Below are 72089 nucleotides of genomic sequence, written 5' to 3' on the forward strand. Positions count from 1 at the left end.
TATATTGAAGATAATAAATTGTGCTTATGTAATCTGCCACTTTGTTTTTTCTTAACCTTCCGCATGTGAACATCCCTTTTCACGTAGTTAGTGAACTTGGATTGAAACCTTACCTTAAATATTAAAAGAATTCATGATATGACACACATTTAGTTGAAGTCAAGGAAAAGAGAAAAAATACATTCTAAAAATCCTATAAAATTTCAATTACTTTTAACAAACTTTATTTACCAAAAAAGTACTAATTAATTTTGATAAAGTTGAGTGTGGTATAGAGAATAACAGCTGATATGCCATTAGTGCCAATGTGTATGCTTTAAATTGAACAAAGGGAAATTAAAAAAGAACAAAAGCAAACAAATTAGTCAGGAATACCAAACCTTGAATAAAAATTTCAAAATTGACGAATTATTCAAAGAAATTGTATTTTTACAACAGCAAAAAGTTATATTTATTTAACGAAGGGTTAAAATGCTATTCAACCCTCCGAGGTGCAGTTGAACTTGTGCCACTCCAAGTATTTATAGAACTCATTGGTATGATAAATCATAATTCTCATAAAATATTCAAAAATTATCCTTTAAAAGAAAGTGTTAAATTTTGACTCTTTCCAGTCAAATTGGTATAAAATACATTTTGTGATAACAGAATTAAAGTTTATGTTTATAGTAAATATCCTTCAATTCCTAAAATATAGGATTTCAAATTATATTTTTGGACCATAAACAATTTGAAAATCATTCTCAAAAGACAAGAGAGATTGAGATTCTTTTTTCTTTTTTTTTTAGCTTCATCATTTATTCGTCGACGAACAGGCAAACTTTGCTTTAATAACATGGAAGATAAGACCGCAAGAAATCCTCAGAGCTACTCTGGGTTTGTCATGAGAATACTAGCATGTAGTTACTGAATTCTTAGAGGTTCTCTCCTCAATGATAGAATAATAGTAATAACTAGTGATTGGACGATTCATAGGAATCGGTATCTTCATCGGAAAAATAAAATAAGGTTTAATTTGCGATTTCGATTCTTGTGTATTACTATGCATTATTGGTATTAATTATTTATTACTTTTTTTAGTAATAAGAAAATAGCCCCTCCCCCAAAAAAAAAAAAAAATAATTAATTAATTAAATAAAAAAGAAATAAAGAAACTTTTGCTTTTTACTAGAAAATGTAGTATTTGAAATTTAATTTTTCAAATTTATTTCCAAAGCCTTTAATTTTCAAAAAAATTTATTTCAGAAATTTAATTTTTGAAATTTTTTTCCAAAAAATTCTTTTTGTGAGACCAGTGTTGGATATTGGAAATTTGTTTAAATGAAAAATTCTATAATTGAAATTTTTAGGAGAAATATTAATTTTTCAAATTTTTTGCAAAAAAAAATAATTTTTGATTTTTTCCCCCAAAAACCAACCCCCCCCCTAATCCTGTGTACGCCCCTGAATTGTATTTTTCAACAATTATTTAAAATATAAAAGAATCAGAATCGGCATCACGAATTTTTACTTGAATCCCATCGGAATGGGATTTTTTGGAAATCATCCCATCACTAGTAATAACAGATTGATAATTTTCTTATTAAGATAACGTGATGAGTCAGGCAGTACTTTAGTCTACAGATCAAAGCACTTTGTTGTTAAGAATGAGTCCTCAACTCATATTTTATAGTAAATTGTTGTGTGAGTTGACGACCTCTGCTCTTTTTTTACGTACTGTGTTTATACAACTCCATAGATATACTGCATTGTTTTCTGTCATACTATGACGCTCACATTCGATTGTAATGTTGCTTCTTAGATCAAGTATGAACACTCAAAGTGCCCGGAGTTATTAGGCATCAACAAATGTACAAATTTCATTTTAATAATATAGAAAATAACAACCCTACAAGTCCTTGATGCTACCCTTCATTTTTCATGTACATACTCACACGTAGCTACTCAATACTTAGACATTCTCTCCTCAAGAATAAAAAACAAAAATAACAGATTGAGAAATAAATAATAATATGATTTAATGAGTACATTAGCTCATTGCTAACCCTCGTCTAGAGTCACATTCATTTTTTTTAAATTAATTTATATAATCATCGCAGCAAAAATGATCAACATTTTCGTACGCAATTTTGTCCAAACCAAAAATGATCAAATTAGACTGGAAAAAAGAGAACGGTGAAAGATAACTTATCTTTAAGTAATCACTGCAAAATAGCCAAACTTATCGGATAAACTAACAACACTTGAATCATCTTGAATAAATCAGCATAAAATTCAATAACTGTCTTTTATACATTCGATGGTTATTTTAGATTTAATATGTGTTAATAAAAATTTGATAATACACAATAACCTTTTGACTTCATTTCAGACCATTAGATGATACAAAAAAATTCTTTAAGTGTTACAGATCCTTCTTTTGAATATGAAATTTCAACTTAGGGCCCAGTCAAAAATCTATGGTTCAAAATTTAAAAAAATATAATTGACTACACCATTTTGAATTTTAAAAATAATTATTTTCTTATTTTTGTCTCTATAAATTTTCATTTGGCCAAAAAGTCAGACAACTGCCTTTGACGTTTCATGTACCTAACTATATGTAGATGTGTATTTATAATAAATCATTCTTTATATTTTCTTCTACTTACTTAGGTACGTTTCTTTTTGTTATGACGGCTCTTGTGCAAATCTTCTTTTAACGCGTAGTCCTGATATTCATGTAGTCGAGCTAAAGGAACCTAGGCAAAGGTGGACATTCAAGGCAAAGAAGATAGGATTTAGTAGTTCTCAATTCTGATTGGTTTAAAATTGTAAGCTGATACATGTTCCTCAAGGCACGCAGCCAGTTTGAACAGGCCGTCTCCCCCCTTGTGAAAAGGGAAGAATAAGGGTGACTACGTCACAAAAATAACACGATATTATAGGTCGGGCTTAGGGACCTTGTTTTTAGATTGAATTGTTTATTTTTCCCTTGACCGCTCTTTCCCTACAGTCCTTTAGTACTAGCTAATAATTATAATATGAATGTTTCGTTGTTGTCAAGAAGGATCTTGATAATTATAATTTTAATTATGTTACTATGATAAAAGGGAATCCCAGAGTCTCATCACTGGAACCCCCAAATACTCTTATTATTGGATCATGAACTATTATTACGAATTTTAAAAAATGTGTTGCATTAGAGCATTCTAATAACATAGCTACATATATCCATCAAAAAAATTGTCTTGATGAGAAACCCATTTTTTATTTTCTTCAAAAGATTACCAAATCGAAATTCCCCACTAAAATATTCAAAACATTTTTGTGCTAATGTTGCTAAAAATTAGTTAATAGCATTTATTGGAATTGTAAAAGAAAAATACAAACCTTACCATTGGATCAGTGTAAAATAACTAAAAAGACTATGGTCCAATCAGTCCGATAATAATAAAATTTGTCAGTCTCAGGACCGATCTTTATCCGTCTTTTGTAGAAACTACAACAATTGAAATTACGTAGTCAATACCAATGTTACTAGAACAAGGTTAGGCACCAAGAAAATGGCTGGCAGGCAAAGCAGATTTATTAAAATAACCTCTTTCTATTTTACGTGGTGTCATTGGACGAGTTTTGATTATTGAAACTACATAAATTTAAAAAGTGAAAATTCAAATAAATAATTTCATTATCATAGAAGTGTTTACTCTCTATTTCTAAAGCGATATTTACTAAATATAATACGCTAAGTAAGTTTTTAAATTTAATAAATTAACAAACACTAAGTATCAAAGTAATGAGCACAAATTCTGGCTTTATCAGTATTGAATTTGTCTTTTCTTCGACAAGCCAAAAGCCAAGCCTTCCCTTTTGCAAGGTTTTTCGGGAATCGGTGGCATGAAACGCCTCTTGGGTTTTTACAAATAACCACTGCATATAATCTTATAATTTTATTTAGATAATTAAATTAAATATATGAAAAATAAAAAAATATTATAACATATTATTTATTAACATGTATTACGTCTATATCCTAATAATTAATTAAATTTAAAAACTTACTTTTGGCATTATATTTAGTAAAACATCGCTTGAGAAATATCCAGTAACCACAAATTTTTACATTTTAAATTTATGTAGTATTAATAACCAAGACTCGTCCAAATGACGTCACCAGAATGAGAGAGATTTATTTAATAAATCTGATGTACTTTCCCAGGCATTTTCATGTTCCTTAACCTTATTATAGTAACATTGGTTACAACTGACTACGTCATTTGAGTTGCTGAAGTTACATCATAATTAATTAACTCTTTCAAAGAGAAAGATACATGTAGGAGATGTGTGACTAGAACGTATTATTATACGTCCTAGGACTGATCCAACACTAACAAACCTCCCAATATTTTTTTCGTACTTACAAAAACAAAGAAGTTATGGTGAATAATGTTCTCGAAAAAAATACCAGCAATAACTGGTTTATTTTTGAAATATTGCAAAAATTATTTAATACAATGTTTTGCAAATTTAAAATACAAAATGTTTTGATCTCACTAATTTATCCACAAATGTCAATCTCAACATGAAATTTTCAAGCGCATTTCGCATTATTTGGAAATCTTATTAATTCCTTTAGTTTATCTTAAAAGTTTGTTATTAAATGTATCTATTAAAAACCAATTCTTTTTAATATTTTACTAATGTTAAATATTATACGTTTTTTTGTTTTTTTTTATTTCAACCTGTGATTTTCAAGAAAATATGATGATATTTAGGTTATCAATTTTATTGATCTTTCTTTATTAAATTAAGTATGAAAGATTAGAAAATGCTATTTATCAAATTCAAGATTATATACTTGTATAAATATTTTACTTTTATATCAGTGAAATGTTTTCTTGGTTCTTGCCAAACCATAGGTACACCAAAAAGTATATTATTCCGGCATACCCAATAGCATTTAAAATAGGCCCAAGTAAGCATTGTTAGTTACAGAATTTATATAACTCCTCCGACCTATAAATGTGTAACAACCACTGGATGCTTATAACTTGGAGTAATTTGGATTTTACTAATCAACTTATAGAAAAAATTTTGTTTATCAAGGTATTATAATGGAAAAAAATCCTTTTCTATACACAAAAATCTCTAAGACCAGTCATTCAGTTGCATTGAAAAAAAAATTATCACCTAAACTCAAAACTCATTATTTAAAGTAATCAAAAAATCTTTAATTTTGATGGATTTACAAGAAGAAACATTTTTACTTTTCAATTTTGATTAGGATTATAATATCAAAAAATTAGAAAGTTTGAACTACTTATTAATCGATTAGGTTCTATAGGCATTTTCTTTTAAAAAAAAGGAAACTAGGTATAACGCCTTAAGTTATAGGATAATTATTTTATTATGTCACTCTTTTTAATTTTTTATTAAATAGTAAGATATTTAAATACTTAAAAATATTTAATTCGAATTTCAACAGTTTAGGCGTCAAAATATTAATAGAAGGCATAAAGACGCAAATAAATTATATTTGAAGAAAAAGTAGAATTAACGAAACACGAAACAACAATAATAAATATTCAATAAAATTATCAACCAAAGCAGATCTTTAAAAAAACCAAGATCTTTATTTGTTATAGCCATAGTTGGTAATGGGTCGATCATCGTATACTATATTGTTGATACTGTTACCATTGTAAGAACCATCGTCGTAGTCATTGGGATTTGCAGCAGCAAATGAAATTTGAGCAGCTACAGCATCAGCAATCTCAGGATAGGGAATAGGAACATCCTTAGGAAGATGAGGAGCAGAGGGATGATAGCCAGTCTCATCAGCATACCAATCCACGACATAGGTTTGTCCATCAGGGCCCACATACTCATAAGATCCCTTCATCACCACGACTTCAGTGTCTCCAATGACCTTTGTTTTCCCTACTGCCTGTTGACGAATCCCATTCTCGGACTCAAAAGCATAGTCAAAGTTACTTGAGCCATCTAGAGTCCCTGGTGCGTTGTAACTGCTGCTTAAGATCTTGATGTAGGGTCGATTGCTTTGGAAGGAGTTGGATTCAGCATTGTTGATTGAGTAGGAGTTGCTGGCAGATCCAATCCCGTATGAACTTAGAGGAATATCCCGCTTCTTGACATCATCAGCTTCTACAAGGGATGCAACAGCACATCCGAAAAGAATGAGACAGGATAACTGAAAACAAAAAGAGCTGTAAAATATGTTGGAAAATAACACTTTAATATTTAATTCAATTACTTTTGAGTTCATTTTATTTTTATTATAGTGGATTCTACTTCAGCTTTGGGCTTTGAATGTTGAATGATGCTTCTATTGAGGAGAGTAAGAGTTTATATATTCCATTTGTTTTATCCTTCAACTCTTTTTAAAAGTACGCTAATTTGAGGGTGTTTACCTAAATGTTTGTTGGATGTAATTTAATTGTATCCATTTATAATTAAGACGGATGAACATCCTTGCTTAATATGTTTTTTATTCATGAGAAAGTCTGTGGAAGTCAAGATCAACTGTGTATGAATTTTCAACTCGAACTATGATGGTTGAGAAATAAAACTCTATAATTTTTAGCTTTGTGACCCTTAAAATGAGTGTCTCCTTACTCAAAGGATACAATATTCAATAGTTTTTAAAGACAGAAAATGCTATCAGGTAAAATTTATATAAGCATAAGTGTTGAGACTAGGGGTGGATCGAGCTAGAAAATATTGGGTCGGGCTACAGGACGTACTTTTAAGTACTATTCAATACACCTAATCCAATATATACTGATTACTCTTGTTAATGTTTAAAAGTTCCTTCAGCGTAGATCGAGTTAATTTTTCTTTAGATCTTTCCAGTTCTTTCTTGGCATGCCTCCATTGTGAGTCTACAATTTTATGTAAAAAAATTATTTTTAAAAATTTAAAATTGACGTTTGATGAAAAATAAGAGACAAAAAATGAAAAAAATTGTATAAAAACGACAAATTATTCAGAAAATGACAGATATTTCAGTTAAACATCAATTTTTATGTGTCAATTTTGTCTACAAACGAATCTCCAGAAGAATTTCTACAATGTTTATTTTATTTATGTTACTTGATTAGATGGGTAAGATGATTATTTCAGTTTTTATTATCCTTTTTTTTATACTTAGCTAATCATTTTATCTTTTAGTACAGAATTGCCTATGTCTTGAGAATAAACCCTACTTCTACTTACTCCTTCCCGGCTCTCTATTTGTTCCAAAATGGGGGACCAGCTATAATACGTTCTACCTTAATACATAACAACGTACAAATATTCAAATATTTCATTGGAAGTTCATTTTTTTTTTGCATCTCAAAAGAACGAAATTGCAATTTTCACCGATTTTTTTTTTCCCCATAACTTTTTTGATTTTGAATAAATTTAGAAAACGTTGTTTCTTGAGCCGACAATCACATTTTGATTTATAACTCAAGTTGTGGGCACAAACGAACACACAAGCTCTATTATATATATTTTTACTTTCCGTGTGGAAAATCTGGCAGTGTGCAAAATGCCCGAGTAATCTATTAAATTTCCAATAGAGTAATTGTTTTATGTTCATTTACATTGTCAGGTAAAATGATGGTGGGTAATTTGATTATTAAACAATTAATTAAAAGCAATTTGATCATTAAGAATTTGATTAAGATACAATTGCATTGCAAGCAGTTTGATAATCTTGTGTATTGTTGCCTAATGTCTACAGTTATAGAGAATTTCAACATTGAAGTTTTGACACAAAAAGTAAACATTATAAGTGTCTGTTGAAATATATGTCTATTATAAAACATGAGATTTTAATTTTATTTTATTAAATATCATAGTCTAGCAAGTCGTTCAATTAATTAACATGCATGTAATATATTATTAGTTTCAATATTCAGTTCACATCATCTATTCTGATTCCGACACTATGGAGGAGACTTGTTACACCCCATTTTTATTATTTTTATTATATATATATAGTAAATATATTATATTTAGTTATACTTAGTTTTTGTTTAATTTAATTATCCATCACAGTAAATATTAAAAAAAAAAAATTTTTTTTAATTTTATTATTAACTATGCTTAATTTCTGTAAATGTTTTATTTGTTTATCTTATATATGTAATTATACTTTATGCTGACAAACTATAATAAAAAGTAAAATAAATCCTTGAATAGAACAAATGGGAGTTTTTACATGTTGTAACATGTCTAATCCCACCCTGTACCATGTCTCCTCCAGGTGTATCAAGTATCCTGGTTTTGGTTAGTTTCGAAAACACCAATAAATGTCTATTAATTATTGCACCACATCAAATACTTTGGAATTATTTGTCTTAGGTAACTACCTATGTCATCATGCCCGGACGTTGAGTTATCATTTAAATTGTGAAACTTATGACAATTAAAAAAAATGATTTTTTTGTAACATGTGTCCTCACTCTCCCCTTGCCCATGCAAAAGATTGTGTTATAAACTTTCGACAATATATATAATTAATATTCATAATTCTTATATTAATTTAAGCTAATATATTTGAACTTTGTTAAAGGGAATTTGTTCTGTCTGGTTGTCGAAGAGATGCTTTGAATAGAAGTTCCTTATTACATGACACCTTCAAAATTATTAATTATATCGACATATCAATATGTTGTCAACTTATCAGTATAATATATGTTACGTTCCATGTGGAAAATCGGGCAATGTGCAAAATGCCCGACAATCTAAAATTTCCAATAGAGCGGTCATTTTATGTTAATTTACATTGTCGGGTAAAATGATGGTGGGTGATTTGATTGCTAAACAATTAATTGCAAGCAATTTGATCATTAAGGATTTGATTAAGATACAATTTCAAGCAATTTGATAATCTAGTGCATTTTCATTGAAACTAACTACATCAATTATGTCGGATAAAAATGGACAAAGCTCTCAGTGGTGCAATTGTACAAACTAAAAACAAATAAGTTCATCTGAAAAAAGAGAGTTTATGTTTAGGATACATTCAGTCTAAATATTTAGGTAAAAAATTAAGTATTATTAGCTATGTTAGGGATATTCAAAAATATGATTTTTGAAATTATTACATTTAATGTTGAAAAGTAATATATAAATAAGTTTTTGTTTATGTCTACACGGATGATATTAATAAAATTTATTTTAAATATACAACTGTGTCGTTAGAAAATTATTAAATAGGATTAACGATTCTAATGTAATTTTTTATCAAATAATTACTTATTGCTGTTGTCATCCTGATATACCCACATTTTATCACGTTCATTCAAATTCATCCCCTTTGTGGCTTACATTTTAGTATCAAAAAACACCTGAACCCTCCGATTGCAGAGGAGCCGCATGACGATCATTAACCACCCCCAAACTTTCACACACCTTTGCAGAGCCCACTAAATAAAATAAAATACCAAAAAAGTTGAATACTTTGAGTTGTGTGAATAACGGGAGTACTTCATTCTCAGAGAAGTGGTTGGGGTGGGTAATGATCCACCTTTTGTACCAGTGGCTCATTTACACAACCTGGGGACCAGGATGTATCATAGGATATTAGAAGGGGTCTTTGATAGCGGCGACGTTAGGTTTTGATCCCTCTTGTAGACAAGCGATTCACCGCATTACCCATGGTGTATTATAATATATTAAAAGGGGTACTTGATACTCAGGATAGGGATTGCGATAGATTTGGATCCCCTTTAGGGGCCAGCTGTACACCTGCAGAACCTGTTGCCCAGGTAAATTTTGAAAAACAGAATGGAGTTTCTCGTAACAATTTCTTATGATACAATAGTTTGATTGTCTAAATACAATCTGTATATACAAAATTATTCATACCCATGACAATAATGTCAATGAAAAGGTGTCAATCGTGTTGATCTTTGTTTTAAAGTTCTTTCAGTATATTTTAATGAAATAAATACCTCTTCTGATTACCAAAGTCTTACTCCATGGGGATGTTTATTTTTAAGATACAGGTAATATCTCATTAAGTCTAGCTTACTTGGCAGAGCATTCGAGGGGAGATTTCGGGGACTTCCAAATAAAAGTGCTCCTGAGTGAACCTTGTTCCTGAGCCATGATAAGTGCAAATAAATAATAGTTGTTTGTAGTTCGATAACTTGTAGAATGAAGAGATTGATTTTATAAAACAAGGGATATAATCATAACTACCCAATGCGTAGTTATGTTCTTTGTTCTTCGAAGTACTCAGTAATTAATAATGACACTGGTAAGACAAAACAACCCTACGGGCAATACTGTTACTTTCTTTAAGAGTAAAATTGCAATGATTTTATAGGCAATAAACATTTTACACCAATGCCCATTTCGGGTGCCTAAGAAACGCAAATTCTGTTGTGTCTTGATCAATGTCAAGGTCGCGACTAAAAACTCAATTTGATATTTGTTAAAAAAGCCAATAGTTTCTAAATTTTCACAAATCAAACTCCCAAATACCAAACTTTGTCTAATTTATATTCATTTTTTTGCTATATAAAAATAGTTTAATTTAATATGAAGAAGTATAAAATTTATATTACAAATGTTCATACATGTCTATTGTACATAATTCAGTTTACTATAATTTGTTGAAAAAAATTAAACGAAGGAAGAAAAATTGCAACGCGTTTTATATTACTCTACACTATATTTCTTTGATAAAGTCCACAAGTGAAGTAAAAAACCTCGTTTTTTAATTAACAAAGTAATTTTTTTACAAAATAAAAAATGTTTTTTACACTCATATTACATTACAAAAAAAAATATTGTGCATCTAACATCCTTTTTGGAGAAGTTTTAGAACTAACCGGAAGTAGCCCTTCGAATTTTTGCTGCACGTAAAAAATATTGCAGGACATTCTTACCCATACTAAACCTCAACTCACGGTGGAAATGGATTTTGGATTAGTAAAAATTGGTTTCGTAAGACACACTTTAACGCTCACCTGGTCTATGCTAGAGGTTATCTCAAGCAAGATCCTAGCTTTTGGTTAACCGTCTTGCGGTCTGATGAGACAAAGTTAGTGTTGATACTAGTATATAAAAATAGAATTTGTGTCCTTTATAGGTTACCACACTGTTGGACCTAAGAAGGAGAAATTTTACATGGATGCCTCTTTTGAACCTTGTCAGACAAAGAAGGGCCTTTTTTTTATTCATTAAAATAACATTATGTTGTATTATAAGTTATAGTCAGTGTTATTCAGCATCTTTTACCGTAATTTTTGTTAAACCCGAGCCACTACGTGCAGAGTTATGGTCTTCTGAACAACACTGGTCCAACGCATTAGGCCTAACTTCGAGTGTGCCTAGAGCAGTCTAGGTGAGTCTTGATAATGTAAAAAAACACACGCGTAGAATTTCCTTTCTGCCTCACCTTTATATACCTTGTGTGATTAGTCTGGGATGAAGCTCGGAAATTGAAATAACACCATCTCGTTTTTACTGAGAGGAAACGTTCATTAAATAATTATTTTACATATATTTGGTAATTGGTACGATTTAGAGACAAGCCAAATAACAATATGGTGTAACTTGATATACATGAAGATTATCCTCTTAGAACAATTATATTACTTAAATGAAACAATATCGATAATTTAGAAATTATTTTACTAAAACATATTATATAAGCCAATAAAAACCAAAAATACATTCCCAATGCAGTTTTTTTATCTTTTTAGCAGAGCTAGAAATAAGAAGAAATTGTTGTTCTCTTTCTTGAGGCATGGATAGTCCTGTTAACTTCACTTATTATATTCTTACTGCTTGTGTTGAAAGACTAAAATTGAATTAAATACAAAAAGTAATTGAAGAAGTGTTCATTGGAGCATTTTAACTCAAGCATATTTGAGTTTTTTTATTTTTTCATATATTAGAGGACTCATTTTTCAAAAATAGTTCTGGGCTCTCTAGCATTCAAGAGAATTTAGTTAGTACATGACGGCAATGAAGAATAATGATAAAAACAATATCTGAGGGCTTTCTTAAGCCTCCTCTGTTGATTAGATTTCAGTAGGATTCAATAAAATGCCTGTTTTCAAAATGATCATTCTCCATTTCTAAACTATGTTTGGTGATTAGAATGGTTTCACAAACATCATACTTTCTTTTGGCGCAAATAGAGCTCCCAACATATCCTCCAAGAAAAAAAAAATTAAATCAACTTAACCTTCCTCCATGTTGTAATTCCAGGCACTGTCGTTCAAATCTGCAGAGTAAATATGGAGTCCAGATCATTATTGATGTCTTTTAAGTTACTATCATCATTAGATAAATCTTTCTAATTATAGGAACTTAGTTTGATTAAAGACTTGATTCTAATTTTTTTCTTGGACTCAATAAATTCTCTCGCACTCAAATAATAATTAGCCCCAGAAAGTTGTCTATAAGCCCCAAATCGAAATTCAATGGTTTTTTGAATTTATGTTTCCAAGCAGAATGACCTCAAACCCTTCAAAGTTCAATAGATGCGAAGACAGTTTGTTGAGAGACCTAATCGTAAACTTCACGGCTTGAAATGTTTCTTTGGATACACTTTTCTTGTTTTCTTTGGTTATCTCCTCCATCTGGAAATCCAGCCACAAAATTGTTCCAAGTAGTCGAGATTTGATCTGAAGTTTCTTGTAATGGGCTTCTGGTAATCACATTTGGACTTAATTACACTTAGTAGGTTAGAGACCATATCATTTTTCAAGAAATGGATAACTATTTCTAGAAATTGAGCCTCTTGAGCCCAATCTGGATTCGCTCTAAAACTTAAGACTGTTGATTGTCGACTCATGGAAAAAGCGATCAGCCAAGTCAACCTTAACACGTTATATTGACTTAAGAGCAATAACTGTTTAAGTAAGCTCGTATGCTAATTTGACCGTTTTACCCATCTCTTTTAAGTAAAGTTGTTCGACATGATCAAGTGAAGCATTGAAAGGATGGTCGTCATTGAGGTCAAACGGTGGGAGTAAAAAGTTCATTCAGTTGAGAAAATTGTTGAATATATTTTTAAATATATGAACAGAATCGTGAAAATCTTTCGTCCGTAGTCAAATGGATTTTCTATTTCATGTTACAAATACCCTATTACAAAGTTTGGGTTTGAAAAAGCGGCAATTTGTAGAATGCCCATCACATATAAGAGAAATAACGTCAAATCCAACACTTTTCATCAGTTCAAGGGTTTTGAAACACCATTCCTTGATAATGGTGGAGTTGATCTTTAAAAGAGAAATCATGGCAACCATATCTGAATACTTAGATGCGAAACTTTGTATCATAAAACATAAAATATTTTTTGTTGGAGTTCCATCTAGGTCGCTTCCGTAAAATTTCCCGTTTAAGTATTCAACTTTCTTCGAAGAATATACCTCGTCAAAAATCAAGGATACCTTTTTTTCGTTTGAAGTCAGCTCAGCTAATTGCTTTAATAAATAGTTTCTAGTTGAATTAGCAATTCCAGTATCCAAATTGAATGCCTGAGATAAATGTGGCAATTGTCCGGGTGATGGAAGGCTAATAAAATTTTCTTTGACCAAATGTTTATATATAGTGGCACTGCAATTTTTCCACAGTAAACATGAAGCAAGTAAGCCATGTGAATATCGGCGTTGCTTGGGAGGTGTTAAAGCATGTTTTAATTGTTCTTTTATAAAAGCAACATGTCGAACTTCATTGACTTGATCTAATGCCATACTTTATAAAAGTTGAACTGCCTACTTTATAACCATTTTTTTGGAATAAGTCAAAGATTTTAAATAGGAAAGAAGGTTCCTACTTGAGTTACAGCAGTTATTTTAGATTCTTCACAGATATGACTCACATTGCTCAAGGGAATCTGCATAGTTTGATGATATAATTGAATTTCCAAATTTTCCTGAACTTTAAGTAGAAATCTAATTTTTTGATTTTCCCAATCAAAAGACAGAAAGATCATCTCATTATTTCTGTATATCTCGTCAACTTCAGATGGAATAGTCTGACGATCAAGTTTTTCCAATAGCTCTCGAAATGAATCCACTCTGTCTGAGTCCAGGAACTTTTGATAATTTTCCATATTTTTTTTCCTTGTTTATTAAACCTGCAATAATAAAAATTGTTTAGTATATTGAAATTTACCTATGTTATCAACATTGCAGGGGTGAATAATACAATTTGAGTGAATTGAATTTAATAAGGACTTTTCATGAGCCTTAAATAATTTACAATAGAATTTAAAGTGCAGTTTAAACAATTCTCCAAAAATTTACAGGGATTTCAGGTAATAAATTTAATGACCTCGCTGTTAATGAAATATTATTTGATCTAAACTTTGGTATTCATTTAAGAAAAATATTGGAAATCCCAGTAAAGACTAAGGGAATAGAAACTGCCTTTAATATGTTCCTTTTTTGGAATTTTGTTGCTATTTTTGTGGAATTTGTTTCTTCGACTGACATAGTCCTCAATGATGAAATAATTGCTGTACAATCGTGAATGTATTGTTGGTTTTTAGTTTGTCCTGAAAGTATTGATTTCATATAATTAACATATATTTTCTTCACTAGGTGATAATTAATTAGTTTAAGTTAAATTAAAAACTGCCTTCCGCATAACATACCGAAGAATTGCAGGTCTCAGTACTTTTTCTAGAACCGGTATAACCTTTTAATATAATGGGATGCTACTTGAAATATTTTAATAGGCCGCAGAACCTATTAAGTTAAATTTCATGAAAAATTGTTACATAAAACAAAACTATTAAATACAAATTTATTTCAATTTTTAGACCAAATATAAATATAGATCAAATTTATTTTTTTCAAGGTCAACCTGCTAATAAAAGCCAATCTGACCCTGCTTGGTAGGGTTTTAAAAAAATACTAGATGACGTATTATATCTATTAATACTTTGTATGTATTTATTGCGTTCTACAAATTTTGATATTACTACAATTATCATAAAATATACTGGATGAAGTGATAATGAGTAGTGTACCGCAACAAAACAGTAGGTGGGTGCAATGCATTGTACGACCCACAAGTTGGACATCCTTACACTAGATTATCAAATTGCTTGTAATGAAATGGTATCTTAATCAAATCCTTACCTAAATATTTGGACTGAATATATCCTAAGCATAAACTCTCTTTTTTTCAAATGAACTTATTTGTTTTTAGTTTGTAAAATTGCACCACTGAGAGCTTTGTCCATTTTTATACGACAGAATTGATGTAGTTAGTTTCAATGAAAATACACTAGATTATCAAATTGCATGAAATTGTATCTTAATCAAATCCTTAATGAGCAAATTGCTTGCAATTAATTGTTTAGCAATCAAATTACCCACCATCATTTTACCCGACAATGTAAATTAACATAAAATGACCGCTCTATTGGAAATTTTAGATTGTCGGGCATTTTGCACATTGCCCGATTTTCCACATGGAACGTAACATATATTATACTGATAAGTTGACAACATATTGGCATGTCGATATAATTAATAATTTTCAAGGTGTCATATAATAAGGAACCTCTATTCAATGCATCCGTTCGACAACCAGACAGGACAAATTCCCTTAAACCCTTCGTAACATGTTTGGTCCTGACCAAAGATAGATTTCTTTAAGAGCTCTGACGAGTAGATATCCATGAGCCGTCCTAATGTATATTTTTGATTATTCTTTTAAAATAATATTAATAGGTTATTATTAGTTTTTAAGTCCAAAGTGGGAAGATTAATTAATCTTTGATTATGAATGTATATTTTAACAAATTTCACATATATATGCTTTTATTAATATAATAATTATGAATATTAATTATATATATCGTCGAAAGTTTATAACACAACCTTTTGCATGGCAAGGGGAGAGTGAGGACACATGTTACAAAAAATAATATTTTTTTAATTGTCATAAGTTTCACAGTTTAAATGATAACTCAACGTCCGGGCATCATGACATAGGTAGTTACCTAAGACAAATAATTCCAAAGTATTTGATGTGGTGCAATAATTAATAGCCATTTATTGGTGTTTTCGAAACTAACTAAAACCAGGATACTTGATACACCTGGAGGAGACATGGTACAGGGTGGGATTAGACATGTTACAACATGTAAAAACTCCCATTTGTTCTATTCAAGGATTTATTTTACTTTTTATTATAGTTTGTCAGCATAAAGTATAATTACATATATAAGATAAACAAATAAAACATTTACAGAAATTAAGCATAGTTAATAATAAAATTTAAAAAATATTTTTTTTTACTATTTACTGTGAATTATTAAATTATAACATGAAATTAAACAAAAAACTAAATATAATATATTTACTATATATATATATATAATACGAGTATATATAATAAAAATGGGATGTAACAAGTCTAGTGTCGGAATCAGAATAGATGATGTGAACTGAATATTGAAACTAATAATATATTACAAGCATGTTAATTAATTGAACGACATGCTAGACTATGATATTTAATAAAATTAAATTAAAATCTCATGTTTTATAATAGAAATATATTTCAACAGACACTTACCTATAATGTTTACTTTTTGTGTCAAAATTTCAATCTCGAACTTTTCTACAACTGTGGGCATTAGGCAAACCGAGTTTTATGTTGATTTGAGAAACAAAGGAAGACATTCAATTAAATAAGAACAGGGTGATTAAATAACTTTATATTTTAAAGTTATTGGCAGAGTGATATATCTCCTCCGTAACAAGTCTCCTATTCATTAAATATTTCATAAGAAAATTAAAAAGATCATTTAAATATACCTTTTTTAAGAAAAAATATTTATGTAATATATGTTTATTCTCTAGTTTTAGCTATTAATTATTATTATATAAAACAATTGAAAACAAAATGGAGGAAATAGTATCTTTCAAGTACGATCCTTCATTTTACTTGATTTTTTTTTTTTATTATTATTAGACACATGTTTTAGGAATTGTAATAAAGACAAAGTAATAAATAAATTTTGATTTTTATTAACATTGATTTTCATCTTTATATTTGTTTTAAGTCGAAATATAGCTCGGAACCTTAATTATACCACAAAACTTTCTAAAGGCCAAACTTATGTTTGTTGAAGATTGTAGTGGGCATTTAACAACTTAAATATCAATATTAAATGTGGTTTTTATACCATAGGCATTCCCAGCAGGGATGTGGAGTCGCTACATAAAATGCCCTACTCCGACGCACATTTTTTTAAAATAATATACAAGTATTTAATAGTCTTTATGTATGAGTACTATTGAGTCATTTGAGACTATAAATATATATTTAATTTATAGTTATTGGTAGTCATTAATTATAATATGTAGTAAATAATTGTGCAAGTTATAAAGAAAATATTTGGAATATAAGAAAGATATTTAAAAAGATGAACAACAAATGATATGGATCAAAATCTATCTATTGATAATACATTCATAAGTTTCTTGACATAATGTATGCACTCGTAACCGAGGAATAGCAATACTAATAACCTCTCACTACAATCTACACTGACGACATTAACGATTCACAAGGCTAAGTAATGAACTAGCATAGCTAGTGCCTATGCTCTACGCAACATAATAATTTTTGTAGCCGGAGTCACTACAAATTTTCCGACTCCACCAAAAAAAAGATTGACTCGAACAACGCAGCCCTGATTCCAAGACTCCTATTTGTTACATAGTGTAATCAAAAGAAAAATTATCAAATCATTTAAATTGCAATTAAACGCAGCTTTATTTTCACAAATATTGAATACTCAATACATATATAAATATCAAATTAAAAAATATATACAAGATAAATAGATTATCTATAATTTGAATAAAGGATAATTACGTTGAATCAACGTATTGTAAATCTGATAGTAATAACAGAGTATCTGGAAGAGGTTTTGGTTGAGGAGACAGCACAGTTAGCTTTTGTTCTTCAACATTGACATCAGTAACACAAATAAGTCCGGCAATATTAGTCAGAATGAGATCATCTGGCGTTGTAGTAAATGAAACTGAAAGAATGTGATTCAGCAAATCCCTTGGTGTCAAAGGCACCTAAAAAAAATATGGTTATTTATTATTACTTAAAGATAAATGTTGAACTTACAAGAACAAATTTAGTCTGATTGTCTTCTGGTTTCATTCCAAGAGGCATACAGCTCTCTGGTAAAGAGGGGGCTCCGATTTTGTATACTCGGTCTTTGAGTTCAGAAAACTTAATATCAAATGAGTGGGGAAACAGATTACCCATATGTCCATAGAAATATCGTTTGACTCGTAAGTCCCTTCCTTCCATTCTCTGCTCTTGATTTCTCTCAACAACTCCACCAGATTTAGGCTGCCAAATAACTTTTACAAAATCCGGCATATCTCGAACCAAATCATTGTATACTCTCTCTTGATCAAGAACAACAATCACATCAACTTCGAAGGCCTGAGCAATATGCTTAATTTGATTGTATCCTTCTCCACGAACCCAACCACAGGTATTTATTACGACCCCCGAGACACCAGCCTTTCTATTAGTCCCCATTCTTTCCCTTACAACTTCAGCTAATTCTGAAACGAGGCGATTGAACATAATTGTATTGTGTCCTGGTGTTTTATGGCCATAATGATACACCAAAGGAGCATTTTGCGAGAACCCGTCATCCTGAATAGAAGCCGGTCTCTCCACAAGAACTGAACCAATGGTTCCAGGAACTGAAATTGAACCTTGCCCAACGTCAAGGTCAACATGGATGGGACGCCTTCCCATCCGTACAGCATAATTTAATAATAAGCGGCAAAGTGTGGACTTGCCAACGTCTGTGGGTCCAACAACCATACAAATTGGGCCCCTTTCGTTTTCTTTCTCTGCTTCATTTCGTAACTGCTCCAAAGCAGCATGAGTATTCAAATACATGATCATGGGAGTCTCTTTAGATGTGTAGGGTTGCACTTCCATTTTACCCATAATCATTATTTGACAACCGTGATAGGTAAATATGGCAAATTTAGAACCGGATAAATATTTATACTTTGTGTTTACAACCATTTCAGTACCAAATATTTCAGCGGTTCCAGTTTTAAGTTCCACTGTAATGAATTCATTCTTAGGGCATTCAACTTCAACTCGAAGCTCCTCGTCCTGCTCTAAATCAAATACTTGGCCTTCGTTTCCCATCTGTAAAAAAATAATAATAATAATTAGAAATTGTAAAAAGATTAAATACGTTTGTTGTGGATATAATATAATAAATGTTTTGTATAATTTGAAAAATACATAGTTGGATATTATGGGGTTTACAAATAAACATGTTTCTACTAAATATTTTTGAGTAGCATTTTATGTCTCATTTGGGATATCTATCAAGGATATATATGTAACAAGGGTATCCATCCAGATTTTAATTTGATGATGTGGCTTCATCCTCATCAACTTCATTTTGAATTTCAATAGGTGCATACTCCAGAGCCTGCGGTTGTGCCTCGTCATCTATATCTTCGTTCTCAACTCCATTGTTTCGATTACCAGGGATGTTAGGCTCTTCTTCACTGCTTTCATCTTCGTCAGATCTGTATTTATCGACTTTCTTTTCCTCTTCTTCCTCATTGAAAACTTCATCGTCTTCATCTGATGGAGGAGTATCTATGATTAAAGAAATGATTAGGTACATAAAATGTTAAATATAATAGTTTTTTTAAGCATTACTATATACCTTTAAGTGCATCCAGCTTAGTAATGAGCCCTTTAGCAGGATTAAAAACTCCATTCGTTTGTTTTCCACAAGCAAAACAACGCTGTGACTTTTTGTAATGTGCTAAAGCACATTTTTCACAAAAGTAATGTTTACACTTTGTCACAACGGGAAGCGTAAAGGAGGCTTTACAATAGTAGCATTTAAAGGGAAGATCATCTTCATCAGAGGATATTTCATACTTTTTATCATCCTCTTCTTCATATTTCCCATTCGCCATATCCCTTTCCAATTGCCAGCCAAATTTATAATCACTCCTATCGTGCATGAATTTACAAGAGTCTCCAAAGCCACAAAATCCCGTTTCTTTGTAGTCTTTACAAATATCAGGTGCGTAGTCCCATCGAACAGTTGAGCGGATATTAGTGGGAGCTCTTTTAGGACCCGAGGCGGACATTTTAGCGGCTGATCCTGCCGCAGAGTCTCGCTTTTCGATGAATTTGTGATAGTTGTTCATGCCGCGGTAGGTATTGTCCTCAAGGGGATTGGAAGAATCGTCCTTTAATCCTGCATTTATGTCGCGAGAACGTTCGTATATTGCACGATGATCCTGATCCGTTGAAGTTTCTGTCTCCAAGGATCGTGTTGCGTCATTCCCTTGAGCCAAGGACTAGAAATAAATGAAATGAAAGATCTTCACAAAGAATCCAGGGCACCATTATCTTACTTCTCCTGTCCCTTTGAAAGCCACGGACACGTTAGTGCGTCTTTCTTGCTCTTCCTCATCACTGGAAGAGGAGGAGGTCGAAGAAGAAGTCTCCTTTCCAGGAAGTTTCCGTACTCTTTTCAATTTCTTCCTCTTCTCACTTCCCGTGCTGCTACTCACCAAATGACCGCGAGTTCTCTTTTCTATCTTTATAACCGAGCTACCTTTCTCTTCTTCTTCTTCCTCTCCAGATGAGTTCCTCTCTCTCCGGGATCGATTTCCTCCACGGAACTTGGGCTTCTTAAAAGAGATTTTTGCCTCACTCATCTCGATCTTATTTATTATTATATCAATGTTTGTGTTTGTTGACTGCAGCTGATTTATATTATGGTTTTAGTGATATAACAGACCTTGAAGAATTCGATTCGAACTCCCGCAATTCTAAAAATTAATTAATTAGCAATAGTTATTATGTAATTCTCATTCGTCAATTGATATCTAATAGGGTCAGGTTCCTATTCCATTTTATACTCTACAATATTCATTCACATATTATTTTGTAGGATGGATATGTTGTGACGTCACAATATTACTAAAACAGCGTTCTTCAAACTTTTTTCAGTCAGGGCATCTTTATTTCAACTACATTAAATCTTAAGGCTCCTAGTGTAAAATATGATTAAAAATGAGAGAGCTGTACTGTTTATTTAAACGAGACAGTAATGCACAGAGCACAATACGAAATGTAAATAATGATAACTTTTACAAGCACACTTTTAAAATCTAGCTAGGCTGTCTATGCAATAAAGTACCCAGCGGCACCCGCTTTGAGAAATGCTATTCTAAAGCACAGAATATACATTCTTACTACTATCTGGCAGACTATAAAAAAGTATCGCCACGATCACTATTTTGTATAAACATTGATCACGTGTTGCTTCGTATCCTAAGTTTGTACTTTTGTTTTCATTTCTGTCAGCTTTTAGGTATAGTGGCGGTATCGTGTCAAAAACTCACAGGACTTGGAAAGATAACTATTATTTACTAATTAAATTATAATAATTAACTAATAATAAATATAATAACAATATTATAAAATATTAATTATGAGTGAAGACACAGTCCTAGTAAAGAGTGAGACACCCAAGCTGAAACCGAAGTATCGAAGTGGAAGATATTGTTGTGTTGTTGGTTGTGTATCCCGCCAAGGTAGGGAAGATGTTCGCTTCTCATCCTTTCCTAAACGCAATCCAGAGCAGACAGAATTGTGGCGAAAAGCTATCAATAGGAAAAATCCAGATGGTTCTGAGTGGTATCCTGGACCTTATGCCGTCATATGTGGCTTCCATTTCATATGTAATGAACCCAGTAATCATCAGAATCATCCAGACTATATTCCTACTCTTTTCCCAACGAAGACTTCTCGCCAAAAAGTTAAGACAGAAGCAGATGTAAAACGCTATCAACGCATTCGCAAAAGAGCTCAACTTCTTGTTGAGGTAAATCTTTATCTTATTAAAATATAATCCATCAACTTTATGTACTAAATGATGACCACTTTCCTTGCATTTTACATTCTGACTCAAACCTTTACCCATTTACTATTTATTTGTTTTTAATATTAAATCATGAATAAACAGGTTCACGCATGTTTTATAACTAATTATATCTCTGTTAGGGAGTGATAAAACGTCATTATGATCTTACTACAATCTGTAGTCAATATGGTTATAGATAGAGATTGCATTGTGATTTAGTTTTTGATCAATTATTAATTATAAGGAACTTCATTAAATATATGCTAAGCCAATGGTCTATTTTTAAATAAAATATTAATATATGAAATCATGTATTGTGTTGGATTATGACACTTATTTTAAAAGATGTAGGTGGTAAAGCGTTAACAAAGTTCGATTACACAAAATTTCATCTTTTTTTGGTGTTTTATTGAAATGGGTGTTCTTACTTTCTCATCGCCCTTAACCCCAAGAACATTCATAACCCAAAATTTCTAATTTTGTGGCCTATAAAGTGCTTTTTTTAAATATTTTTTTTTCAATTATCTACATAATTTATTCTTATCTTTTGCCTAGAAAGATCTAAATAAAAGAAACAAATTTAAAATATAGTTTCTGGATTCTTTGTTTCGAAAGATATTTCAACTATTTATATATCTTTATAGATCGAAGAAAATGCTTTGTAAGTACACAAAAGAACGTAAAATTGATCCTTATTTTTAAAATATCAAATTAATTTCTTATCACAATGAAAAAAATTATTGTTTGTCGTAAAGTAAAGATTAATACGAGTTTCTTTTTTTATCTAGCCTTCTGTAAATTATTCAAAACGGTTTTATGATCAATTTTCAGCTCCAGAGGGATGCTACGACAGCTAGAATGACAGTCTGTCTAGAAATTTTCCATGATTTTATCGACATTTTTGAGAACAGGCCTGTCAGTGCGTTATGCACCATTCATCTCCACTACATCGGAACGAAATAGCTCGAACCAAAAGAGTATCAGCCTTGTATACATTGCAATTTTTTTTTTTTTTTGATCGTATTCGACGCATTTTCCCCTTTCAGATAGTAAAAATGTAAAATATAACGTATTTCTTACTTTGAGACCTCCATAATTGACGCACGATAATTCACGACTGAACCGGCCAAGTACAATACTGTCCAAAAAGTGTTTGTAGTATACATTCAGATCTTGACAACGCTTTATCGTATGATCCGAATAATGAACAAGATATATTTAGCTTAAAAAGAGTGGGAAATGCGAAATTACTTTTTCTTTAATTTATTAGATAAAATTTTACTCTTTGTAGACCAAAAAAACGGAAATTTTGTGCTATAAAGGTTATTTTCATGTCTCTTGTCGTAAAAACAATCAAGAACAGACTATTTCAATCCAAGGGTAAAAATTTGTTGAAGAAAAACAAGCTAAGCTGCATGAGTGATTATTCCCAAGTATATGTAAGGTGTGTCGATAAGAGATTTATTTGCTTTTAATTACAATTGTACTGGCTATTTTGATGACGTCACAGAGGAGTCAATTGCGAAGGAAATTCAAATTTACATAACTAATTGTATTAATACATCATATAATAGAATTTTATTTTCTTATAAGACGTATTGGATATCCAAACGGAAAAAATAAGAATTCTTAGGAACGACAAGGATGGGTGGATGCGGATGAATATATCCGAATCCTTCGTACGAAAGATCCATCCAAATTACTATTAATAAAATGAATTTCCAGGCAGTTCACAACTTTTTTATCCTCCTTCGGCTTCTAGTATTTATCTATAATTAATAATTAACACTTATCAGTAGTAACACTGAACTTGGGCCCCTTGTGGTGTCATTAAAAAATTTGTCGCCTAACGTCAACCAGACTGTGTTGCAAGTTTCTTATCGACGCATCTTAAATATAGTCACCATGGATTATTCCATGTGTCTAGAATTACATGGCTCAAAACATGTTCCTTTTATATTAAGGGTTCTTCCTTGTATCCAAACTTATTGAATATTGAAAAGAAGGTTAGCTGCAATAAGAGAACAACAGCCTTGAAGATCTCAAATAATTACAATTTGAGATCCCTCGAGTTTTTGGAAAAGGATTGAATAGTAGGCGACCTATTTGCTATTTTTATATAAATATAAACATATAAATTCGAAATGGACGATAACTGAGGTTAGTTTGGGAGTCAGCGCGTCACTGGATTTTTTTTTTTTTTTTTTTCCCGTGACAATGAGTTATAATACTATCTGGAGGAGTAAGAGCTCAATTATGCAGCCTTATGTGCTGAAAAACAACATTTTTGATGAAAAATGCATATTGGTAAACTAATATGAACTTCAAGTACAATCATACAAATGTAATATTTTGTACTACTCGTTATAGTAATTTATCTTTATTTTTGAAGGCAAATTCATCAGTTTAATTCAATAATTTTTCGAATGTTTAAATAAGAAAACACTTTACCATACAACATTAACTTGGATTTTCAGTTTTATTCATTCAGTCAGTCCATTATTTTTTTGCTTAAGAACAATTTTTAGGATTTTTTTAGCTCCAAAATGAAAAGTTGAGTAAAATACAACGTAATGTTAATATAAAATGACAACTACATCTGAGGACCTGGTATTCTTCCAGATAGTATAATAATTTATAACTCATTTGCCATGACTAGAATTTTTCTTTGGAGTTTTTTGACAATTTTGAATGAATGTGTTCTTTTTTTTATTAATATAAATGCCAAATTTTTGGAGGTTTTTTTTGACAAAATACTTTTTTGAAAAATTTTAAGAGTGACATTTTTTTCTAGAAGGAACTAAATTTGAACGTTTTTTTCTAAAAAAACAAATTGGAAGATTTTTTTTTTAAATAAGATTTTAACATTTAAAATTTAACGTTACATCGTGTTAAATCCAGCAGTTCAACAACTAAATTAAAAAATTCTACCCAATTTTTTGTTTATTAGTGGTACGTTTAATTATTAAATTATAACTATAAATTTTAAGTAGAATGAATGGATAAAGAAGATGGCTTTAAGAAAATCTGAGAGGGAAGATAGCAAATTAAGGAAGCAAGAAATACTGGAAAAACGACAAAAAATTGTCCTCCTCGACCATTGTTATTTTTTCGGTGATGAAAAGGAACTCAAACGAAAATTCCTGGAAAATGCAGAAAGAGTGGAGCACTTGGAAAAAGAACTCAGAATCGTACAAGGCAAGAATTCTCCATGTAGACAAGCACAGGATAAAAAATGTTTTATAAACACAAAATCTTTAGAGAATGAAGGTACACAAATTTTCTATATATAAATAAATCATTACAATACTTAATTATTAGATATATCTGCGGCTTCAATACATATATAATTACATACTTTTGATTTTAAATATCCCTAGAAATGAATCCATCTACTCGTCCAAAGTATGCTGGGCATTATTGTGCGGCAGATGGCTGTCATAACTGCGTAGTCAAAGATGTATCCAGGGGTGTGAAATTTTACAGTTTTCCAAAGGAGGAAGCTAGAAGGAACAAATGGATTACCAGTTTAAATAAAAGAAGTTCTGATGGGAAACCGTGGCGCCCTAAAGTCAGTAAGTTATTACAACATTGAACCTCATATTAAAATAATTAGCTAATTATATTATAATATTCGTAATGATACGTGAAGGCTCACACATTTGCTCTGAACATTTCGTGAGTGGAAGAAAGTCTGATGACAAAAAAAATCCAGACTATCTACCATCTCTATTCCCTACAAGTTATGTCAAATCTTATTCTCAAAAAGATATAAAACCCTTTGAGAAGAGAATGAATCGAGAATTGAATTATTTTACTGCTAGTAAAATTCCTATGAAGAACCAATCATTAGTTTTATTTGTGGACAAAGGCGCTCAGACAATTGGAGATACCACTGTGGTATGTAGTTTCGAATTTGAATCTACAAGACATTCACATAATGAAGTCTCATGTTCTGCTCAAATCCCAAAATGTTATCGACCAATTGAAATGAAGACGAAGGAAACTATTGAAAGCCAAGATGCCCACCTCCCATTTTTTCAATTTAACGATCGACAATTCTCTGCTTTTACAGGAATTAACAAACATATTTTTCAATTTATATTACATCGTTTATCAACTTCTGTGAAGAGCTCAAAGATATTGTCAAGAGAAAACAAAATCCTATTAACATTTGTCAAAATAAAATCCAATGCTTCCTTTATAACCATTGCAGCTCAATTTGATGTGTCAGAGTCTTTCAGTCGCTCAGTTTTTTCAGACACTATTCAGTCTTTATACGAGTGTCTCAAGGATCTGGTAATTTGGTGTAGTCGAGAAACAATCAATGCCCGAATGCCAATATCTTACAAAACTTTTTTCCCCTCCACACGAGCTATTATTCATGCATCAGAAGTTGAAACATCTAGGCCCTCATGTCCAGCAAAGAGAGTCGAGCTTTACTCCAATCACATGTCACGTTTTACAGTTAAATTTCTCCTTTCCTGTGCTCCTTCTGGAGAAATAACCTTCGTATCTCGTGGATTTGGAGGTCAGACTACAGACACAGAAATAAACACCAAAAGTGGTTTCATTGATATTGTAGAGGCAGATGACGTTATCATGACTGATGAAAGATTTCATGGCATCGATACGATCATGGAGGAAACTGGTGTAATCTTTGTGACGCCACCTTTCAAGAAAGGACAAAAGAACTTTCAATTCAAAAAAGGACCATAACGAAGAAATAGCTAGTGCACGAATTTATGTGGAAAGAAGTATTGAAAGGATGAAGGGATTTCGCTATTTTGATTTTATATCTCATGACATGTTTCCATATTTCGACAACATCATAGTTATTATTGCTGCAATTTCTAATTGTTTTAATGATCTGAGTAGTCAATAATAAAATAACAAAAGTAAACTAGATTTTGAATATATTTATTATTCTATTAATTCCTAGAAGTTTGTTTACCATTTTTTTTGGTGTTTATGTGATTCAAAAATTTCAGCTGGGCAGCTGCTGCGAATACGAACTGGACCCAATGTGGTAGCGCCATCTTATATAATTTTTTTATTAGTTTGCTTAAATCTGATCACGTAATAATAAAATTGGATTTTTTGAAAAAATATGTTTAAGCAGATGGTTTAGGGACCTATTTATTTTAAAAAAATTGGATCGTTATCCAATTATTGAAGAACATGATTATTGATAGGTGTGTTAAACGATTTAAAAAATAGATTTGAAGGCAATAACAAACGTTACTTGATGTAGTCTTTTCTTCTGAGTTAAGTGATGCCAATACTGGGTGGTCCATTGAAATATGAACACTTAATAATGCAATAATTAATGAAAGTTGAGTCATTGAAATTAATAAATATTTTGACATATTTAAGCAAAAACAATTAGTTACAAAACAAAACAAACATGAGCTCTTTAGATTACGTACAAGTCGAGAAAATGACACGTGATCGACGAATTTCAATTCGCGCACTCCTTGATGCTGGGCGTCTCAAGGATCGCCGTCAGCAAGCCCGAAACGATGAAGAAGAAGAAGGGCTCTGTCAAAAAGGCCAAACTGGATCCGTAAGGGTTAAAGAAAACACTCCAGGTCAATCCTCTCAAGTCCATAAGGGTCCATACCCATTGTCCATAGAGCTATCAAAAAAGTGGTGAAAGAGCCTTGTGAGGGTGGAAAGACTCTTTTGACAACAGCAATGAAATAAACCCCTCTCCTCCGTTGGAAGACTGATGCCAACCCCAAAGAATACGATTTTTGTATGCATATCGAGGAGAAGGCTTATTGTTAATTAATAAATTATATCTTGTTAAAGTTTAAAATTCAAAGTGTTCAGATTTTAATGGGCCACTCGGTATTTCCTTTATTTATTCGACAACAACAATTAATATTTTATAAATAAGACGAATACTTTGTATTGCAATAACTATAAATATCCTAGGAGTTGGGATGGGATCCCATGGTTCCGGTGTCACTCATTCAGGGGTGTCCGCAGAATTATGCATATATTTTTTTATTGGGGGGGGGGGGGGTTACACTCTATAGCCCCCCACCCCTGTCCCTCCATATCGATATACCATATAAACCTTAATAAATAATGACTAATATGCAGTGCAATATTTTATTCCTCGTATTTGAACCTGCAATATTTATTTTTTACTTTTATTCGTAACGTATTTATCTCCATACTGTTGTTAAAATATATCTTTTATTTCTAATCAACGTAAAATCAACATTTCACATCACGTTATAAAATCAATAAAAATAGTTAAACTTGGTTAGGTGTAAAGATGAAGTCAATTTATTTTTCTTTAAGCCACAACCTATTCGTATCGTTAAACGGCAAAAAATTACAATCTATAGGTTACTTATGATTTATGAATCATTCAAAAGTATTGCTATTGAGTTCATCACAAAGTATTTTAAGGGCATTCTCAAGAATAGGTGCTTCATTGTAGGATATTGAAATTCTAAAAGCATTCGACTGATCTCCCTTAAATTTGCATTTATCTAAAGGAATATTTAATGGATATTAAAATTAAAAGAATTATATATTTTAATTAAATCACCTTGGCTTATAAAGTGGAGAGGACTGCAGGTATTTCCCGGAAGGATTGCAATGTTTTTCTTGTTTATAAGATGTTCTTCAAATTTAGTTGAATCAAAATTTTCATATCCTAAAATAAAAATAACTTTGTATATATATTTACAGGACAAAGCTTGAGACGACAAGGAACTATATTTTGAAAAAAATATATTCATTGGAAATAAACTAAGCAAGGGCGTCCACAGGGGGAGTTTTGGAGAGGTTGTATCCCCCTTCCCCCGCCAATCAATAATTTTTGCTTTTACCAGAATTTATATTCGTCAAGATGATAAAATTTTACCAAGATTCCCCCAAAAAATATAATTCTGCGGACGCCCCTGCTACAGGATTTCACATAATGCAGTGTTAAAAGGGCGTCTGTAGGATTATATTTCGGGGGAAGTGGGGCTGTTTTTGGAAATTTTTGGGGGAAAACCAAAAACTAAAAATTTGGGAAAAAAAAATCCACAGCTTTTCAGCAAAAAAAATTGAAAAATTAAATACCAATTTTTAAAATTTTACAGTATTGCAATGCCCGGATTAAAAATCAAGTAAATACCCGATTAAGATTCAATTTTAAAATTATTCTACAATTCTAATATACATTATTTTAAATGATTTATGATGAATATAATGTTTTTATTGTCCTAACCATACATAGTCAAAGCAAATTTTTCTTCCCCCGAAAAACCAGGATAAGGGGAGACCCCGTGTATGTTGAATGGTTTGTTTATATAGCCAACGTTTTCCATATCAAAAATATACTCTTTTAAAAAAAAAACTATATGTGATAAATAGTAAAAGTTGTACCAGGCTCAGGTTCAGCGATTCAAACTATCCTGTCCCACGCCCTTTCATTTGCCCCGAGTTATCAATTTCTTTTAGGGATTTATTGCTTAGCTATGATTGGCTTGCTCTACCTACGCACAAATTTCCAAATTTAATTGGAATCGAATACATCCCTCAAAACATTTTGTATATGCTTATGATATATTACAAATTAACATATAAAAATTTAAGTTAAATTGGAAATGGGAATGTTTGATTTTTTTAGGGCAAAATATGGTCAATATTCTACTCATTTTGATGGCTTCTACAATAAAACACAAGAAAAGGATTAAACAGTTATCGATTAAATGGTTTTTAAAGTGGATTGATATCTTTAAAATACAACAATTTAAAAATAGGTTAAGTGGCGTCGAGGTTGGAGCTTTAGAAGCCCCTAAATCCTGAACCGAAGGACAAAAAAGGCTGAAATTTGAGAATTTTGAGTATTTAACTAATATTAAAATAAGAAGAAATAAAAAGATAGAGCTTTTTTTGAGTGATTGATTTGGCTTATCAAATTGAAAATAGTGATTGTCATAGTTACCTTCAACCCAAATATAGCATCCCCCAATCGGACGATGGAAGGTAAAGTCTGTAACAAAAAAATGTTATTTTTAATATTTAAAAAAAATTAATTAAATTAAACTACATCACATGTAGTCACTAACCTTTTGGAAGTCCTACTTTTAGACAGTTAACAGCTAAATCCATTCGATTTGCATAAGAAGATTTTAAAAGTTCCAAATGTTCTTTTAAAAGATCTAATTTCAAAATAGAAGCAACAACCCCAGATACATAATTATTAATAGATCCGCTGCTACTCAAGATATATGAATTTTCAAATATATATTTTAATTTCGGAGGCATCTCCATCCATCCGACACGAACTCCTGAGGATATTAAATCAGGTTATAATGAAGAAACCCCGACTGAAAAGGAAATCAATCATCTAACCTGGACATAATATTTTTGAAAAGGATCCATTAGATATCACGTGCCCTCCCTTATAATTTTCATCATGAGGACTATCATATGCGAAAAGTCTTTTTGGAGGTGGTGCTTTATTGTAAGTAAGCAAATTGTAGACATCATCACAAAGAACAATAAAACTAAATTCCCTAGCTAAGTTGACAATCTTGTTACATTTTTCTGAGTTAAAAACAACGGAAGTGGGATTGTGATGAACAGAGATTGTGTAATACATGGCCCAGAAGTGCGAGCCATCGTCTAATTTCTTATACTTCGAATATTCTTCTTTAACAATTTTAGCAAAACTATCAACATCTACGCCATTCTTGTCCATGGGAACACACATTAGTGTGTGTCCCAATTCCCGAACTAAAATACCATGAGCTAAAAAATAAGTTGGGTTGTCAACAAAGATCATTCCTCTGGACTTGGGTAGGAGCAAGTTAACTGCAAGAGTGAGTCCAGACGTTGCACCACCTGTGCACAACAAGTTTTCCATCTGGACTTCAGAATCATATTCTTTTTCCAGAAATTTTTTCAATTCAATAAGATAATCCGGAAACCCGGAGACTGGAACAATTAAAAAAGTATTGTTACTATTGAATTTATATTTTAGGAAGATATAATATTACCCGGTCCATATTGAAATAGTTTTCCTTCTCTAGAGTGATTTAGCCTATGAATTGTTGCTTTATTAAATATCGGGATGCACCTTTTAAGAGCACTTGCATCCATGGAGCCAATTTTTAGTGAAGTTATATCCCCATCATTCGGAGAATCAAACAAAGTAGTTGATAATTCCATATTTTAAACTTATAGTTATTGACTGTTAAATGTATTAGAAATAAATGGTATGCCAATAGTTATTGAATTAAGAAAAAACGCATTGATTTTTATAAAAACAGATAAATAATAATTAACATAAATAAGTAGCAAGTAACAGTTTTATTTTTTATCATTGAGAAACTTGTTAGTTGTTTATACTTTATAGACTATAGTGCACTCCCAGGGCCATAAGTGCAAAGGCATCTCATACATTTTAGCTCGGCCAAGGGTATGTCACATGTTTGAGAAATAAACGAGGGCGAGTATATATTTAGAAATGTAATATTGACATTTATTAAGTGTTTTGATTTATGATTACAGAGGTGTATAAAATATATCCTAGAAAGCGGAAGTGGATTTTTCTAGTTAGCAATCTGAACAAGCTTTTATATTTTACATAGCTGGTATCATTATTATTTTAATTCGAGACAGAAAAACCAAGTTTAAAGTAATTACTAGTGCATGTGCTCATGGACCTTCATGAGTCATGAAGGATGAAGAGTAAGTATAGTGGTTTGCTTAGGAGTTATAAGTGTAAGTCTTTGTTTGACTCGGAGTAGAATTGAGGATCGACATCGGATAATTACAGCCTATATGTCCTTGATATATACGGAGTGGGATTTGTGTATATTTTCTTGCTCTCACAGTTTATCTAACTAAACGTCATGACAGATTTCCTTCAAAACATTCTTGAAATTGTCATGATTACAAAGTTCATTTTCGGTTTCTTTTATTTTTACATACCGGCAGTACATATTTTATTATTACTTATTAGATGGGATTTTTGAAGAGCGCGAGGAGAAGGGGGAGTGAGACTTGTGGTACTTGTGGTTTTCTCAACAAAAATCATATTTCTGAGTATTATTGTTTGAATATATATAAATTATATCTTGTAAGTTAACAATATTTTTTTTTTTTTAATTTTGATCTTATTCAACTCTTTAGTTACTGCATATGATTTATATTAATGAATAGTGTACATGACATTGATGAAATAGAATTGAAAGCAGACACGTGGAAGATAAGTACAATATTTACTTATCTTTATTAACAAAGCTCAGTGAGTCATAAAGCCAATGGTCCTTATTAAGTATTAATAAAGCAAGGTTTATCTGTTCGTCGATGCATAATAACTCTGAGCAATGCCGAGCACTACTAGTCACTGATAAGTTAACATTTTATGAATGACAAAGATAAAGAAAAAAGGCTACAAAGTTTAAACCACAAAAATATATTATGGTTCATAATATATACATTTACAGTCAGATCCATTATTGAAGGATGACTGGACAGATGATTATTATATAACAAACTAATAAGTACAATAAATAATATAGAAATTGGGTGTAAATAAATAAATATTAACAGCTGCAGATTTTCACATTGGTCCCAACTCGAAAGGTTCGTATATTATCCCCCCGAACAAGAAGATCTGACCAGATATGACAACAAGAATAGAATATAATTTTTAAAATAATAGCAATTAGGGAGAAACCTCCAATTATTAGACTCATTATATCATAAATCTCGAAAAATGATTCCTTCAGTGTTTCCCGTGCTAATAAAATCATAGCCAAATTTTCTAAGATAAAAATGACATCAAAAATGCATTGACGAAGAAAAGTAGAGATGTTTGACATTGTAGTCTCCATTTCATCTTTCTTATTGAAAACTAAAAAGTTAAGTTTAAATGAGAAAATGAATTCATGATCTACGTTCAAATGAATGAGACTTACCTTCAATATAATTATGGACGTATATATTAGCAAACCCATTAAAGATACAATCATATACAACAATTAAAACTTTTTGGACAACATTGTTGTATTTGTAGTCTTCTCCAGTCTGAATTTGTGACAAAGAATCCGAAAATATGAAATGTAGAATGGAAAAAAGAACAATGTGGAGAAAAACTCCGATAAAAGCCATTCCAAAATTTCCAGGTCCAAGGTAATATGCAAACATTTGGAAAGAGAGGATTCTCGCTATCACAAAACAAAGAGTATATAAGAAATAAAGGATTGAAGGAAATACTCCCATAGTACTGTCCTTCTTATTTCTAAAATTAAAAAAAAATGGATTGAAATAAAACTTTATATATGAGTCTCAAGACACTTACCTATAGTGAACTGTAAATGACCAAGACAAAGTAAAAACAGAAACAAGTACACATAGCACTTGTTTTTGAGTCAATGTTAAAATGGAATAGACTACAACTCCAATGGATGTATTATTTTGAATATTTGATGAGATTTCATTCTTCAAAGAACTTCCCCAATGAATGATTGTGATAAAAATCAAATAGAATTGTATTAGAGGTTGAAGGGAGGCCTCAGTACAAACCTCAATTAATTGAGTTCTCGATCCAATTACTCGAGCTTCTTTCAACAAAGGTCCATAGGTGGATATACGTTTGTCTCCATGGTTTGTTGAGTATTTATAAAGATACCAAAAATGTCGGAAAAAGACAACAACGGGCCACATGAGCCATAAAATTATATTGATAATGAACTTGATAAATTTGTGTACAATGGATACGCTTAACTTTTTGGAATCAAACCAACGACTATAAAGACCAAAATACAAATGTTCAAATACGAATAAACATGGAGGGAAAATAATCACTGCAAGTGTGATCCAAAACATTGCTTTATTCGAAAGATTATTAGGGTAGCACTCAAGTTGAATTAATTTTGAATTATTTCTAATAAAGAGATGATCCTTGCAACTATCTTGTCCAGGAAAAAGAATCGCACTATTCTTTTTGATGTCGTTGGACCATCCATTATAATACTCCATCACAAGCATAACATCGGTTGCAACGTCCAAAGTGTAAAATATCATTTTTAAGATGAAAATGGATCCTAGTGATTGTAGAAAAGTTGTCTTTGTCCGACGTTTGTCCTCCCGCTGTAGTGTATCAAAGAGTTCAACAGATGTGTGAGCTTCATAGGTGGAACCTAAATGCTTCCTTAAGCACATTTTTATAGCAATAGGATCATTATCATGATATCTCTTTTCGAGATCCATTATAATACTCCATGACACGAATAGTGATCCTGGGTGATGAGCCACAAGGTACATAATATTGTGACCTCTATTATTTGTATGATGAAGGAATTTCTCAAGTAACGAAACATCTCTATAACAGAAAGATCACACTTAAAACGATGACATTTTTCATTTTATAATTCTTACTCTGCGAGTATTGGAGTCAGTAGGGCTAATAGCGACTCTTTGTTATTATTCATAGCAGCAACCATGGCTGGATAGTTACCATCATGATTTGTTTCCATACAAGCCTGTACAAAATAACCTTCCTCATTTAAGCTGACAGAGAGTCGATTAATTTCTTGGCTGTAATTCGCTCTAGCATAATGATGAAGATAATTATCCCCTTCTTGAAGGAGGAGTTCTATCTTTTTGGTGATTTCTGGATCATCTTGAGAGTTTAATAATTGAATTAAACTACTGTCCCTCTTTCCTTGGTGAGAGGAATTTGATAGCATTTCACCTAAACTAAGAATATAAATAACATTAATAAGCTTTTTAGCCCTTCATAATTTTTGAATACAGTATTAGGAAATATCTTTGCATTGAGTAATGTGGTACGCATCTTTCTTCCTTAAATTTTATTACACGAATAACGAAATGTACTCCAAATCTAAACACAAAAACTGTTATTTTCTTTAAATCATACTTACTTTGTTTCCATTGCAATTATAGCTTCATCGTATAGTAAGATATAGGACTTATTTGAGGTAGAAACGCTGATTCAGGTTAAAAACTAGGATATAAAAAAAGAAAAGCATATAAAATTAAACATACATTATTTCTTATACTACTAATATAGTCTATGGTATTTTTTATTTAACATAGATGCTAGTAAATTATAACTTGCATGCACTGATGATGGGGAAATCCTAAAGCAGCACGCCCATCGGTACATATTTTGTCTTACATACAATATTACTTATTAATATTATAGATTTTCCTTAGAATTTATCTTATGTAATTTTTAAAAAAACTACATTTTTTACAAAGATTTATTAGCAGAGTCGATCATGTGAAACTTGTATCATTTCATAAATAATAATCCTAGGTATGATAATTGATAAGTTATCTGACAAAAAAATTATCTCGTCAGATAATTTTTTCAAGGGTATATTTTAATATAATCCGGCAGAGTTTTTATGTAGCTAGCAAGAAGTGTTTGATTACCAATGACGCCATCCGTCACGTGACACATTTTTTTATGTTGCTTCACTTCCTAATATAAACAATATACAAGAAAAACTAGCGAACTGCAAACCTGAAACATAATTGAATCAGTTGTTGACTGCAGGCTGAAAATCATCTTTACTTCATTAACTTATTAATATTTGAGACGTTATAAAAAGGTTAATTAATTAAAGTATTCTTCGGCATTACATGTTTTGTTCCAAGATGAGTTTAATAAGTAATATTTCTGGTACCATTTCTGACTTCATCACTACCAAAACCCCGTGAGAGTGATAAAAAAAGAGAATTATTGAGTATGTGACGCTTACGTAGATTAAACTATTTTACCAATACTTGAAAATCCTTCCTATGAGTCTTGAAATTCAAAAGAGGATGAAATTGCCTTATTGAATTTCATCATATACATTATTCTAATCTTCCGGAACGCTTTATAATATTACTAATAATATAGATCTAATCATGATTTAGTATTCATTATTCTAATACACATATCTAAAAACATAAATCTTAGTTTCTTTAGTCTTCATCGACGTTATATGCTCGTATTTATATTAATTGTTGCTACAATATTAAATTGATTTCATTAAGAGGTTAGAAAATCATTTATCCAGAAAGTAGCTATAAAGTATCGATCCCATTTAATCAGCATCAATATTTAAAGCCTTATTTAACCCAATTTTGTTACATTGTTTTATTTAAATTGTATCTATTTTAACCCTAGATTTTTATACGATAAATTGTTGAACAATATAAACTTAATTTTAAAAAATGAATACCACGTTAATAATATGAATTTAATAAAATAAAATTTATTTGCAGCTTAAATTAATTTCTCACTAATTTTCAAAAGTATTTTTAAGAACTAATTTAATAAATAATATGATACAGATTAAACTCATCTTTTATCACCTATAAAATACCTCAATATCGATTAATTATTAAATACAATTGTTCTTATGATCCCCATAATACATGATTATGGAATAGTTGAATTAAATTTTAGCCTGCGAGAACAATTAACTCTATTCTGTCTCCAGTCCTTCTTTCCTTGTTTACGGCATTATAAACATTAATTGAGACCACCATATGTCCTAAATATCCATATTTCTGTAAATATCTTAGATTAAACATGGAATTGTTGGAGGCTTCATGCTATGGAGATATTGACACAATTAAGACACTTTTACATTCAGGAGTCGATCCCAATTACACTCAGAAAATGAATGGTTGGTCTGCTCTCCATTGGGCTGCTAAGAGAAATTATTTGGAGGTTGTGGAGCTCCTCCTATCAAATGGAGCAAATGCTGCACTTAAAACGAGGGATTCAAAGATGCCTTCAGACCTAGCTACCGATAATAAAGTTTTAGCAGTTCTAAATGCGCCACCTAAAAATTCTGCTGATACACCTATGGATTCATTCATCCCCAATTACATTAAGTATCCTCCTCTTTCTCATAAAGTGGATTTGTCAAATAGAAGTACACACTACTCAAAGTTTATAATATATCCATTGAAAAATTAACTGTATATTTTATTCTAGAGGACCTTACAAACGTTCAAGAGTCTACTCCCATTCAATTTCCCGAATTGAAAGAGACAAAAAGGAACATGACAATCCTTAAAGTAAAGCTAAAAAAGGATGAGTACTTCATTGAAGTTGATATTTTTCCATCAGAGATCCATATATTTGATGATTTTGTAAGCATACTCGTCAATGAACTTAATATCCAGAGTATCAACGATGTTTCCCTCATCCTAAAACTACCTGATACTAAACTTAGAAGAATAGAAGAAGTGAAAAGACTTGCAAATTATCAAGAGCTCATCGTTATTAGAACAAAGTCCTAAACTCTTAAAACATTTCATTTATTTCATGTGTACGGTTCTATTACTACTTCAATAAAGTCATAATTACTTTCCATCAATATATTAATAGTAAGAGATGTGAAAATTCTCGAAATCCTCTTAAGCATACATTTTTGTTTCACTAGAGATGTTAGAAATCCCATGTTGAGGCTTAATAATAGCATAATTCAATTTGGTTTTTGAATGTTCCTTACAGACCTTTTAGAAGCATACATATACTCCTCTACTTTTTTACTATTTTGGATCACACGGATTCCCAAATTATAATTAAAATGAAATATTTGAAGGCTTTGTATTTAATCTAACAATTAAATTAAGTCTTGGGTAAACTTCGTAGATCCCTAATACATGCTTAGTATAATATGTGGGTATATATTAGTGCGGTCTGGGAATGGGGGCAAGTACAAGTACTTAATTGAAACTTTTATTACAGGAACAAGTATTAGGCTTTTTTTAGATTTTTAAGTAACTTATAAGTACCTGCAATGTATTTAAATACAAATGCAAGTACTATGGCAAATATATTTACTAATTGATTTGTTTCAATCCCATTTTATGATTTAATCTACTTTTATGGCAAGTACATTACTGGAAATTAGCTTAGAAATTCCATGCAACAAGATAATTTATCCTCCGAAATGGATAGCACAAATTACAATTGATGAAAAAAATTCCCGATAATTTTGCCTCAAGGATAGTTCGCCTTAATATATAAATAATGAAGTTTATGCATCATTACTCTATATTTTGGGGTAAAATCAAAATATGCAATGTTTATTACTATAAAGTACATTAAATGTTGTTTTTTTCTATTGGAATAATGATGGAATTATACTCTTGCCTCATATTATGCTTGTTGTTCAATCCATGAGTCTTTTCTAGTTATAATCCATGATATTTAATGATAATTACTAACGGAGTTGTGATTAGCGATTCTTCTCTTCGAATCGTTACTGTGTTTATTTCTTTTCTTTTTCCTTACTATAGAAATTTCAGTACCTATTTTGTGCCTGGTTCGACTTTATTACATAGTGGAAATTTGTTGGTGTGCATATAGAAATTTTTAGGGTTGACTCCATTATTTTTTCCAGCAGAAAACAATGAGTTTTATACTATTACATATTTTGATAAAAAAATTCCAAATGAACCTCAATTTAACCAAAAATTATATAAACAAACGTATAAATCTCATTTATTTCTATTTTAAAACGAAATATCCTTGAAGGAAAATGTTTTTAAGGCAAAATTACCTAGCGCCAATGAAAATATTTACTGCTTAAAAAGAAAATTGAACGAAATAAGTGAAGTCTTTTTCCAAATTTTCTGCGAAAGTAATTATGTATAAGTACTAAATTATTTGACTCAAGGACAAGTACCAATGTACGTGTCCCATCCCTGGTGCTGTCACGATACCAAAACTAGAGTCGGTATTTCGATAATTTACAAATATAATGCTTCTAGAATATTTTTAAATTTAGTCAGAACAGATTTGTCATTGTAGTAAGAATATTTTAAGATGAATGATTCCTACAGACCAGAGCGTATTTCCCTCCCACACATGTTTATTTTATCCATAAACCTTAAGTATTATATTTTTAATTGACGTTATTATGATAGTGATTAAATACAAGAAACATTGTTATAGTGCTCAAAACTCAAAAATTTCTTGTGAATAGCTGTGGATTTTTGAAATTTTGTTAGAAAACATTTTGGGGCCCCCCCCCTCCCAAAAAAAAGTATATATATATTCCTACGGATCCCCCTGCCGATTTCTAAGTTAATTTGGTAGAATATTAATTAGCTTAAAAACTTGAAAGCTCTTTTTTCCTTCTACTTTTTTGTTTGAGGAATCTAAACTTTAAAAAATTAAAGGACAATTCAATAATATCTAAACAACTTGTTGTTGAAGAATTCATTGGATAATTATATTTACCAAATGATGGCGTCAACCTAAAATACATATAAAACATCGGTATCTTTATTCTATCACACAACCTCTCTTTCGAAAAGACAGAATGAATGGCTCACAATCAGTTGGTAGTTGGCCAATTCTTCCAAACTTTGGAATTATCATTTAAAACGCGACTTACTTTGTTATCCACTCTCAACTTGGACTGTCAAAACGAAATATTCAAAAAAACCATTTGGTATATACCCTTCTGTATGTTTTTTGTTGCCAACTGTTAATCATTATTAAGAGAATAGTTATTTATTGTTACATTCAATTGAAAATTTTACCGAAATAAGTATCAGTGACAGACTATGAAGTAACACGAATTATAAATAAAGACCCTTGATTGATAAACATTAGTCCTTTTGTAATACCTTTCTTGGGGTCTTCTTGTCATAAAGAGTTGTCTAACTCAAATACAGTTTTACGAAAGAAAAAATGAGCACCGCTCATTTTTAATTGAGCGGAAGTGCAAATGTGCTCATGATTGATAGAGCAGACTTATGCTCTGGGGATAATGAAAGATATATTGGTAGAATCAAGGTTAATAAAAATACCAGGTTATACCATAACGCGTGTAAGACAGATGTTTGACTTCCACAACGCTTTTTAATATTGAAGTCAAAGTGTATGAGTGGTTGTGTGCTTTGTCAAAATCTGTCTGTCTTGCCCAGCAGTCAGTACAACACACCAAATTGAAAATTCTAGCAATAGTGACGTCATGGTTGGGTGTTTTATCAAAATATATCTGTCTTGCCCAGTAATCGGAACGATACATCAAATTGAAGCCCGATTACATGATGGTCTAACCTTGTATTTCTATTAACCTTGGGCAAGACAAGTGACGCTCCGCAAGCTGAATTTTGCTGCTTGAGTATATTCTAGTTTCTAAAAAAACACTTTGTAAATTACAAACTTTACTCGTTACTCGCATTAAAACTTTATGCTCGCTAACCGATTCTTTAGTTAAAAAATCATATTTTTGAAGAATTATTCAAAACTTTAATAATTATTTCTCACTTGCTAATAAGATTCCAATAACCATTAATCTGAATTATAAATATAACAAAGTTGAACAGAGCTTTTGTTTTCTTCGCGGGTTGCTTGTGTGTAAGATGGATCACGAAACAAGTTACTGACAACTTTGGTAAAATTTGTAGAAAGGTTATACCGGGTGAAACCCTGAAACTTACACACTTGGAAAGAAAATAACCATTCTTTAACTATACATTTAACAAAAATCTGTATTAATTTTTTTCTAATACATAGCCAATGTCCAATTGATTTATTATATTCGATTCTGATTGGCCTCACAGATGGAGACAAGCCTCTTGCAAAAATAGTTACAAGTATCGCGAATGAAGTTTGGGTCCATGGCAGCTCACTCCTCATCGACGGAGGCCTTCATGCGTCAACGTTGAGGTGACAGGTACTACAGCCCTTCCTCTTGATATGAGGCCAGAAAGAAAAGTCGAGGTGATTGACATCCAAACTGTATGGTGGCAACATTCTCTTCTCCCAGAAACTGATGTTGTTACTCAGCTAAGAAGGTCTGAGTAATTTTTGGAGTGTGAGCAGGGACCCCTCTTGCTGAAAGACGACGTTGCCGTCAGGGGAAACTTGCCTGGCCCATGGGAACAGGTGTGCATTGGAAATATCGATCTACATAGCTGCAGTGTGCCTGAACCCCTCCAAAAAACCAGATCAGGGGCGTTTGCATTTAAGATTGTGTTTTTCCAGAACCTCCCTTCCTCTCTATGGTCTCAAAATCAATATGATACAAGGGTGTAAGTTTCAAATTTACACCCAATATATGTTGACAGTAAGTATCCATTAAATTTAGGGAGGTCAAGCTCACACAAAAACGCATAATCGACTAAAACTTTGGAACAAATTCAGATACATAACTAAAATTAATTTCGTTTCTAGGTATAAGAAAGGCACTTTTGATAGGGCATAAGGTCAAAGGTCAAAAAATGTTCATCATGACTAGTAACCATAGATGAAATTAATTACTATAATGCAAGATTTTTTGTAGTTGCTAATATTTTTGAATTTTTTGAGAATATTTATAGATTTTTGAATTTTCTCTCGAAAAAAATTATTTTTTAAACTTTTTTATAAAATTTAATTTTTTGTGAATAGTGGTAGATTTTTGAAATATTTTAAACTTTTTTCAAAAAAGTCTATATTTTAAATTTTTTTCGAAAAAATGTAGTTTGTTGCTTATATCAGTTTGTAAACAAATCTACAGAGAGTGGCACCATCTTATAGCACTCCCTGAATGATAATAATATTTAATAAAAAATATATGCGTTTGTCACTAACATTCATTTAGGACACTGTGAAAATTCTTCACAGTATGCCCCAAATTTTAAAAACAACAAGCTACAGACGACTATCACACCACCTTGCGGATAATATATAGTTTATGGTCTACTCTTCCCCTATTGGAGAGTCATTTAGGGGAAATCTGAATGAAAATAACGATGTGGGGAGGAGGCACTTAATTGATTGAACAGCATGGAAGTCCATTAATTATACTCATAGTTAATTTAGAAAAGTGGCTTCATACTAATTTTTTTTTTTTTTAAATCAATATTTTGTTAGGCTTCCTTCTTAATAGTTATAACATATACGAGGTGTTCAAAAAGTAAGGTGACTTTGTATTTTTAGGAAAAGTTTTAATTTATTCATCAATATTGATGTTGTCCCCTTAAAAATAATACCCCTCAGATACAATACACTTGTGCCGTCGCTTTTTCGGTTCCTCGAAGTACTTCTCATAAGCACTTTTCGGTAAAGCCTTGAACTCTTCCAGCGATGCAGTCTTTATCTCCTCAATCGTTGCTAATCTCTGTCTTTTAATAGGTCTCCTCAGTTTTGGTAAGAAGAAAAAGTCATATGGGGTGAAATTTGGGGAATATGGTGGCTGAGGCATGATTGGGGTGTTGTTTTTAGCCACAAAATCTCTTATAAGCAAAGGGGCATTATCGTGATGCTAAAGCCATGAATTATTGTTCCACAATCCCGTCCGTTCTCTCCGTATTGCTTCTCGCAAGTCGTGCATAACTTAAAGATAATACTCTTTATTGACAATACGACCATATGGTAAGAACTCCTAATACACTACTCAACGGTAATCAGACCGTAAAAAAAAACCAGTGAACTTTGACATTTGATATAATCTTACCGGCAATCTTGGAAGAGTTTGTCCCACTTGTAAAATTATTTTTAACTCAGAACGGGTTTACCGTATACCACTGTCCACATTTCAAGTGTTTTGGAGCACTTAATTTCATTTTTTAAACAAAATTTGAAGCAAATTCTTTGATCCATGTTTTTCAATAGGAAAAAATATATCTAGCGGTTATGCTTCTCACAAACAAACTCTTTGTTATATTATATAGGCTATATACTTTTATAATTACATAGAGGTATAATAATTTCGTGGGAAGTTGATATTTTATTATTTTTTATAGCTCGTACTAAAAGGGCTCAATTGCCTTTTAGTTCTAGACTCCCCATGGCGATAGCTGCTTCTACTCCTTTGTCTTCCCTTGGTTCATTCCTCTACTTTAGTAACAGCGGGGATCGATCTATTAATCTGATTCAATGATAGATTAATTACCATGTAAGGATTAAGCATATTAGTTAGGGTTTCGACCAAAGGGTTGATTACTTTAGTAGCAATGTTTGAACGAGATATAATTTTTTTAAGCTCTATCTAATTGAAGAGATTTAGGTATTATACTAAAAATTATAATATTTGGGTGAGTTGAATGATCTTTCAGCCACTTAATTTGTCATGCTTTGTTATTTTAGGTTGTCAGGCCTCGAATTCATATAATATAGCTGAAACAGTAAATATAGGGTCCTGGGGAGTGTACCAACATAAAGAAATAAAAAAATCAATCCTACCAAATGTACATTGCCCGCAAAATTTAAAAAGTCACCTTATTTTTTGAACGCACTTCGTATAGATTCAAAAATTTTCTAAAAGTATAATGAAGGATTTTGCAGTTCTTGGGATGAGGATAGAGCAAAAATTGAATGAACCACGGATGGACGATATATTTTTGATGTAATTTTCGGCTATTTTAATACAAATGAGTAAAGTATTCTTTAACACATTGTATAGTTAAAATACCCCGAGTTATATTACTCATATATATATAATAATCATTTAATTTTTTATAACCAACATCTAATTGAAGCTATTATTTTATGTTGATCAATTAAAATCCCTATGCATTTACGAGTAAGTTAATAGAGGGCTTTTGAACTTTATAATGTGCTACACGGAATACGTATTATCCATTAGTAATTATTGTCATATATAAAAAGTAAATAATTAATAAATTGACCATACTTATAATGAAGTTTCAATGATCACTACTGCATTATTCTCATCTCAAGTACTCAAAATTCATCCCTTAAAATTAGTGTTGGATCCGACCTAGGACTGATTTCCTAATCAGTCTTTTTTTTTATCGGTCCGTTTTTTAAAAACATTCACTGGTCCCAAGGATCGATTAGTTGGTCCTTCAGTCCAAGCTATTTTTGTATCGTCTTAATCCCTAGCTAGGATTGAAGAAACGAAAAAAATTAAAACGAAGAAAATATTGAATATGTGACTTGTACCAGCAAGGAAATGGACTGGAGGAGCTGTAGCCTCTTCCCCCCCCCTCAAATTCAGGAATTAAATTTTTCTCCAAAAAATTTAATATATTAAATTTTTGAAGAAAAAATTAATAATTGAAATTGAGACTTAAATTTTTTTTATTTTTGTAAATAGCTGTAGATTTTCTCTAAAAAATTTAAATTTTTTAAGTATAGCTTTCGAAAAAATTAATTTTTTACTGAACAGCTGTGGATTTTTGAACTTCTTTTCGAAGAAATTTACTTTCTTTAGAAAAGATATGGATTTTAAAAACTCTTTTCCAAAAAAGTTATTTTTTTTGTGAATAGCTGTGGATTTTGAAATTTTTTTCTACAAAATTTAATTTTCTGTGTATAGTTATGGGTTTTTGAAATTTTTCTCCGAAAAATTTAATATTTGATTTATTTGTGTGTAACTGTAGCTTTTTGATTTTTTTTTTTTTTTTTTAAATTAAATAACTTTTTTTCCAAGAAATTTACTTTTTTGAGAATAGCCGTGGATATTTGAATTTTTTTTGAAAAAATTTAATTTTTTGTCAATACTTGATTTTTTCCCAAAAAATTAATTTTTCGTGAATAGCTGTAGATTTTTGAAATGTTTTTCCAAAACATTTAATATTTGAAATTATTTTGGAATTTTTTTTTTTTTTTTTGTTAATAGCTATGAATTTTTGAATTTTTTTTCGAAAAAGTTTAATTTTTCAAATATTTTCCAAGACATTTTCATTTTTTGTTTTATTTTTTCGAAAAAAATCCAAAAACCAAGCCTCCCTCCCTCCCTCCCAAGTTTTATGATGTGAACGCTAATCAAAATGTAATTTTCATCAAAATAGTCAAAAATTGCACAATTAATACAAGGATCATACATGGAATATTAAATTATTTCATTAGCATCAGGGCAAGAACTACTCTTAATTCATCATTTAAAATGTTTCATATCATGTTTTTGGTAGCAACTTGTATAAGTCAATTGTACAAGTTACAAAGTATCAGTTTTTATCTTTCCAATTTCAACTTTTATCTTGTATTTACGAGTAATTTAATAGTGAGCATTTGAAATTTATAATGTACTAATCGTATAGTAATAAATTACTTCCAAAGTCAAAAAATACATCCATACTAATACTAAATTCGTCATTTCATCTTTGGGTTGGTATTTGTACAATTTCTTGTATAGTCCCAACTACAATAAATCCTAAATTTATTATTAGTATCTATTTCTTTTGGTAGCAAATTGTATAATTTACTTAAACAAGTTACTATTTGTACAAAATTACAACTTGTACACAACATATTTCTATAGTTGAGGACATAATACAAAAATGGGACCACTTGCCAATGCGATCATATCCTCATAATTCCTTTCAATTTATCCTTAATGAATATATCCTCTCCTTATTCATAAAGCAATGTTTATCTTTACGAAAAACAGTCACAGGGGTCACTGTATATAGTGCTCCCTGATGTATATCATAAACATAAATGAATCTAAGAAATAACAATGTAGTCGTATTAAAGAAATATTGGAGGTGTTTTGCATGTATTCAAGGAGAACTGTTTTTTTGAGGGTATCTAATGTATATTATAATTATAGTTGAGTAGTTTGTAAGGAAAAAAAATAAATTTAATAATTAGAAAAGGAAAAATGCTTGTTGCGTGTGCTCTTCCTTCTTGTTTGTTCATTATTTAATGGGTCGTCGTGGTGTTAACATCTCCCTCTCAAGTATGCATTATTGCCTATCTTTGGTGTAAATTGATTTAAAAATGCATAATAAATATAATCATAATATTTTCTTCTTTAATTATAGCAGCAATTCATTTTCTCCCCCAAAAAAAAAAAATATTTAAAAGGCAGGCTGACATTTATAAGGCTCTTAATTCAGGTATACTGTATGTATCGCTCAAGCTTTCTCCTCGCCCTCTTTTTTTCATTACTAAATACTCAACTCAAACCATAACTCATATGCATTTGTGCTACGGAAAGACATCTTCTACACCAGGCCACCAAAGAAAAATTCGAGTACGTGCAGTTTACTAAATAAGTACTTGATACACAACATACAAAAACGGACAGAAGACGTCTTTGTATACTAAGATTTCAATGAAATATAAAGGCTGTTGCGTAAAAAGGTTTTTGTATGTAGCATACGGGGATCAATGTTTTTGTTAGTGAGCGCATCAGATTAGTAAAGTACTCATCATTCATCCCCTCATTTTAATTGTGTAGAGTTACGTGTGTTCGTGAGGATTCCTTGGGGTGTTATCTTGGAATAATTAGTCGACGGCTAATTATTCCAGACAATGGCGGGATACAAACAAGGCAGAAAATTATATCATTAGAAATGGGGTAATTCTTTTTCTTTTTTTATGTGTTGTATATTGTTAGCAAAACAACAAATGACTTTCTAATAACGACTCCTTCCTTCTTCCCCATTTGGTTTATATTAGGAGGTAAAATAAATTGTTTAATTTTGTATGTACACACACACACACACACGCTTTCTATTTCTAGTATGTAGTAATGGTATGTACTATGCAGCTATAGAAGTAGTAGAATCAAGACACAAGGGGCGGAGGAGGGGGATTTTATATCATGTATATACGTCGGGGTATAAGCGACGACGCAATCGATAAAAACATTATTAATAATATGGCGGCGAAATGGAAATGGGGCAGTACATAGTAACATGGTATGTAAGGAGAAGAACTGAATAATAATCATATTATAAGAAAATGTGAGGAAGGGGGGGGTGGAAAGAAAAAGAGGCTTCTTTTTTCTCCTTTTTTTTATATATGAATATTACACTCACACAAAAGGAAATAATCGAAACACTGCACAACAGAAAATATGTTGTAGACATACGTTTTAACTTAAAACACACACTTTATCTAAACATTTGTTTGAGGGGGGAGCCATTAGATACATGCTTGATCATATTACAATTATATATGTGACCCTTCAACACAAAAGTAAGCTAGTACTATTTTTTGACGAAGAATATTCCTCAGTTTGTATCAAATAATTATTCTTATATGCAAAAAATTGCAAACCTTAAAGAAGGTAAAATTGATCCTCACAATTAAGGAATAATCAACTTTATTCCAAATATAAGTCTCTTAAATCAAATACAGGTTCTAAAACATAGCTAAAATTCTTAGCTGTCTTCACTCATCACAGTAATTTGAGTAATAAGCCTATAATTAAGTCAAATAAGTCGATGAAACGTCGGACACTTCCACAATGATAAATTGATGGATATTATTTGAAATGGGCTAACTCAGGGCCAAGTTAAGTCTCTTCAATCAAATTAAGGTTATAAAATTTACCGAAATTATTAGGTATCTTAACATAGTCCATTAATTTGAATAATAGCGTCTAATTGACTCAAATAAGTCTATGAAATATTTGGCACTTTCACATTGAGTAATTGATAGATATTTTTTTGGAGTGGGACATATTGGGGCCAATATAAGTCTCTTATATCAAATAAAGAAATTCTTGGGTATCTTCACTCATCCCAGTAATTTGAATAGTAAGCTCATAATTGAATCAAATAATTCTATGAAATATTGGTCTGTATGTATATATAAATTGAGAAAATCCATTGGGATTTTCTCCATTTTAAGTCAATACACCACAAACTACACACTATGTGTACATCCTACTTTGATTAGGATAATGCACCAAGATCTCAGATTATTATAGGCACTAATGATTAAGGAAGACAAAATAAGAAATTTTGAAATAAAAATTATTAACTGACTCGGCGACGTATTTTGTGGCAATATTATGTCGTGTAAAAGTTGCAAAAAATGTGAGTACTTGCGGCAAAAAGGTTAAGAGTGATTGGATTTTTAATCGATGTTTGGTTGATTTGTTACTATCTTTTCCAACTAGAATTAATTAATATAATTGACAAGTGGCATATTATAAAGTTCAAAAGCACACGTGCTCATGTTTTGTAAGTACACAATAAACAAGTAATTTGAATATATCAAAATGAAACAAGTGTATCAACAAGTAGAGTGCGTAATTATACAAATGATTCATATTATAATAATTAAATAAGACGAAGAAACTTGTCTACAACATATTTTCTGTCTGAAAATCCTAGACGGGTCTGAGACCGTTATGATGTTTCATGAGCCGAACTATTTCAGTCCTTTAAGCCAATTCAATAGATAAATGGTTGCCTTTTAAAATAAAGAATATCAGCACTTAAACGTCAAAGTTAAATGACTTGAATAAATCATACAAGGGAGAAAATCAGTCTATATATATCATTGAGGCCGAAAGAATCTCTCTACAATTTGAAAAACATTAAAGTTGGGTCTCAGAAAGAGTCTCAACACTAATAGATACATAAAACAACAGAGGTTGACAACGACTAATTGGAGTTATATAAATAATAGTAATAATGAACTTCAATGTCAACCGGGTTCTTCGTTAAACACTGTTACTGCACATACAAGATATTTTATCAATGAATTATGTTAATAATACAATAACATCAAATCTATTGATGGATAATTAATGAGGAAGAGAGAGAGAGAGAGAGTGTGTGTATGTATAATAGTGTATGAGAAGGAAGAAAAGTAGGTACATTCTATCACAAGTAATAATAATTATAATAATAATATAATGAATCAACTATATATAAAAATAGTAATGTAATGAAAGTCCTCGACACACTTGACTATAGCAATCAGTTGTATTTTTACATATTTTGTCCTTTCAAATAAAAAAAGAGGGTAGATAGAAGATGTAGTATATATACATATATAATATATGTATATAAAGTATGTATATGTGTAGATATATGCGATAAAAATATGTAAATACCTTATTCCCTAATAAAAAAATATATAGAAGATCAAAATTAAAGGTTACACAATAGCATATATGTAGTATATAAATAACGTCTATAAGTTAACACATCATCTCCAAATAATAATCATAATTATAGAACAAAAACAACTGATCTGAGACAATTGATATCTTCTTTTTTTTTTTTTTTTTTTTTTTTTATGTATTTCGCATACAAAAAAAAACACAGCAAAACAGCAACACCACCACTATTTAATATTCACGTCGATATCGTAATATTTTTGCTTTGTTTTTATACATCATCTTCTTCATTGAAGTTGTCTTTTTTTTATGCTTGTTTAAATAAATTTGTAAATAAGAAGAATTCACACACACACACACATTAAGGAAGAAAAAGTTATTTCTCTCTCATAAGCGACCCAGTTATAAGAACAGTAATTGTATTCACTCCTAAAATATGTTTCTCCTTCTTCTTCTTTGTATTCAATAATCACTTTTATGACTCTTCATACACTATAAATATATTATACGTTATGGACCGGGTAACACAAGTCAAATCATCATCAGTTGTAAGTTGTAACAGAATATAAAAATAAACAGGTTTATCTGATCTGATTTGTGAAACAAACTGGAGGGGATGGATGTTTATAATTATTTTGTGTTGTTTACATTTTCTTTCTCATACGAACTAACCGAATGAATGTTGTTGGTCTATATTGCATGTGAACGAACGTAGAGAATAAAATCAATCAATCAATCAAGTCGTCATCCTAATGTATATTATTTCTTTGCCCCACCCCATGATTGGGATAGCGAGCCGGGAGGTATCATATCAAGAAGATATTGTCGTTGGATTTGTTGTTGAAGTTCAAGCATTTGATTGGCTGCCGAGGCGGAGTTATATCGTACACCCGCAGCTGCGTTACCACTATTGTTGGTGTTGTTCCCCATGCTAGCAGCAGCCTGCATCGCAGCTTGTAAAGCCAAAGCCTGATAGTTGTACAATAGAGGATTCATGAGATGCTGGCTAAGAGCAGCCATTTGGGCGGCAGCCGCACTTCCATTACCAGAACTATTTCTCCCGGAAGTATTATTTCCAGCAAGAAGTAATTGTTGTGTGGCTGCTGCTTGTAGAGCAGTCATACTTGCGAGATCGTATCCTCCCAACAAATTCGCAGAGGAGTTGTTGTTAGATGAGGATTGGTGTTGTTGTTGTTGGTGGTGTTGTTGTTGCAGGTGTTGCTGCTGTTGCTTTGAAGAGGAATTACTGACATGATTGTTAATATTCGCATGGGAATTATTACGATGATGATAATTGTCGTGTCTGGAATTACGTGAGGCTTGAACTCTGGAAGAGGATGATGTAACTGGTGGTGTACGCTGCTGGGTAATCGAAACGGCTGGAAGATTCCCAGAGGAGAACCTTGACGAAGATGGGCTCGGTGAGGTGTTAGATGAAGAACGAGAGTTTGGTAATGCTGGAGAGACAGTCAGTCCGGAGCGCCGGTAATCAGATGCAGGTGATCTGACTCGTGGAGCGCGAGAAAGAGTTACAGAGTTATTTGACACAGCGGCTGCAGTAGCTGCAGCAGCAGCTGCTGCGGTCTCTTGGGCCATATGAGCTTCTAATTCTTGTTCCTGTTGTAAAGCTTTAACAAAAGCAGACTTCAGACGATTTGTATGCTCTGCTTTTAATGCCTTCTTTACATTCGTAGTCACACAGTTCTCACAAATCACTTTCACCTCTTTGCCTGAAAATGTAAATTAAAAAACAATTGATTAAAGTGTTCCTCTTAAAAAGCAAATATAAACAAGCATGCATTTATCGATCTTACAACAACCAAAATTAGAGAGATAGAGAGGGGGGGGGGGGATTATGTGGAAGGAAAAAATATAACTTTATCGATGTATTTTCCTTGGATATTACATATGAAGAGAAAAAGCAATTGAAGGATATTATAATCAAATTCATACACATACATATATTCTACCCGTTAAAAAGGAATTAGAAGGGAAGAATAATAGAAAGAAGAAGAAAAAAGTATGAGACGTTAAAGTCGTTAAATATATATGTATATTCTTAAAAAAAAAAAAAAGGGGGGAATAAGAAAAAAAAAAAAAAAAGTATATTTATGGTCATTGGCTAAGAGAACTTTTATTTAACACGAAACATACAAATAAGAAAGAACAATAAATCAGTGATCCCCCCCCCCTCTTTTTTCATACATGAACTCTATTACACATATTAGATGAAGAGTAATTTAGTTGTATTGATATTTGCAACACAGTCCACATACATACTTGGTGGATGACATAATATTATACAACTCAGTCAAAACTAGGGACCAATCAGCTCCATATGTTTTTACTCCACCCACTTGGTCAATTCCCAGCTTTTCAAAAACATACCAAAATTGATAGTGATATATTAATTAATCAAAGAAACAGGACAATTAGTTTTGTTACCACCAATTATATTGTATGAAGATATAAAGCGATCATTTATGTATATGTACAAAAAAAAAAGGGTATACGAATTAAGTAAAGAGAATATAATAGAAGTAGAGCGTTCATTTGCGATATTTAAATTTATTATTGTTGATGTGAAATAATAATAAAAATAAAGAGAAACACTTTTTTTTTTTTTTTTACTTTTTTTAAGTGTGCTTTTTTTATGCCTAACCAAAAAATTATTATGTACGCCATTCAAGCCTTGGAGAAAAAAAATAATACAATTTTTTCTTTCTTTGTGAACCCTGTGCCTCGCGAGCGCGACTATAAATATGATCGACATTATATACATAAGGGGAAGAAAAAAAAATAGAACATGCGCATCAAATAAGCACCCTTAATTAGTTAGGGGTGCGATGGATTGTATACATAGTAATAGTTAGTTTTTTTGGTACATACATGGAAAGTAAGAATCTACATCTAAAGGAAAGTATTCTAGACAAAATGCATGTGGTGTCCTTACCTTTAGCCCCTTTATCCCACTTCCAGGTGGGGGTGAAGTCAGTACTACACTGACTGCAACTGAAGGGAGTCATCATGATAGTATTTTCCTTATTTTCAAGAAGAATTTTACTAACACACTCTTCTAATCCCAATAGGCATATAAATTCAGAATTGGTAGGATTGGGTATGAAATGCATTTCAGGTGGAGGAGGTTTAGGAGGCGGTATCTGAAATAAACGTAGATAGAGAGAGAAATTAAACACTTGAGTAATGAAGAAAACAAAAAGTAATAATTCATTCCCCTTTGCCATATTATATTGCTACTTACTTGAAGTAGAGTTTTTTCTAATTGTTTCCTTAATGCTAGTTTGGCAGCCGCTTGTTTCTGCTGAGGTGTTTCATGGTCAACCTTACTTTTAGGTTTAGTATGTGCTGTAAGACCACTGTTCGTCATCAAATTGATTAAATTAGGTGGTAAAGAAGGAGGAAGTCCTTTGTTATCCTGGAAAATAGGGAAAAAATAATAATGTAGAATTACTGCTACTACTCTGGGCCTTTGATTTCACTTACCGCTTTCAGCTGCATGATATCCGAATTTGTCAAAATTTTATCATTTTGATGATGATGCATATTCGCAGAGGACCTAACATTAGATTTGGATGGGCCTTTGGCAGGTGTAATAGTGGCACCACCCCCAATTATAGAGACACTAGGCGAGGAGGTACCCGGTCTAGTGGCCGTAGTGGGTTTCGCATTTGCTGCAGCCGTCGCAGCAGCAGCAGCGGCAAGGACTTGAGATTGCTGGATCTTCTTTAATAAAACTAAGGACATTTCTTCGTTTCTCAGTCTAGTTTGTAGTTTTTTAATGGCAGCCCTTCGCTCTGCCATGATATTGGGAGGGATATCCTGAAATGGACGAAGATAAGAGTTAATACAAGGTCATATGCATGGTATGGGTAACGGAGTAATCATTGTCTAAATCCTTGTGAGTGTAAATCAAAAAGAAAAGTAACTGTCGTCAAGTTGGATAGACGACACATCAACTGAGAGAGATCACTAATAAAAACTAAATTGATCATAACTTACTATACTACGTTTGAATTTTCAAAATAGGGAGAAATAATGATTACTAAGAGTACTCGTATCTTGCAGATTACGAAGATATCGTGGGGTGGGTGCCAAATTGCTGAAATATTTACTTATAGCAGCATAAAGCTTGGAAATTATATTCCTTAATAATGAAACATGGAACATAGAATTGCACGAATCTTATCCTGTGTACCATGTGTTGAGAGCCAAATCATCGTAACTCAATTATTTACTATTCAGAATAAAGCTTGGAAAGTCCATTCTTTCATTATGAATATGGATGTTTTCCAATTTCAACAATGAAATGTATCTGTTTAGCAAGTGATGGGCACTACCTTTGGAAGGGGGATGGCGGAGACGGGCGCCGTCGTCTCGTCTTGAGAGACTTCATCATCTTCAAGCTGGAGTTGCGATGGATCTGACTTCATGTGCAACTCCCCCCCGTTGGATTGATGTGGATACTTTGGAGGAGGTTCTTCTTCGATGATCATCATGTCCGGACTCTCCGCGTAGGAAGTCTCTCCTCTTTTCCTCAGACTTCTGCGTGGCCCCTCCAGGAGCGCGTCAACTATCTCCATGGGACTGCAAGGGGCACAAAGCACAATAGCGAGTCAGAAAGGGACTCATCCCAGAGTCAAAAGAATCAACTTACCCCGAGGCATCATCCACAACCTTAACCGTCGTGGCCGCGACCGCACTGCTCATCCTCACGGCCTCTCTCTCCTCTCTCACAATCGCCGCTTCTCCTCAACACGCTTCTCACACCGATATCACCCCAAAGGATCTCTTCAATGACAACCAAGACAACAAGGATCGCATACCTCAAAAAGCCGATGCACACCCTGGATATTCTCTTGTCCTCTCACACACTCGATGAGTCGTCTTCCGAATTCTTATTTTGATTTTTCTTTCTTTCTTTCTTCCTTTTTTTCTACTTTATTTTTTTATTATTTTTTCAAAATGGCGACACAAGTCATTCCAGCACGGCTTACTACTCACTCAACAATATACACACACACACTATACCCACAAGGCACGCTTCCTTTACACAAACACGCACGCTTTTTTTAATACACGGGCGAGGCCAATTCTGCATTTTCTCCTAGTCCTTCTAACATAGCCTCAACTTGCGGCCCAGCGCCCTCTCTTTTCCCACGCCCAAGGCGTACCAATTTCTTCTTCTCCTTCCTCCTTCTTTTTCATGATATGATATGAGGCTAAAAAAATCATCTTTTTTTTTCTTTTTTTTTTCAATCCATCTTCCTCATATATTTTATTATTATATGAAGCTTCCTTTTGGAAGCTCAGAGCCACCTTTCGGCGAATTATCTTTTCCTTCTACGCAAGGAGAGAAAGGGTTGACGCGCGTTCCTTTTATTATTATTGTTATTGACGCTATTGTCTTACTGCCCGGGGGATATTCAATTTCATAAGTATTCGACCTGATAATAGGTTCCACGTACCGGCGGCATCTTTAAACTCAGTAAACGAATCATGTCTGAAGTAGTCATCTACTTTCGGGAGAACCTTAAAGATATTGGATTCAGGGTCAAAATTGAATTCTCAATGCCATGTAATGATCATGAATTTTTTTAATTTCACTCATTTTGAGCATGAACAAATTTTATTGTAATTTATTGCATGAGTATTTTTTATACTAGTGAGTACGTAAAATATGTTGTTCAAGTCTATTAATACATTGATTTCCAGCTAAGGAACGTAGACTGAGTAATAATATTAATATTATCCAAATGGAATGAATTGGTAAAAAGCTTATATAAATATATAATACACGTCATTCTATAGACTTTTCATGACATTATGACATGAAAACACCTCGTTGGAACAACGCTACAATTCCTCAACTTGGGAATATGAGGCCATAATATATTTTTTATAACTCGTTCTTAAACTATGGAGTACAATGTGCCCAAATGATCTAGGTATCATTAGATCCATATAAGCTCAATTTACAACATAGTAAAGCTCAGTTATCTGAAGACCTGTGTACAACAAGAAAGAGACAACACAATGTCTCTATGTGAGTTTTATATACTACAATACCTCCTCAGCTGACTTTAACCATTAAACCATCTGCCATCAACCAAACAACCAATAAATGCGCTTGTTATTTTATATATATATATACTATAAACATGGAAGAAGATAAGAAACATATCATTCATAGATGTGATAAGCTGGTGTTTGTATAGGACTGAGTGAAAGAAACAGAGAGAAGGAGAGCTTGAATGTACTTGTATGTAAGAACTAGCTAGGTATAATATCAATGGGTATACATTATTGATTTTTTAATTCACTCGATGGAGACTAGTTATTATTAACACTAAATTACTTGTATCATAGAAATTCATCATATTCAAACCCCTATAACACTTACTTATTTGACAAAATAACCCAAAATGTCTCCTAAAATAAAGAAATAATCCTTAGTACTTAAACTAATGTATATGTACATTTTATACACAAATACAATCTCTGTCTCTAAGGATATTAAATAACAGAGGTGAAGAAATTGAACTGAAGTCCATGATAAAAAAACCCCCAAAGACTAGCGACTTGACTTAGGCATCAGAGCCATTTCCATTTTTTTTACTGTATATTAAGCGCTACTCTTTAAAGTATTTTATACTTTCTGCGGACTTGATAAAAATATTCAAGGACTTGAAACTGAACTTGAAATATAAGGAGATGTAGATATCCGTGATACGGAATCACTATCTGAAAAAATGATATGAAGATACAGATATGGAATAAAAAGATGGTACGTTTCCCAGCTCTGTTAAACAGCCGTTAAGATACTTAAAAAGCCTCTTAATATTATAGTCTAGGAAATCCCATTGAAGGATAAATTATTACATTAGTGTGCCCATCAGTCCTCTTTTCCCCCGGACAAGTACTCTTTATTTATAAAAGATATCATTTAAATTAACATTACTTTGAGTGGCATCAAAACTTAAATAATTATGAAAGTACATATATTTTATAAGTCTCTTCTGAATCATTTTAAAAAGTATTTACCAGAAGAAAGTGCTCCACAAAAAAAAAAAAAAAAACTGGATACGCCATTACTCTCTTACCATCAGAGTTAATCATCTGTTTTCCGATATGGAAGATGCTCTTTGATTCAAAACACTTGACAAATTCTGTAATAGTCTGTAATATTATTTGTTTGTGATTCTCAATTTTCAGTTTATTTGTTGCAAAAAAGATAATTGATAGGATAGAAATGATTCCAAGTAATACATAATATGTCGCTGATTTTATAGTTACAATATATTCGATTATTTTGTCGTTGTATTTCTTATTTTTTTTTAAGAATTAAAATCTTTATTTTTGATCAATATATTCATATAACTTGCCTCTGGATTGAACTTTATAGAGTTGATAAAAGCTTTGAGTCATATATTTGCGTAAAATGCTCTCCAAATTTTATATTCATTTCTCAATGAGAGGTATGAGGGTCGCACATTGTTTGGCAATACATTTTAAGGGTCGAACTCAAAGAAAATTAGAGAACAAATAGAGCATTTTAAAAGTCGATTTATACTTAAAATAAAAAAATGAGTTTTTTTTTTTTTTTTGGGGGGGAGGAAATCAAAATATTAGTTACCTGTTAAAGTTACTAGCTGAAAAATACTCTAATGAACTATCATAAATGATTATTCTGTAGCATCATAATGTATGTTTGTAGTCAAGAACGGTATACATTTTGGATCAAATAACAATAATTCTATTACAAATAAGAGTTTCCATTCATGAGCATTGAAAACAACAGGTCAAGTAGTGACAAATTCAATAATTAATTATCACAAGACAAACACTTCATCCTACAAAATATAGTATACACGTAAAAAAACATTTGTCCCTTGTTGTTGATGTTTAAAAAAATATGATTCCTTGCTTGGATCGCTACAATTGCACAAGAAAAAAAAAAAAAAAAACTCATTAAATTAACTTATTGATTAAAGCTAATTTATTTTTTATAATATATGTTGTATTTTCTATAAATATTCTATAAAGGAACAAAAGCACAAGGACCGAGACCGATAAGCAATATATTGCTGTCTCGGTTCGACTTTTTAACTAGACCGATAGGGCACATCCTTGCTCAGAACTTATAAAATATGCAAATTTAAAAGCTCAAGCACGATCAGCTCTTTGAAATACTAACAAAAAAAAAGATAGAGTTGTTATTTTTTTTCAGCTTGCTGTTTTATTAATTTCCATATGTTGACTCTTGTCTCGGAGTCGTCACCTCACTTACACAAAAATATAATGTGCCTTTTGTTGTCAGCTGTTAATGTTTCTGCTTCTTTTCCCCTAATCAGTGTTCTGCACGTTAATTGGTTTAATTCGCTAAGTTAGGCCCTTTACTCGTATTAAATGGTTAGGCTGTTAACTATTCCCAGCTGGATTGTTTAACGCCCGCACGACTTGTTTGCAAACGTACGGCGCTAGTATCTCGGCAAAACTCAATAGAATTTTAAACCATAACTCTCATCGTTACCTTCATATTTTTCACGCAACCTTTCCTCCAAAAAGAAACAGTAAAAGGTCATAAACATATGGAAATTAGCCAATTAGTCGATCGTACCAACTGCTAATTATTCCTTAGGTACTCTCAGAATAACATTTTCAAATTATATCTCCACATTTAAAAAAAATGAATTACATATATATACTCGTATATCATAATATATAATTAATACTAAGTATTTTATTCTGTAGTGTGTTATAATATTGCTTCGTAACATTTTATTATAAGTGAAGTGATACATTAGTAATTGTGTATGATAGCCAAAATTTCTTCATATAAATAATAAAATAGCCAATATATATATTATATAAGTGACGAGGGATTAGCAAGGAATTGTGTTTCTGTTCTTTTGGAAACGAAGCATAAGTATTGCCTAACTAATTTATTCGTGTATTTAACAAAAATAATAAATTATGAAATAGCCATGACATATTGAGTCAGAGAGGGAATCGACAGCTGACAACAAAATGCATAGGGTATTTTTGTGTTAGAGAGGAACGTCGTGAACTATGACTGAAAAAAATTGGAAATATGAAAAATCCAAGCTGGATGGAAAGTTTATATCACAAGAAAATGATAGCACGGAGTAATTTGAACTTTTATGACCGAAATTCGACTTCCCCTTAGAGTTTAAATGTGAGATTCTGGCAGATTTTGACTGAATAGAGGATGCCCTTGTGGCTTCTTCTACATAAACCGTCCTTGGGACTGTTTAACGCCCGGCAAGTCTTATCAGCTGATGCAAGGCTTAGTATAACGGCAAAACCTTATATAATTTTAAACGATAATTTTAATTGAAAACATTATCGAATGTGAAAAATCCAAGTTTTGATAGAATGTTTATATCACAAGAAAAGGATGCCACGTAGTAATTTGAATTTTTCGACAAATCCTGGCCTCATAGGATCTACAATTTAAGATCTTGTCAGGTTTTGATTATAGAGTGTACCCTAGTGACCATTATTATACATAAAACAATCCCTATTATTGAATCATTTGTGTTTACTATTATTATCTATCCACTAATTTAATTTTGTATTGCCCAGATATTATAAAAGAAGTCATTTATTCATCCTTGATTGATATAAAATTCAAATTATTATAGAAAATGGCTCATAGTTGTGCGGCTTTTGGCTTATTTCCAAACTAAATGTGATATTTTTCACGGTTAAAATAACTAATAACTATAAATTTCCCTTTTTATTTAAAAAAATATATTTTTTTTAAAACTTAAATGACTAAACCAAAATATTAAATCTATCATTTGACAAAATTTTAAAAGGTAATATTATCCCTCGCTGCAATATTTAATCATTTATTTCTATTGACATAATAATAGCATCTTTTACATTTCAAACAAATCATAAATTTTTGTCTAGGACTGGGTAAAAATATTTTTGATTTATTTTAAATTGTAGTTTTATGTATGTGCTACAACTTCTATTAATTATTTATTTTATTTTATTTTTTGTTTTCTACATATTTTTTGAAATATAAAAATAAATTACATTAATTATATGTTATTCAATTCTCGAATAACCGTATTCATTCTCGAAATGGTACTTTTAGTGGTGGTTTGATAAGTACATTATTCAATCAAAATATGTCATCCATCATCTGACGAAATTGCATAAGCATGGCATTAACCATCCATGCGATATTTAAACATTTTAGTTGTTACTAATAAGTGATAAGTATTAATAGCTAACAAGATTCAATTCAAAACATATCTATGCCTCTGACAAAAGTTGACTCATATTCTACTACTTCTAGCACCATCAACTGAAACTTTGTCTCTCATTATATTCTCTATAGGCTATTTATTCATCAATCCCTTCAGATCTTGTATGGAATCATCCTATACTAGTATAAAAACTAAAGAGTTCCATAAATAAAAAGAATATTAAATCTAAAATACAGTGAGGATTGATCATAAATATAATTGAAGCACCCTCTATGTTATTAATATATCTATTTATTACATGTACATTTGGAATGTTTTGGTCAACTACGATGGGGTGAACTTCTTCTTCACATTACTAAACTATTTTTAATCTCTATCACGTCGTTACCTTTATTGTATCACACAACCTTTCCTCCAAAAAGAAACAGAAAAAAGGCCCAAAATCATCTGGTAGTTAGCCAAATAAATGAATTATACAAACTGCCATTTATATCTTTATATCATTTATAACTCCAAGATCATCATTATCATATTATTTCTTCACCATTTTTAAAAGGAAATACATATTATCAATATCTACATAGTATTTTATTCCATCATGTATTGTAATATTGCTTTTTAATATTTTATTATAAGTGAAGTTATACATTAGTAATTGTGAATGATAACCAAAATTTGTCCATATAAATAATAAAATGGCCTATATATATATTATATAATCGACCAGGGGTAAACAAGAAATTGTATTCCTGTCCTTTTGGAAACGGAGCATATGTATAGAACAACTTATTACTTTGTTTATTTATCAAAAATAATAAATTATGAAATAGCCATAACAATTAATAATATTATAATGAATAAATCTTCTCTAAATAATAATTAACAGTTGGCAACAAGAAAAGTAGAAAATGCAAATGTTTTTGTTTCAAATTTTTCCTTTCGTTTTTCATAGTCGAGGTTGAGAGTTAATAAATAAACCTCAAGAAGGAGATAGTGGAGTGTCTGCAGGGGGAGGCCTGGAGGAGATACTACTTAATTTGGGGGGTAGCCCAAATTAAGTTATATTTGCTCTTTACTTTAAAATTAAATATTTGAATTTTTATGGATTTTTTAATTTTTTTTCCAAAAAATTTAATATGTGAAATTTTTTGTAAAAAAAATTAATTTTCCATGAATAACAATGGTTAAAAAAAAAATATCCAAAAGCTTAATTTCAAAAATTAAATTTTTGAACTTTTTTTCCAGAAAAAATAATTTCCTGTGGATAACTATGGATTTTTTTTTTTAAATTTGGGGAAAAAAATTAATATTTGAAGTTTAATTTTTAATTTCTTTTAAAGCAGCTGTTACGAGGGGTAAAGGGTAAGATGGAAATAAACAAGAGAGTATGCAGGAATTACTCTTATATCGATCCTCAATTCTATTCTAAGCCCAACAAAGACTTAAAATTAAAACTCCGCAACAAATCCTTCGTCTTTTATGAGCACACTCAAATGTTCCATCCGGTTTTGTACGTACATAAATGCTACGTTGTACTTGTATGGGGTAGGGAAGAAAGTTCACTCCTAATGAATGGAATAATAATGACAGTAGGTTAGTAAAAGAAAATTCACTCTTCAATTGGCCCAAAAAAAAAAAAAAAAAAAAAGTGTGAGCTAAAAAGTACACACAATTTTCATCACGAACAATGAAGGTTTGCTCGGAAGTTACAAGTGCCTATATGTCCTTGCTATATAAAGATTTGTATTTATTTACTTCTTCTCACAGCTGCTTGCAGTAGATATAACAAAACGTCATCCCGGTAAAGCTGATTGTCTTCCAAACATTCTTTTAATTGTGAGAGTGATTACGTTCATTTTTGGCTGTATTTTTTTATTTACATACGGGCAGGACATATTTTATACATACCTAACTATGCTTAAAGAAAGGATATGTGTGAAAAAAAAAACTAAGTTGATTGATGAGAATAGGAAAAACGACTTATGCGTGTGTTCTTTCTTTTTTTATTTGTTCATTATTTAATATGTCTTGGATGTGACGTTTCATCTCCCTTGGAAAGAAGAATTCTCGTCTATCTTTGGTGTAAATTGATTTAAAAACGCTTAATAAAGTAACTATACATGAATTTAAATATAATTACAATATTTTCCCTGAACTAATGTTATTTTAAATACAGAAGGTTCTCTTCTATATAGCAGTAATTCATTTTTCTCCCCCTAAAATCATATAACAGGCAGCTGATGTTAACAAGGTTTTTAATTCAAGTGTACACAGGTGTGCTCTTAAAAAAAAACATATCTAACTATGCTACATCAAAGTAGAACCATTCCATAATTTTTGTTTTGTAAAATATACAACGGATTAACTCAAATAAATTTTATGTAAATATTTGTAATGAAGAAGTTGAACATATAAAATTCCCCGATATAAAGAAAGTAAAATCCTATTTTAAATCCATCAAGTCAATATTTAAATTTTACATTTAAGTAACTAGCAAGGAACGTACATACCTACACAATACACAAAGCGAAAACTTATGAAATTAAGACAAAAAAAACAACATCAACCAGGCTTTATTGCTGGCTACACGAGCGTCTAATGAAAATTTGTTAATATTATGTTGTATTCCCAATGTTGTGTGTCTATCTCTCACTCTTTTTATTTTTATTTTACAAGGGGGGGCGAAAGAAAATAAGATATCGACTATCGTACATAAGATACTATTTTTATATGAAGATGACCTCTATTTTGCGAATTTATTTAAATTGAAAGTGTAAAGTTTCGTTTTAGAAATCCTAAACAGGTCTGAGACCGTTTAATGTTTAATAATTCGGTCCAACTTTGGTTTGGTCTACGTATTCTATGAATTATTATATAGATGAAGAGGTCATGAATGTATTATATTTTTTGATTAGGGGTGTCAACAGAGGACTTGCTCTTGACTTTTTAATTTAGAAAAATTATCTACAAATTAAAATTTTTTAGAAAAAGTTTCAAATATTAAATTTTGGGGCTCTATTTTTAGAAATCCATAGCCATTCCAAAAAAATTAATTTTTTGTGAATAAAATTTCCTCAATCATTTTAAATGAGAATTTTTTAGGAAATTTTTTCAAAAATCTACAAGTATTCACAAGAAAATAAATATTTAGAAAAAAATTCAAAAATCCATGGCTAATTTCAAAGAATTCATTTTTTTTTGAAAAAAATTTCAAATATTAAATTTTTAGAATTTTTTTTAGAAAATCATAGACATTACAAAAAATTAACTTTTTGTAAATAAAATTTCCAAAATAATTTCTAACATTAAATTTTTTGGGAAAAAATTTCAAAAATTCACTGGTATTCACAAGAAAATAATTTTTTTTGAAAAAAATTTCAAGTATCAAATTATTAGAATTTCTTTTAGAAATCCATAGCCATTACAAAAAATTAACTTTTTGTGAATAAAATTTCCTAAATAATTTCACAGGTATTCACAAAAAAATAATTTTTTTAGAAAAAAATTTCAAAAATCAATTGCTTTTTTCATAGAATTATTTTTTTTTGGAAAAATTTCAAAGAATTAATTTTTTTGGAAAAAAATTCAAAAATTAAATTTTTAATGAAAAGCAAAAATACCTTAATTTGGGATTACAGGCCCTCCAATCCACTCCTTGCCAACGCCCCTGGTGATATTTTCATGAAAAATCCTGACTCAAAATGATGTGAGCCCTTTCTTATCTTCGTGAATCAGTCCTTAGTCACAAAAGAGACAGATTCCGAGGACTGAACCTATTTTAATTTACCATTTAAATAAGGATGAGAGTCTGTCAAAACTCATATAGAACTCTTTCCGAGGAAACCGGAAGACTTAGGGAAGGAGACGAATAGGTGAATTCCTCTTGGCAAGTTAACGTTTCAATACATGATTCTCAAATAATTAAATAGTTAGATAAAACATAGCTTTGTTTCTTTTTTAATATCTAATAATGTTCAAAAACTAAGATATAATTGTATTATGCAATAAACTCCACTGTCCTTGTGGAGACTTCCTCCAAAATATTATTCTCGTAATTTGGCTTAAGCAAATAACCTAAGTACAGAAAATTATATTATAAAGCTCTGTGACACCCTTTTTAAAATACATCTCTCTCATAGTAATTTTTTTGTTGTTAATATATTTGATAAACTATTAAGCCTACCGTTGGATTACATATAGCAAGTTTTCTGACATTGATCTGTTGGAAGTTTCAAATAATAAACACAACTATCAGATAATATTTATAAGCGAAGTGTTTCAATTTATTAGCACAGAAATCAAACATAAATATACATTAAAGGTACAGCATCTATCTTTAGAATTGATCTGGTAAATTAAACAATTATTTATGCGATTATTAAAACCGTAAATGGGTAAAATACTAAATTAGAATAAGGAGACGGTCATGATAATTAAAATATTACCTTACACGAAAATAATAATATTGCTGAAGGAGGACGTAATTAAGCAATAGCCTGTGAACAGCAACTCGATCAGTACGTCATCTATCACAGAAATAGATTAGCTTATCCTCTTCCTCTCTTCTACCCTTTATCTTCTCTTCATTTCTTTGCATCACTGCTACAACTTCCTTCTATTCATATCTTTTGGAAACGGGTAAATATTTTCATGATCGAGAAGCCTAAATACTTTTTTTTCTTTAATGTTCCTTTAATTGGTTAGATGGAGTTGCACTGATTAAGTATAAGTAAACATTATAGTATTACATTTATTCAATCTAAACTAGGAATCTAGGAAGATACAAAAAGTATATTTCTTTGTCTAGGAATCCCCTGGGGCCGAACGCACACACATTGAATTCAAGAGAATAATTTCTCCCGAGTGCATTATCAATAAGCTATGGCGATTCCATTAGATACTTTTTATCTGTAGCAGATATACATATTTTTATAAAACACTACTCTACACATTTGACATCAACATAATGAAAAATATATTGCAAATATTGGTCAATTATAACAAAAAATTAATCTAAGCCATCAAAATATTAAATAAAATCCATCCAAGACCTCTCAAATAGATCTTATGGCACCTGATAACTTTAAGCCAATTAGCAACGAGAAGAAAAAAACCACGCTCTTCTTCTCTTGAGTGTCTGCTCTTTCCTTGAGTACTTAAGAGTTTAGATTATACGTTCAGATTCACGTCGTTACTATTATTGAATCCCATAACCTTTTATAGAGAATAAACAGGAGAAACCCAAAAAGCATTTGTTAGTTAGCCCATTCTGTGCCAATTCTTCCCAACAATGAAATTATTACTCAGTAATCATTGAGAAGTGTTTACAACTTAACAAGAGCACATTCTAATTCAACCAGTCAACTTTCAGAACACTGATTAAGGGAAAAGAAATAGACATATCGATAGCTGACAATAAAATACATTGTACAGGGTAGGGCAAGAAAACGTGGACTGTTAATTAATGTTTATTTTCTCATTAATATGAAAAGATTTAGTGTTTATTTTTTGATATTCTGTTTTTGGCGTCCTTTTTACATAAACAAACTATACTAATCATTGAGTCATTTCATCATCATGAGCAAGTTACAAGCAAAAAAGACAGAGCATCTCAGACCTCCTAAACGCTGGTGTTGATGTGATTGAGATTAAGGATATTGTTAATTGTTCTAGGAGCCTGGTTTTTAAGTTGACCAAGATGTAAAACATGGAGAAGACTCTCCAGGATGTCAGGAAGTGGAAGGCATACTTTAAAGAGGGATACGAAGTTCTTATTAAGTTTGGAGAAGAATATAAAGGAGGATCCCACTATGTGGATGAATCGCCTCACCAACGAGTTCTCTGTGGGTCCTAGGACCATCAGGAGAGCTATGATGCACAACTTAGGATAAGTTTCTTTCACAAGGATCGTAAGCCACCTTCTGACAGAGGGCATGAAAGCCAGGAGGCTCAAGAGGTGAAAGAAAATCCTCACATGGATCAAGGCAAATGGGGCATAGTATTTCGAAATTCCTCTCTCGAATCCATGTATTACAACACTACTCTGTATTTTTTTGAATTAGTGAAGTAACGATGTACTCTATCAAGATTTATTACGTACATATTACAATTACCGGTTACTTTTTAGATAAATGCTCAGACCTCCAGTCAACCGTGCATGTGTGTGAACTACTAGACATGAATTTTGTTCTAAAAATCTAAGACTGGTATACTTTTTATTAATTCGGTTTAACTTCAATCTGGACCGCTCTCGTTGTCAAATCCAAAAAAAAACGGCCTTGATCTGGACTTAAGTCAACAAAAATGACATATTTTTTTTGTTTTTTGAATTATAGAAGTGTATGTGGCATTCCCGCCCCCAGATCTTGGGTTCTTGGGTTTTAGATTATAAAATATATATGATCTTGGGTTTTTGGAATATAATTAGTTAATAAAGAACCATGACCATGTTATTTTATTTACATAGGGGTCAAACATTTATGACGTCCGGAAAAAATATAATTTTTGACACCCATCTCCCCCTGTCTATGTTTTTACAAAACTTGATACCCCCATCCTAAGGGACGTCCTTAATTTTTAGACCCCCCGTATGTATTTGTAAAAAATATAAATGGGTTATCAGGAAGACCATTGATCAGGGGTTGTTGCAGATTATTATTTTTTTTTAAGGGGGAAGAGTGCTTTGTATTTGTAATTTTTTTGAGGAAATGTTAAAAATTCAAATTTTTACTCCACTTCAAAATTTGATCTTTTTTTAAACAAAAGAAATCCTAGGAATAAAAATTTTAACACTTATTTTCTTATAAAAAATTTTATACCCATCGAAATTTTTATAATTTATGAAAAAAATATTTCTTCGTTAGGGAGGGGGGTACATCCCCTCTCCCCTCCCCTTGCTGATATACTTCATATTGAAAAGATTTTGTTTAATAGTAAAACAATGTTCCGTTTTCAATGTAGTTGAATACAAAATATCCCTACTCCATACCCTTTCTCTCTTTAAATGGGTACCCCCCGTCAACTGGACGTCATAAATATATGACCCCTTATTTGATTCAAGGCTACCTAAATATGGATACAGTCTTCTGCCTTATTTTACATACACGTTTGAAACCATTTGAAATGTGTATGTTTTAACTAGAGGTGTACCAATACATCGGAATGGGCTCAATAATGTCGATTCCGCCGATAACTGTGCTTACTTATTTATATACATTAGTAAACAAACAAAAATTCTTAATTTGTTACTTTAAATGGTCAAACAATAAAAGGAAGTGAGGATCATAGTGTAAACCAACCGCATAACAATATTCAGATCCATCTATTGAAAATGAAAGTCTATTCAGTGGCGCAGGCAATATATATGAGCTAACCAGGAATAAATTGACTCCTTGGCAGGGAGGTGAACTAACCTTTCAAGTAGTTATAATTACAAATTACTTACAACTAATTATAATCATAACTACGATTGATATATTTATGTCTTTCTTTCTTTTTTTGTCAGGACCTAATTAATAAAAAATTAAACATGAAAAAAACTAAATCATTTTTTATTTGTGTATGCAATTCCTTTATACCTAATATTAATAAATAATCGGAATCTGTATCAGAATGATTCATAAAGATGGTAGTGATACATTTTTAGTTTTAACCAATTACGATGTAAGCGGAATTTCCAAAACGATAAGTGATCTTAGAATCAAATCTATGTTATAATTTCTGCAGTATGGGTTGCAAAGTGTAAAAAATCTTAACATTGAACTTCAGTCAGAGCATATTAGGCTACATGTTGATTTTTTTAAAGATAAAAGGCTACAGTCAGCCGAACTGTTAGATATCGAATCTAAAAATATTAAAGAAATTTATCTTAGAGGAAAGACATAATCCCATTTGAATAAACCGTTTGATAAAATTACCGAATTAAAATGAAAGTTCCCGGTAGAGTTATGTAATCAAATTAATAAAAAATGTAAAACTTTAGGTTAATCGATCCTAAAGTATCCCGAAACCCCAGCGTTTCAGCATAATTAATTATTCCATTAGCCATCTATGTCCCTTTACTTGCTCCAAAACATACAGAAAACTATCTTGATCTTCAATTTAGATGCCTTGCCGTTTATTTGCAGCCAACCATTTGCAAATATCTACATAAATTTCTTGAATAAAGATAAGAAAATAAATTATTCTATTCATATTCTTGCAGCCTTAGATTTTAAATAGCTACGTCTGGGTTTTTCTTGAAAAGCCCATTGGCAGCCCTTGTATTTGATAAATGATAACCTTTAAAAAAAGAAGTTCCATAAATTTTGCTCCCACCTTCTCCTCGCACTCTTACAAATGCGTATCCCTACCGACTACACCATGCAACAGTATTTTTGCACGCAGGCTGAAATTATTATTGTTATAAAAGCCGTACAATACGAAAATGACCATTGAAACTTTAAACCCCTACAGGTTTGGCCTTTAAAGGTTAATAAAAAATCAAATTTTAAGGGTATAGCAACGATTCAGTGCCATATTTCAACATGAAAGAACTGTATCGATGAAAATCAAAGTAAATAACAAATTGATACAAACATTTCAGCATTTGAAAAATGAATTATTTATTACTTTATCTTAATTACAATTAATAAAAAAATTATATAAGCACTATTAAAATTGCTAAGACGTAGTCCTTCCTGGGAGACAACTTGCTGGACTTTTGGGACCTCAACATGTGGCCGCCCTCCTCTTCAGATACGAACCCGTTGCACTACTCTATCTAGGCTTGTCTGGAGGAGAGGTTGTGTATTACTCCTCATAGGAGTGTTCAGTCTCTAGAGGTTTTCATCAAGAAGGAGTGGACCAAGCTCGAGTCTGACTACATAGTCAAATTCTGCAAAGGGATTTAGGCCTTATATTGAGACAATTATTTGAGCTGAGGACTCACATATTCAATAAAAGTTGTGCCGAGAACTATTTTCAGATGGTTTTGCTATATAAATCTCCTCAAAAAACCTCTTCCGATTAAATTATAATCTTGAAAAATTGAAAATAATAAAATGTGTACTACTAGATTAAATCAACTCTGTATATCATTGCCAGATACAGAAAGGGGGTTTGTGTCTGTTTCCTGTATCTCATAGGTGCTCACAGCTAATTAATGAAACGTAATAACAGCTAAGCCCAAATTGTCAGTGGGACCACGTTCATTTTTGTTTTTTTTTATTGCATATCGGTAAATCATATTATTTTCATCAGGGATCATAGTTGTACTGTAATACGTGTATAGACAATTTATTTTTAAGAACTTTGAAAGTTATACTCTTTAAGTCTCAACAACAATACCTTTCAAATGAAGAGGTTTCGGTATTTAAAATATTTATTGTTTGTAGGAGTAAAAACATCATGGTTAATTATTTTTTAGAAGCCCAAAAATAGTATTTTAAATCCTAAAACCTCTTTTTTCAACTATAATCCTCACTAACTATGTCTGTATCAGTCCTTAATATGAAACTTAAAATCGATACTGTTCCATGTACCATCGTGTCCAGTCCCATCCCTATTATTACCCATTGAAAAGTTCATAAAGCGACGTAGCTCAGTGGACTACGTTCTTGGGAGAAATTGTTCTCTTGAACTCAACGTCTGTGGGTTCTATTAACGATCGCTCATTGAGAAGGTAAGATACATTATGTAGATAGACTTTAAACATCATTCTTAGGTCACATGGTGTAATTGTAACAATGTAATGTTAACTTATTATAATTTAGTGCAACTCTATTCGACTGATTAAAAGAACATTTAATCAAAAGTTCCAAATTATCAAACACTCTCAACTAGAAGCCATCATTTACATTAATTTAATAGTGAAATATTTCATTTTACCAATTTAATTAGTATAATAATAGTTTTAACGGAAACTAGGAACAAATTATGACATCACCACAATTAAGTAGTCCTAATTTTTTTTTTAAATATTTCTTTAATATGTCAGATGGAGTTGCACAGATTAAGGATTTGTGAACATTATAATATTACAATTACTGAGAGATAGTTATAAAGGTTTGATGATTATAATAAATTAATTTAAATATCAATTTTTCTTCGCTACTACTCAAAAAAAGGGAGTTGAAAAACTTCATTGATTTACTTAATATTCAAGAAGAATGCAGATTTGTTAATAGCAAACATGACTGCTGGGAAAATGCTCACTGTATTCATGAACAATATTATTAGAGAAAAGAGGTATCATGTTTCCGTAAGCTAAATAAGCAGACAAACTTTGATAAGAAAGATTGTATTACTGATCAAAGCAACATATCAAAATTGAATGGTGCATTGTAAATATTTCTTAGTACATAATATATACAACATAAGTCTAATAATATTCATTATTTTATTCAATCTTTAACATTAATGTTGTCTTCAAAGTTTTTTTCTGTCATTGATGTTTTTTTATCGGTTAAAAATCATAATCGACCTTATCATTGCTCTTATTTTTATCGAAATTTTTTCAAAATATCCAAATTATTGGTTTATTTATGACGACTAATGTATTGGTTTATTGTCGCTGTTCCATCCACTGACCTATATAATAAATGGATGCCCATCCTATTGAATAAAAAGGAGAAATAGAACTTCTCATTTTTTAGCTGTTGGCTAATGCTATTTGAATTTTTTACTACATAGATATAGTATAAAATATCAGCTGAAGATCATGTCTCCTTTTTTTCGTATTTATTATCCAACTATTATTAAAGATGTTATTTGTGTAAGATCACTAGGAAAAGGGGAGAGTGAGACATATGGTATTGCTTAATTAAGACCTTTGTTCATATCAACTGCCTGTTATATGATTTTCGGAGGATAAAATTAATTACTGGTATAAAGAGGAGAACCTTCTACATTTAAAATAGCATTAGTGTGGGGGAAAACACATGAATATATTTAAACTACACATTATACTGTACATTTATTTTTAAATGTATTACACCAAAGATAGGCGAGAATTCTTCTTTTAGAGGGAGATGTTAACACATGCCCACAACTTATTAAATAATGAGCAAAAAAAAAAAAAAAAAAAAGAGCATACAAGTCACTGTTTTTCCTCTTATAATAGCTATAATTAGTTTTTTATTTAAACATACTTTAGCTATTATATAGGTCTGTGGTCCGATCCCTTGTTTGTAAACCACCTTAGTTGATGAATAGAGATGTTGATCGAACAAAATATTCAAATACAATTCTTTTTCAACATATTCTAGCCGATACACGAATTAAAAAAAAAAATTGAAAAAGTGATATTATTTGCATTTCCCGTTGGTTGTACACTTATTTTTAAGAGAAAAAACGACAGGGATAAAGTGCAATTTTTCTCATTGCTAAAAAATCTCTGTAAAAACATTCGGTAAGTAAAATATCTAACTCTTGACAAACATATATAATGAAAACACTAACGGGAACGAAAAAGAAGCTCATATTGGAGTGAATTTACTATCCCAGAATACCAAAAAATCATAACTAAATATGTACTTGTTATATACGGAGATATTGATTGGCTTAGATTCAAAGGGAGCCCCCTATACAATATCGTGTTGTCCAATTAGAAACAAGGACACAAAGCGCTTTACGGAATATATTAAATAGATCGGTTAATGAAATTGATACGGTGTTTTGTATTTTTTTTTTTTAATTCCAAACTAAACAGGAATTGGAAATTTAAAAATACATATTTTACTTAAAAATCACACGTAATATTTATTTTTGATGTCCATTCAACGTCGTAGACGTTGTCATAAGGTAATACTCAAGATTTGAAGCCAAAATAGGTAGTGTATATGCGGTATTTAAGGTACGGCATTACGTAGTTAAACAAACTAGATACAAGTTGTCGAGTCCTGGGCATATGTATCTATATATAGAAGAAGTAAAAAGGTTTAAAATAATCAAATTGATATTATTCATTTCATTTTGGAAAAAGATATTCCTGCTACGTTCTCTTTGTTAAGAATGAACGGCTATTAAGTTTCAAGACATTGTTAAAAAAAGTTTGAATATGTATTTCAAATGTTGTAACCGAATCTTAAAATTACTTTTGGTAAGTCTTATGGAGAGATTGGAAAAAAAATCTTAGAATTCTGATAGGTTTATATTTTTTAAAGTTATGTAAATTACGTTTGGTAAATCTTATTATTCTAACCTCTGTGCCATGGGCAGATTTTTTTTTTGAAAAAAATATCGAAAAATAAAATTTTTGAAGAAAAACAGAAAAAATATTTCAAAAATTAGATTTCAAATATTAATCCATAACTGTTCTCAAAAAATTATTTTTTTTGAAGACAAATTTCGAAAATCAAATTTTTCAAAAAATATTTCAAAAAATTCATAGTTATTTAAAAAAAATTAAATTTTTTGTTAGCAAAATTGAAAAATTACATTCGAAATATAAATTTTTCGAAAACAAACTAAAATATTATATTTTTTGGAAAGAAATTTCGAAAATCAATAGCTATTCTCAAAAAATTAAACTTTTGGGAAAAAAAAAATTCAAATATTCAATTTTTTGGAGAAAAATTACAAAAATCCAGAGCTATTGGAAAAATTTTATTTGAAATATAAAGCAAAACATAATAAATTATTATTATTATTATTGTGTTTTTTTTTTTGGGGGGCTAAAGAGCGTCAACCCTATCCCCCCTGTGGACGCCCCTGCACTTGCATTGAATAATACTTGACCCCAATGATAAACGGTACAGATAGACGAAGCTTCGGATTTGCATTTGGAATCGCCGAAGGAAAAACAAGGATCTTTGGAATCCGAAGTTTTTTTAAGCGCCTTCTCCGGTGCGCCGAAGTCGACTAGCCGATGTCTATTATGAAATAAGTATCATATTTCTCTTTATATCAATAAATAATATTGAAGCTATTATTTCCCTTTTTACTATATCAGTTGTGTGTCCAGTTCCTATTCAGGTCTGTGGTACAAAGTCAAAACTAGAATAATCTAGTTACTCATTTGATCTGTTTTAATGATCCTAAGCAAATCAAAGTTGAGAGGGAAAATATTGCACGTCTTTAATGATCACTCTTTCTTTCTTTCGTGTATCTTTATTTCTGTGA

At 31.1% G+C, this 72089-nt stretch overlaps 7 protein-coding genes and 1 long non-coding RNA gene across 10 annotated transcripts; 3 read left to right on the forward strand and 5 right to left on the reverse strand.

Annotated features, from left to right (window-relative positions):
* Positions 1 to 17735: 17735 nt before the first annotated feature.
* cbc (crowded by cid) lies at positions 17736 to 19188 on the reverse strand. The gene is made up of 2 exons (XM_040716107.2): positions 18130 to 19188; positions 17736 to 18077 (listed from the first exon to the last, which is right to left on the reverse strand). Exons 1-2 carry the CDS (start codon positions 19186 to 19188, stop codon positions 17862 to 17864), a joined length of 1275 nt encoding a protein of 424 aa, XP_040572041.1. The 3' UTR covers positions 17736 to 17861.
* On the reverse strand, positions 19188 to 23312 carry mdlc (RING finger protein mdlc). 2 transcript variants are annotated; one of them, XM_071889817.1, is made up of 5 exons: positions 23229 to 23312; positions 23027 to 23168; positions 20430 to 20849; positions 19724 to 20372; positions 19188 to 19653 (listed from the first exon to the last, which is right to left on the reverse strand). In XM_071889817.1, the coding sequence occupies exons 3-5, from the start codon at positions 20733 to 20735 to the stop codon at positions 19412 to 19414; spliced, it is 1197 nt and encodes a 398-aa protein (XP_071745918.1). In that variant the 5' UTR covers positions 20736 to 20849; positions 23027 to 23168; positions 23229 to 23312; the 3' UTR covers positions 19188 to 19411. The 2 variants fall into 2 exon arrangements, with proteins under 2 accessions (XP_071745918.1, XP_040572042.1); XM_040716108.2 differs by lacking the exons at positions 23027 to 23168; positions 23229 to 23312 and having other exon boundaries at positions 20430 to 21326.
* LOC121121223 (uncharacterized) lies at positions 21368 to 26854 on the forward strand. Its single transcript, XM_040716106.2, has 4 exons — positions 21368 to 21907; positions 24940 to 25216; positions 25327 to 25521; positions 25599 to 26854. The coding sequence occupies exons 1-4, from the start codon at positions 21515 to 21517 to the stop codon at positions 26663 to 26665; spliced, it is 1932 nt and encodes a 643-aa protein (XP_040572040.1). The 5' UTR covers positions 21368 to 21514; the 3' UTR covers positions 26666 to 26854.
* Positions 26855 to 28134: 1280 nt separating this feature from the next.
* LOC121121731 (uncharacterized HTH-type transcriptional regulator YisV) lies at positions 28135 to 31335 on the reverse strand. Its single transcript, XM_040716701.2, has 6 exons — positions 30961 to 31335; positions 30314 to 30898; positions 30028 to 30249; positions 29904 to 29951; positions 28515 to 28622; positions 28135 to 28455 (listed from the first exon to the last, which is right to left on the reverse strand). Exons 1-6 carry the CDS (start codon positions 31130 to 31132, stop codon positions 28328 to 28330), a joined length of 1263 nt encoding a protein of 420 aa, XP_040572635.1. The 5' UTR covers positions 31133 to 31335; the 3' UTR covers positions 28135 to 28327.
* A 1033-nt stretch (positions 31336 to 32368) lies between these two features.
* LOC121121506 (uncharacterized) lies at positions 32369 to 35314 on the reverse strand. Of its 2 annotated transcripts, none has more exons than XM_040716453.2 (6): positions 35055 to 35314; positions 34858 to 34940; positions 34352 to 34672; positions 33273 to 34295; positions 32890 to 33212; positions 32369 to 32825 (listed from the first exon to the last, which is right to left on the reverse strand). In XM_040716453.2, the coding sequence occupies exons 2-6, from the start codon at positions 34866 to 34868 to the stop codon at positions 32515 to 32517; spliced, it is 1989 nt and encodes a 662-aa protein (XP_040572387.1). In that variant the 5' UTR covers positions 34869 to 34940; positions 35055 to 35314; the 3' UTR covers positions 32369 to 32514. The 2 variants fall into 2 exon arrangements, with proteins under 2 accessions (XP_040572387.1, XP_040572389.1); XM_040716455.2 differs by having other exon boundaries at positions 34996 to 35111.
* A 1130-nt stretch (positions 35315 to 36444) lies between these two features.
* Positions 36445 to 37314, forward strand: LOC121121507 (ankyrin repeat domain-containing protein 40). The gene is made up of 2 exons (XM_040716456.2): positions 36445 to 36873; positions 36936 to 37314. The coding sequence occupies exons 1-2, from the start codon at positions 36525 to 36527 to the stop codon at positions 37241 to 37243; spliced, it is 657 nt and encodes a 218-aa protein (XP_040572390.1). The 5' UTR covers positions 36445 to 36524; the 3' UTR covers positions 37244 to 37314.
* Positions 37315 to 48572: 11258 nt separating this feature from the next.
* Positions 48573 to 54268, reverse strand: simj (transcriptional repressor p66-beta simjang). Its single transcript, XM_040716105.2, has 6 exons — positions 53399 to 54268; positions 53082 to 53328; positions 52228 to 52563; positions 51986 to 52159; positions 51677 to 51884; positions 48573 to 50453 (listed from the first exon to the last, which is right to left on the reverse strand). Exons 1-6 carry the CDS (start codon positions 53449 to 53451, stop codon positions 49483 to 49485), a joined length of 1989 nt encoding a protein of 662 aa, XP_040572039.1. The 5' UTR covers positions 53452 to 54268; the 3' UTR covers positions 48573 to 49482.
* Positions 54269 to 54399: 131 nt separating this feature from the next.
* Positions 54400 to 59777, forward strand: LOC139905994 (uncharacterized). The gene is made up of 2 exons (XR_011781183.1): positions 54400 to 55022; positions 59120 to 59777. It is a non-coding gene; the product is annotated as an uncharacterized lncRNA (long non-coding RNA).
* The last annotated feature ends 12312 nt before the right edge of the window (positions 59778 to 72089 follow it).

The sequence above is a fragment of the Lepeophtheirus salmonis genome, chromosome 7 (genome assembly GCF_016086655.4).
Source record: "Lepeophtheirus salmonis chromosome 7, UVic_Lsal_1.4, whole genome shotgun sequence".
Classification (NCBI taxonomy): domain Eukaryota; kingdom Metazoa; phylum Arthropoda; class Copepoda; order Siphonostomatoida; family Caligidae; genus Lepeophtheirus; species Lepeophtheirus salmonis.

Coding starts and splice junctions, on each gene's coding strand:
- LOC121121731 (XM_040716701.2), bottom strand. CDS start 31,132: ATGGAATTATCAACTACTTTGTTTGATTCTCCGAATGATGGGGATATA. Junction 30,899..30,960: donor ACTATTTCAATATGGACCGG/GTAATATTATAT, acceptor TAATTGTTCCAG/TCTCCGGGTTTCCGGATTAT. Junction 28,456..28,514: donor TCTCCACTTTATAAGCCAAG/GTGATTTAATTA, acceptor ATATTCCTTTAG/ATAAATGCAAATTTAAGGGA.
- cbc (XM_040716107.2), bottom strand. CDS start 19,188: ATGGGAAACGAAGGCCAAGTATTTGATTTAGAGCAGGACGAGGAGCTT. Junction 18,078..18,129: donor ATCAGACTAAATTTGTTCTT/GTAAGTTCAACA, acceptor TATTTTTTTTAG/GTGCCTTTGACACCAAGGGA.
- simj (XM_040716105.2), bottom strand. CDS start 53,451: ATGAGCAGTGCGGTCGCGGCCACGACGGTTAAGGTTGTGGATGATGCC. Junction 52,564..53,081: donor CCGCCATCCCCCTTCCAAAG/GTAGTGCCCATC, acceptor CGTCCATTTCAG/GATATCCCTCCCAATATCAT. Junction 50,454..51,676: donor GTGGGATAAAGGGGCTAAAG/GTAAGGACACCA, acceptor TTACATTTTCAG/GCAAAGAGGTGAAAGTGATT.
- LOC121121507 (XM_040716456.2), top strand. CDS start 36,525: ATGGAATTGTTGGAGGCTTCATGCTATGGAGATATTGACACAATTAAG. Junction 36,874..36,935: donor AGTGGATTTGTCAAATAGAA/GTACACACTACT, acceptor ATTTTATTCTAG/AGGACCTTACAAACGTTCAA.
- LOC121121506 (XM_040716453.2), bottom strand. Junction 33,213..33,272: donor TCATTTACAGTTCACTATAG/GTAAGTGTCTTG, acceptor TTTTAATTTTAG/AAATAAGAAGGACAGTACTA. Junction 32,826..32,889: donor CGTCCATAATTATATTGAAG/GTAAGTCTCATT, acceptor TTAACTTTTTAG/TTTTCAATAAGAAAGATGAA.
- LOC121121223 (XM_040716106.2), top strand. CDS start 21,515: ATGAGTGAAGACACAGTCCTAGTAAAGAGTGAGACACCCAAGCTGAAA. Junction 25,217..25,326: donor AAAATCTTTAGAGAATGAAG/GTACACAAATTT, acceptor AAATATCCCTAG/AAATGAATCCATCTACTCGT. Junction 25,522..25,598: donor ACCGTGGCGCCCTAAAGTCA/GTAAGTTATTAC, acceptor TGATACGTGAAG/GCTCACACATTTGCTCTGAA.
- mdlc (XM_071889817.1), bottom strand. CDS start 20,735: ATGAGTGAGGCAAAAATCTCTTTTAAGAAGCCCAAGTTCCGTGGAGGA. Junction 20,373..20,429: donor CTTTCAAAGGGACAGGAGAA/GTAAGATAATGG, acceptor ATTTATTTCTAG/TCCTTGGCTCAAGGGAATGA. Junction 19,654..19,723: donor TAAGCTGGATGCACTTAAAG/GTATATAGTAAT, acceptor CTTTAATCATAG/ATACTCCTCCATCAGATGAA.